General features: G+C 40.6%; 2 long non-coding RNA genes across 5 annotated transcripts; one reads left to right on the top strand and one right to left on the bottom strand.

The window, feature by feature from the left end:
- Nucleotides 1-7320: 7320 nt before the first annotated feature.
- On the bottom strand, nt 7321-15358 carry LOC139167368 (uncharacterized). 3 transcript variants are annotated; one of them, XR_011559115.1, is made up of 4 exons: nt 15114-15358; nt 14347-14581; nt 10438-10506; nt 7321-7907 (listed from the first exon to the last, which is right to left on the bottom strand). It is a non-coding gene; the product is annotated as an uncharacterized lncRNA (long non-coding RNA). The 3 variants fall into 3 exon arrangements; XR_011559114.1 differs by having other exon boundaries at nt 15108-15358; XR_011559113.1 differs by lacking the exon at nt 14347-14581 and having other exon boundaries at nt 15108-15356.
- Nucleotides 15359-18088: 2730 nt separating this feature from the next.
- Nucleotides 18089-43122, top strand: LOC139167369 (uncharacterized). Of its 2 annotated transcripts, XR_011559117.1 has the most exons (4): nt 18089-18330; nt 19492-19624; nt 35475-35817; nt 42858-43122. It is a non-coding gene; the product is annotated as an uncharacterized lncRNA (long non-coding RNA). The 2 variants fall into 2 exon arrangements; XR_011559116.1 differs by lacking the exon at nt 35475-35817.
- The last annotated feature ends 19656 nt before the right edge of the window (nt 43123-62778 follow it).

A 62778-nucleotide genomic window follows, 5' to 3' on the forward strand; every position in this document is an offset into this window, starting at 1 on the left:
TTCCCTGCTGTTACTTGGCCAGCCCCAGAATTGCCAGCTGTTGCGCACCCTACAAGTTCTCTTCCTCATGGTGACCAATAAGTCAGACACGAAGGATCCTTTCTTAAAGATTTAAATTTCGCGGATGAATTACCATAAACGGGTTGCTTAGCAACTAAACTGAAGCCCAGCTAAGAACACACAAGCTGCTTCCCCCCCCCTTTCCCTTCCTTCCCTTTTCCTTTCCCTTCCTTTCCTCTTTTCCCGCCTCCTTCTCCTCCTCCTCCCTTTCTCTTTCTATCTCTTTGGCATTCTCGTTAATGAAAGAACCATTCAGACAGAGCAACCTGTCTTTGGATCATCGCAACTTCTGCCAAAGCCATCGGAGAGCACAAGCTTACATTTAATTACAGATCAGAACAGTTTGAATGGGACGTTTTTTTTCTAATCCATTTTCCCAAACTCTGAACACTTCTGTTTAAACAGTCTTCTTTCCTAAGAGTAAGTCCCACTGAATTCAGTGGGAATTTTTTTCTTAAGTACAGAAGACTGCGTGGTATGTTTCCTCTTAGGAACGGTAAACTACTTTCTTCATTGAATATTACAGATAAGTGCAGTTTTTATTCTTACTTCCACTCTGTATTTATCTGTAGTATCAGAAATCAGAATAGTTGAGGAGGGAATAATTGAATACCGTACAATAACCGAATCTGACAAACTAGATGGAGTCTTTTTAACATTTAGTCTAATATTTGCATTATGTCCCCTTATCCATCCGTACAGCTTTGTTTTGTTATTTTTTACTTTTTAGATAAAAAAAATTGTTTTGCAAAGGTGAAATACAAACTAGGTTTATTCTTTTGCAAACACAAACATTTCTGCAAGAAATTAGCTGGTATCTACTCTGTGTGTCTGTTTGTGTGTGATTGAGCCTTTTCAACTTAATTTATTTAGCCCTAACATATCTCCATCTGAGTACTAACTTGTGCCTAACCCTGTTTAGCTGCAAAGCCACACCAAGGTCAACTGAATGCTGCCATTCACACCCACCAGGAAAAAGCCAGTGATAAACCAGTTCCATACTGTTGCCACATGGAAGCCTCCGTGAAATCATCAGGACTCAATGGAGATTTTATCTTGACCTAGTTCAATTTCATCTTTAACCTTCTCATAGCATGGGTGACTAGATTCTTTTGCTAATATAGCTTCAAGGGGGAGAAATAGCAATAGATCCCAATGTAGACACTTTCTGGAACTGACTCTTTCTTAGATAAAAGTTGGAATATTAAGAATCTGTTGGTTGCTTTTATATATTGGAAAATATGAAAGTGAGTGTAGGTTGGAAGGGTGTCCTTTGTTCAGAGGGGAAAAGAAGCATGTGCTAAATAATATTCCAAATAATGTTTTCTCATACAGGAAAGAAGGAAGAAATCCTATCTGTTTTCCTTTTGCATCTTTTGGAAAACAATGAATGACCAGAGAAGACATCTCCTAGGACCTAGAGAGAGAAATGGCATAGTTTGGAAGTTCGCATACCAATATATAGGAACATCGCAGAAGGACCTTAAATTATCAGAAAGTTTTTAGCAGCTTACAGGTTTGTTTTAATAAGAATTTGCACAGAAATCCCAATGACTTCAAGATGATTAGGGGCATCTCCTCACTAAGGATTTACAGGTCCTTTACGTTCAGGTGCTTGCAAAGCTCTATCTGCATTACTGTAATGTGAATCTAGGAATGGTTGGACGGCAGTCCTAAAAGTACAGTATACTGCTCAAAAAAATAAATAAATAAATAAAGGGAACACTCAAAGAGCACATCCTAGATCTGAATGAATGAAATCTTCTCATTGAATACTTTGCTCTGTACAAAGTTGAATGTGTACAACAGCATGTGAAATTGATTGTCCATCAGTGTTGCTTCCCAAGTGGACAGTTTGGTTTCACAGAAGTTTGATTTACTTGGAGTTATATTGAGTTGGTGTTCCCTTTACTTATTTATTTTTTAAGCAGTGTATATTCTTCCAGCTCCTGAGTCCTTAGAGGAGCTATTTTCGGGCAGATGAAAAAGTTGAGTTAACAAGTCAGTTTTGGAAAATTAATCGCTGCTACACATTCTGTCAATAAAGTCTATGGAACGATGACCCTTCGGAGTTGCCTTGGGCCGCTTTCCGGAATTGAGGGCCAACCCCAACGTCTTGGGGCACCGCGGAAAGCGGAGGGAGGGGGAGAGATTAAGGTTCCGCACGCGAAGCGGCCCACTCGGTTTCCGGACTTCAGGATCGTCCTTGGCCCTGCCGAGCCTGAGAAAAGCCTCCATTTCCCTTCTCTTGGCTTTGGGCTATTTTTTCCCCCACTGAAAGGGAGGCTGCTCGAAACACAACGATGCCAACTTCGGGTTCCCTTCAAGACACGCGGACACCATATTTGCCTTCCCCTGCCTGGCTTCTGTGTGAAATTCGCCTGCAGAATTCCTCCCTCCCTCCCTCCTTCCTCCCTTCCTTCCTCTCTTCCTCTTCCTCTCTTTTCTTTCTATCCCTTCCTTTTCTCTTTTTTCTTTTCCTTCCTTCTTTTCTCTCTCTCTCCCTTCCTTCTTTTTTCTTTCTTTCCATTCCTTCCTCTTTTCTCTTTCTTTTCCTCCCTCCGTCTTTCTCTCTTTTTCCTTCCTTTTCTTTCTCTCTTCCTTCCTCTTCTTCTCTTTCTCTATCCCTTCCTCTTTCCCTTCCTTCCTCTTTCTTTTTCTCTTTTTCTTTCTTTTCCTTTCTTTCTTCTTCTTTATCTCTTTCCCTTCCTTCCTCTTTCTTTTCTCTTCTTCCCTTTCTTTTCCTTCCTTCCTTCGTCTTCCCCTGCCCCCTTCTCCTTCTCCTCCTCCTTCTTGTTCACACCCAGGAAGGACAAGATTTAAGGCTTAGCGTGGCTGTGCAGGGGAAGGCCATTTTTTGCATTTCTGCTTCCTTTTTGCGCGCGTCGTTAACTCCTACCCCGGCCTGCCCTTTTCCAAACCGGGAACGGTTCCTTTGAAGCCCGGAGCCGCCGAGGAGAAGGAAGGGGGAACCGCCAAGCTGCTGTGTTTACGCGCTCCAAATCGGCGTTCAAACAACTGGAGGCTGTTTGGGCTGAGACCACGTTGCGCGTACAATAGCCTTTCTGTTAGGCCGGCGCAAGAACTGGCGGCTGCCTCCGCCGCCGCCAGCGGTTCCCCAGACCGCCTCCTCCTCCTCTCCTCCTCCTCCCCCCCTCCAGGCCCAGCGGACGGACAGGGAGGGTTGACTCCGAAGCCCCGCACTCCATCCTGAGCCGCAGAGACGGTGGGGAGGGGGGGAAAAGGAAAGGCACCCTTTACGAACCGCCTCCCCTCTCCCGCCCGCTTCAGCCCAGCGCCGTTCTCCGCAGACCTTTTCCATCAGAAAAGTTACCCCCAGAATAAGCAAACAAACCCAGCGTTTGAAGCTCCCCCTTTCTTCTGAAATCAAAGGCGGAGGAGAGACGCCAGCCTTCGGGAGCCGGGCGCGCCGAACAGCTCTCCTGCGCCCTAGTCGTGAAGAGATTCGGAGATGCGCTCAGGCAGCTGCTGCGAGCCCCGCAATTTTCGGCGAGTTTTAGGGCCTGGAGGCGGTGATCCAAACTTTAAAAGGAAAAGGACGGCGGCCTCCCCGGAGGCGCTTGTTAAAAGCGCCTAGCGCTCAGACTCAATATTTGCCATTTGCGGGATCAAGCCAGCTTCAAAACGCGTCGCCTGCCAGTGAGGCTTAAGATCAGATGAGGCGGCTGCGTTTTAAAAGAAAACTTTGCAAGACTCTACTTTCTCCTCCCCACACCACCACCACCACCACAAGGCCCTTTAAAATAAAAGCGAAAGCTCAAGCCAAGAAGTTGCCAGATAATCCAGGACGGGGCGAAGGCAAAGGCTGTGTTGGCCTCCTCTTCTTCTATTGTTTTAAATGACACTGCTAAATAAATAAATAAATGAATGAATGAATGAATGAATGAATGAATGAATGAATGAATGAATGAATAAATAAATAAATAAATGGAACACTAAAACAACACAATATAACTCCAAGTAAATCAAACTTCTGTGAAATCAAACTGTCCACTTAGGAAGCAACACTGATTGACAATCAATTTCACATGCTGTTGTGCACATTCAGCTTTGTACAGAACAAAGTATTCAATGAGAATATTTCATTCATTCAGATCTTGGATGTTTTCTTTGAGTGTTCCCTTTATTTTTTTTGAACAGTATAGTTATTGTTTTATTTATTTATTTATCTTCTATTGTTTTAAAGCTGGTTTAATGAAGAGAAGGACTAGGGGAGACGTGATAGCAGTCTTCCACTATCTCAGGGGTTGCCACAAAGAAGAAGGAGTCAACCTACTTTCCAAAGCACCTGAGGGTTGGACAAGAAGCAATGGGTGGAAACTAAACAAGGAGAGAATTAACTTAGAACTAATGAGAAATTTCCTGACAGTCAGAACGATTGATGAGTGGAACAGCTTGCCTCCAGAAGTTGTGAACGTTCCAACACTGGAAGTTTTTAAGCAGATGTTGGATAACCATCTGTCTGAAGTAGTGTAGGGTTCCCTGCCTAAGCAGGGGGCTGGACTAGAAGACCTCCAAGGTCCCTTCCAACTCTGTTGTTGTTGTTGTTGTTGTTGTTGTTGTTGTTGTTGTTGTTGTTGTTATTATTATTATTATTATTATTATTATTATTATTATTATTATATAGATGAGGGGCCATGGATTTTGCTCCTTCGACCTTAGTTAAGCTATAGGGAGGCTCACAGAGGTCCTCCAAGTCTCTGACTAAGCTACCCCTCTATCACACGTCCTATCCCCCACATCACTAGCATGTTCCTTGGCTGCCTACTGGTCCCGGTGCTCGGTTCTTGCTTGTAAATGAGAGCCACACACCTTGTGAGTTTGAAGACAATACATGGGTGTTTACCTTGTTTCTTTAAAATGTTTTTGGGAATATTGGAAGAGGGAGGGTGCAAACACAGGCCTGGGCCGAGGAAAGAGGAAGAAACTGGGTAAATAGACCATCTTCTAAACCTTTTTTTTTCATAACAGTGATTCACAGCGTGGTAACCCAATCACACTGAGCTAGGAATAGGCGTTATTGAACTCAAATGGACCTTATATGGCTTGGCAGGCATGCCTAAAATGGTCCTTTTGCAACATAATCTTATCCCTACGATTCCCTAGGACCTAGGAATGCAGTGGTTCCTGACCATTTTTTAGCCAGGTCCCACCCAAGCATCTCTAAAATGCTTATGTCTCCTCCCTCCATGACATATAATTCTTACTATTCAAAAAGTGAATTCTATATATGCAGAGGAAGCCTAAAAGGCCATTAACTTGGTTTGAACAAGACTCCAATTGCCCCCATTAAAAATCAAATTGCCCCCCTGTGGGGCATTGGGAACCAGGGACCTAGTGGAAGGTTTATTTTAATAACATGGAAGGTGGTTAGGCAAATCCGGATCCATACACATACCTCTATATACTCACACAAACATTTTGTGACGGGATATTAAAAATATTGGGGATGTCTTTGATCCCCTCTAAAATGAAATTTTAGAGTCTCTTATTCTCTAATAACATCCATTCTCGCATCCATGTCATTGCTCTGCTGCTTGGTAGTACAACTCCCTTGTAACATTTTCATATTTATTCTCAGCGCTTTCCCTTGCCATATATATTTCAATGTTGTTTTGTTCAGTCCATTAAAAAAAAGTTTTGTCTGTTTTTATAGGTATTGTGATGGGGGGGGGAGAGAAGTGGTGTCACAGAACTAGAAATACAATTTTAAACAATGTAGAGCTTTACCCTTATAATGAAAAGGTAGCCCTCCACCTATTTAGGGAGATGCCATTGGGGTATAAATTACTTCATGGGTGGTGGCAGCAGTTGGCTCCTCTACATACATATTGCAGTTTTAGCTGAAATTACTTCTTATAGTTTGATGACCTTCCTTTCCCTATTTGGACTGTTTAGCACAGAAAGATAAACCCCATTCCTTTCCATCGGATCCCAGGTCCCCAGCGTAAAGGCTGAAGTACTGGTAAGAGATGCCCTTAACCAAAAACCTACCAAAGATCTCATTCTCTTCTGTCCTCATGGCTCAACCCCATTGCTGAGAATTCTTAGGAAAAGGGAACAACAGTTGCTCATGTAAGGAAGTATTCTTTTGAACCTGTTGAAGAGTAGGGTTTTGTTGGACTCAATCTTCTCCAAAACAGGAGTTGAAGATGGTCTCCTGTGGATGCTCAGCCCCATTTTGGTCTGGCCTTTGGATGGGATCACCATAGTTCAGGTGCTTATGTTCAGGATAGAAAAATGCCACACTTTCAGAATTTGGATTTGACAGTCTTCAACACTCTTCCCATTCCTGGCCATGAATATGCCTTGATTCACTTCATGGTGTAAGTAGCCTCTTTATTTTTTATTCATGTATACATAGAGAGAGACATATGTGTGTGTGTGTGTGTGTGTGTGTGTGTGTGTGTGTGTGTTTTCGTAAATTTTCACGGGTATATGTATGTAGATTGTTCTGAGTTCGGGTTTTGCCCTGTGTAATATTTTGCATGTTTATGCGACGTTTATGCGACGTATATATGAGGCCAAAATAAGGCCAAAATAGATCTATCCTAGTCTCCCTTAATTTTCAAATTCAGCTTAAACATGTGACACACACACACACACACACACACACACACACACACACACACATATATATATATATATATATATATATATATATATATATACATATATATATTCTGTTGAATCCCTGGTAAGGGTATGGCTAGCTGATATATATATATATATATATATATATATATATATATATCACATGTTTATATATATATATGTCACATGTTTTTATATATATATATATGTCACATGTTTATATATATATATATATATATATATATATATATATATATATATTGAAATAGATCTATAGTAATCTCCCTTTTCAGCAAAAATACATTACACATATAGAATATACAGTAGTTTGTTGACTATAAAAATTTAACTGCTTTGGCTATGGCTTCCAGAGGCAAAAAGGAAGCGGGGTATATACCAAGGTGAGTTGACAGGGGGGGGGGAAACCATATACATATACATATACATATACATATACATACATACATACATACATACATACATACATACATACATACATACATACAAACATTGCTTAAAAAAATAAAGGGAACACTTAAACAACACAATATAACTCCAAGTAAATCAAACTTCTGTGAAATCAAACTGTCCACTTAGAAGCAACACTGATTGACAATCAATTTCACATGTTGTTGTGCACATTCATCTTTGTACAGAACAAAGTATTCAATGAGAATATTTCATTCCTTCAGATCTAGGATATGTTATTTGAGTGTTCCCTTTAATTTTTTTTGAGCAGTATATATATTGCAGTATGCTTCCTCTATATTTGGGTATACCAGGGTGATTCCCCAGGGGAAAAAAAACCCCATACATACAAGGCAGGGAACATATCCAACATATTTTCCCCCTTCTATTTGCTCCACAATAACCACCTTGTGAGGTGAGTTGGACTGAGATTGACTGGCTCAAGGTTACCCAACTGGATTTCATGGCTAAGGGGAGATTTGAACTCAAGGTCTTTCTATCTTAATTACATGAATGGGCTTCTGGGTTTCATCTCCCTGACTCCCCATGCCTGGTGTTAATATTCCTATATCGGAGAAAAGGATACTAATCTTTCCTACTCTTTTTTTCAACTGGGAACTGCATGTTTTATTTTATTTTTTTTTAAAAAAACTGATCAAAAGAGTTTCTGCTCCATTTCATTTTGTTGTTTGCTTCCTCTCTTCTAGTCTTCTTCCCACCACCGTCACTTTTTTCCGGAGTGCAAAATGATCTTAGGTGCTGGACTAGGGAGACAAAAAGAAGATACCGCCTCTGTGAATATATTCCTCCACCTTTCCAAAGATTCCGACTACAAGCAGTAAAATTGCAGATTATTTGTGTGTGTGTGTGTGTGTGTGTGTAATGGAGCATCCTAAAGTTAGATCAGAAAAGATGGCTGTTATTCTTAGATTTGTATAACAAGCAGGAAGAGAGAGATTGTGACCCCGCTGGTGAGACCACCACTGGAATACCGTATTCAGTTGTGGAGACCTCATCTACAAAAAAGATATTGATAAAATTGAACGGGTCCAAAGACGGGCAAAAAAAATGGATGAGGGTCTTAAGCATAAAACCTATCAGGAAAGATTTCATGAACTCAATCTGTATAGTCTGGAGGACAGAAGGGAAAAAGGGGGGACATGATTGAAACATTTAAATGTGTTAAAGAGTTAAATAAGGTTCAGGAGGGAAGCGTTTTTTAATAGGAAAGTGAACACAAGAACAAGGAGACTCAATCTGAAGTTAGTTGGGGGAAAGATCAAAAGCAACGTGAGAAAATATTATTTTACTGAAAGAGTAGGAGATGCTTGGAACAAACTTCCAGCAGACGTGGTAGATAAATCCACAGTAACTGAATTTAAACATGCCTGGGATAAACATATATACTGTACATCCTAAGATAAAATACAGGAAATAGTATAAGGGCAGACTAGATGGACCATGAGGTCTTTTTCTGCCATCAAATCTATGTTTCTATGTTGCCCTTGTCAGCTTTTTCTTCATTCCAGCTTTAGAACAGCATCCCTGTGAAATTGGTTGGATTGGGGTTCAAGTCAACCCTTGAGCTTCCATAGCTAAACTTAGACTTATCCCTTGAAGGTTATAGTCCAGCACCTTGATCACTGTAAAAAAAAAAAGTGGCTTATTGATTGATTGATTGATTGATTGATTGATTGATTGATTGATTGATTGATTGGATTTGTATGCCGCCCCTCGCCCCTCTCCGGAGACTCGGGGTGGCTAACAGCAACAATAAAGCAGTGTACAATAGTAGTCCCATGTTAGAAACAATTAAAAACCCATTAATATATATATAAAAAAACCAAACATACATACATATTTAAGGCTGACCAATTACAAAACACACATTTGCGATGGCAGGAAACTGAGAAAAGCAACCTGGGTAAATTGATGTGGTGTGTCTCTCCATTCAGCAGGCTTCAAGAGTCACCCACACACACACACACATTTTTCCCTTCATGGGCTCAGTCAATGGATTTCCACATTATAATCTCTCTCTCTCTCTCTCTCTCTCTCTCCCCCCCTCCCTCTCTCTCTCACTCACTCCCTCTCCCCCTTTTTTAAAGTTCTTTTAAAGTAGCCCGCAGGATAGGAGAAAAATAGTGTGACTGGCCAATTTATTTACTTCCGAAAATAAAAAGGCCACAGCGCATTGCAGATACTTGGGCCCAGAGCCATTTGATCAGCAACTGTTTCAAGGGAGCCTTGAAACGCACCAAATAGGATTGGAGAAGAGGGAGAAAAATGCTCTAACCCAGCCCTGAATTAAATGCAAAGATGTTTCTCTCTCTCTCTCTCTCTCCCTCCCCCACCCTACAAATAAATAAATAAAATGACTCCCTGCCTCCCACCCCATTGCCTCCTTTTGAGCCCTTTTCACCTAGCCATCCTTGTGAAGGCCTCAGAGAATAGCTCCATCCAGCTCTATTTAAATCAAGCCGCTCTTCGCCTCTGACTTCAATAGGAGATGGATTATCTCCCTATTATACCTCCCAGGCCAACGGCTAAAGGCGGGTATTATAGGCGGAGGGGCGGTCCTGGACTCCCCCTTTGTCCATGTCTTTGCCCCACAGTTCTTTTTGCTTCTAAGTTTCCTATACTTGGGAGGTGTTTCCATCCCCCTCTCTCCCCCTTGTTCTTCTCCCCTACATTTTTTCTTCTTCTTCTTCTTCTTCTTCTTCTTCTTCTTCTTCTTCTTCTTCTTCTTCTTCTTCTTTTCTTCTTCTTCTTCTCCTCCTCTTCCTCCTCTTCTCCTTCTTCTCCTCCTTTGACATCTATGTTTTCTTCTTCTTCTTCTCATCCTCCTCCTCCTCTTCCTCCTCCTCCTCCTTCTCTTCTCCTTCTCCTCCTCCTTTGACATCTGTTTTCTTCTTCTTCTTCTTCTCCTCCTCCTCCTCCTCCTCCTCTTCCTCCTCCTCCTCCTTCTCTTCTCCTTCTCCTCCTCCTTTGACATTTATGTTTTCTTCTCCTCCTCCTCCTTCTCCTCCTCCTCCTCCTCCTCCTCCTCCTTCAGCTGACTGGCAGTTTTAGCTTAAGGTTTTGTGGTCTCTCTGATGACTCTTAAGTTTGAACAATTGCACACATTTTTCTCCCACCTGCTTCTCCCCCTTCCTTAAAAAATAAAACCCTCTTTTGGGTTTGTTTTCCTCTTTTTCACAGCAGAGATAAATGTTTCCTTGGGAAGTATCCCATTCAACTCCTGGAGGGAATTCGCTTTGAAATAAGCATCCTCTTTAAGTCCCTGGTACCTACCCAGCGCAGGCCAGTCTGGTATTGCTCACTCTCCATCTACTGTATGTTTCACCCAGCCATTGCAGTCTACTGGAAAAAAAAGATATTAAAAGGTTTCTGTGCCAAATTTGTACTCTTACACAGCTAATTTACAAAGGGGGCTATTATTGGTTTGTCTGTGGAGGCAAGACTACCTGCAGGGACCCATTTGCTCAGTGTGGATCAGATCAGGATCAGGCAGGGACACCCCCCCCCCCCCAAGGTCTGAAAATCCTGAATTCAGACTCTGAAAATCCTAGATTACTAAACAAGGGTTTATTGCATCATCCCTGTTCCCACAATAGGGTGAGTTTATGAACTAGCCGAACCACGGTTGGCGCCACTGTAACTTGTTTCTGTAGAATTGTGTATGGGATTGCAGGGAAAAACTGTGCTCCCATCGACTTTGAAAAGGGGAATTATCCCTACTTAAAATTTAAGGAATGTTCTTCAACTATGAAAAGGATGGGATTGAGTGCAAGGGATGGGTGGGCAGACCTTATCAAGCTGAGACAAACACTTCTGTTCTAAATGAACAAACCCGAAGTCGGTGGCTGCCATGCAAAGATAAAAGCCCACTCCTTTTATGCTAAATGTGTTTATGGTGTTTAAAATATATTTTAAAATATATTACAACCTTATAACGTGGAGAGTTGCTAGCTGCCTCTATCAAAAATGATTGTAATAATTCCTTCCAACACAGAATGGGTCCCTCCCGTTCTCTTACTTCTAAAGCTCTGTATAAAATCCTTTTCTGTCTCTCTCTGATATTTTCAAAGTGATGCAGCTTGAAAATAATCTCCTTCAAAAAAAAATTTCCTATCACACTCCACTCCAGAAATGTTATCCAGAAGAAATTGTTGTTTAGGGGAATTTCTTCCTCTTTATTTATTTATTTATTTTTATTTAATTGGATTTGTATGCCGCCCCTCTCCGAGGACTCAGTGCGGCTCACAGCTGTATCGCTGGCTATATGGTTGCCCTGGATCAATATTTTCCTCCAAGCTTCTTGTGCCTACGGCAGCCTTGCCAAGCGGGATATTTTCCAGGTGCGTCAGACTGCAATTCCTCTAATCCACAACCACAGGATGGTCTTGCTGGAGAAAAGTGGTGGAAATTGGAATCCAATACATCTCAAGATTGATAGAGGGTGATGCAGAAGATACATGCTCACCTTTCCTTAAAGTACAGGAAGGGTTCACATGCAAATTAGACAGGCCATCATTTTAAATCTCAGATAGTATGGGTTGTAGGCACATTCTGGGCTACTTGGAAAGAGGGCATTGAAAGGGTGGGACCACTTGCCCCCTACCTTTATGATCCTTGGAGGCTAAAATCCAGCACCCTACTTGAAAGCAAACCCTATTGATTATTTAACATTTCTTCAAAGTTCAAAAGAAGTGTGTAAAAGGGCTCACACTTCTTGTTCAGTGATACAAAGTGCAATATATGCCATCACTTTTGGGGGCATATTTTTCAGTTTTAATATTCTTACCGCAGTCCTAAGGGTCCTACATTCTATGAGTCATCCAGATGTGGCACGTAAAATGGGCAGCCCTACAATAATCTTCAATAAATCAATTTCTACCTCCCTATTTGCTGTTCAGTCACTTGGAATTCCCTTCTATTCCCTTCAGGGTTTCTGAAGCGTTTTCAATTTTTATACATTTTCATGTCTATATGTATTTGGACACACTGATTAAAGCAGGCCTAACTTCCATACGATGGGCACATGACTGTTTGGTAGAAATTTTTTTTAAACAAGGGTAATAATTCCAAAACGTTGAAGGACGTGAACATGCATAGTCCCAAGGACCTCTGCAGCTGAAGTCCAGTTGTGTGTGTGTGTATGTGTAGAGAGAGAGTGTGTGCTTAGAAACTGATGAGCAGCAAGCAAGCCCAGTGTGTTTTAAATACTTATTTTCTGCCAAAGAATGACTTGCTTAATCCCAAGAAAAGACAGAGCTGTCCAAAGGAAACCCCCAGGTAGGCCATTAAGTCTTGGGGTTAATATAATTCAGCTGCACAGACTAGCAGGAACCGATTAAAACATGGAGGGAGGCCCTACACAGCCCCTGAAGTCAGAGCACTCCTGCTAATTCTACGCCAGGCTTTGAGTCTCCTTACCTCCAGTATTTTCTGCACGGTGGGCTGGTGGGGAAGGAAAAGTTTTGTCTGAAGAAGAGAAAATTCCCCATTCAAAGTGAACCACGGAGAGTCATAAGGGAGCCTCTAGTGCCCTCTTCCGAGGCCTTTGGCACAGAGTTGGGTGATGGAGTTGTCTTTTCATCCATCTGGAATCGCTAAACTCTCCCCAGAACTCTCTTAGCCACCCTTCTCTTGGGCTTTTTTCCCCAGCTGAAATCTTTTCAGAAGGTGGGTCCTTCTGCTCCACCACACCAAGTGAAAGGGGCACCTCCAAAGCATGCTACGTAGTCACCGTTCCCATTCTCTCCAGCTGCAGGAACACACAGGGAGATTCTGGAGCTACGGACTTTCAAGGCTGCAATAGCCAACTGGCCTGGTTTCCATTTCTCCTTTTCTCTCCTTATCCCCACCCCCCAATCTCTGCTTTTACTCTTTAGCTCAAGTAAAAGACTCTGGGTTGGGTAAATGTCTCCCTCTCCTTCACCCTCCAGCTCCCAGTCTCACTATGCCCAACATTTTCCCAAGGGGTAGCAATTCTGCTGGGAAAGGAGGAAGCCAGGAACTGCAGATAATAATAATAGTTTACAAGCAAGAACCGAGCACTGGGACCGGTAGGCAGCTAAGAAACATGCTAGTGATGTGGGGGATAGGGCGTGCGATAGAGGAGTAGCTTAGTCAGAGACTTGGAGGAAGGACCTCTGTGAGTGTCCCTATAGCTTAACTAAGGTCCACGGAGCAAAATCCACGGTCCCTCACCAGAATAATAATAATAATAATAATAATAATAATAATAATAATAATAATAATAATAATTTTTGTTGTTGTGAGCCGCCCCGAGTCTTCGGAGAGGAGCAGCATACAAATCTAATAAATTATTATTAATTATTATTATTAATAATAATAATAATAATAACAATAACAATAACAACAACAGTTGGAAGGGACCTTGGAGGTCTTCTAGTCCAACCCCCTGCTTAGGCAGGAAACCTACACTACTTCAGACAGATAGTTATCCAACATTTGCTTCAAAACTTCCAGTGTTGGGACATTTACAACTTCTGGAGGCAAGCTGTTCCACTGATCAACCATTCTGACTGTCATGAAATTCTTCCTTATTTCTAGGCTACTTCTCTCCTTGTTTAGTTTCCACCCATTGCTTCTTGTTCTACCCCCAGGTGCTTTGGAGAATATTTTGACTCCTTCTTCTTTGTGGCAACCCCTGAGATATTGATCATAGATCTTTTTATCTGTGGGCCTTCCTGCACCTTCTGACCTGATCACCAAAAGGATTGGCCATCTCCTTTTGGCTTGCTTTTTCCAGTGGGGAGGGGGGGTGTCGGGGTTGGGAACCAGGTCTAGCTTACATTTGTACACCTGCAGCATATTATTCTTCCTGCTTTCTGCCACTAATCAGAATGCTAGTGATCCAAACCTTTAAAGCTCTCCCTCTCTCCCTCCCTCTCTCCTCCCCTCCCTCCCTCCCTCCCAATGGAGAGAATTGAATGCCTCCTTTTTATAAAGGATAGGAATGACACCTAACTGAGCTTTGTCCAATCAAGTGCCCTCTAGATAAGACTACATCTCCCAACATTCACAACCTATATCCTGGTACTGTATCAACCTACAAGTGGCGTGTTGTCATGGTTAAGAGCGCTCATAAAGTACCACAATGTTAGTAGAGTGAAAAGACAATACCAATAACAAAGAATTTCTCCTCTCTCTAAATCCAAAATTTTTACTTACCACGTCTGGATTCCGTGCACTCAAGCAGTTTCTCTGAGGTTTCTAAACTAAAGTCTCACGAATTTGGCAGAATTCCATTCCCCTTCGAAGCTCCCTGCTTTTCACTGAAACTCTGGAATGATTTCTTAGATGAATTCCCCTGCTCAGGATGGAGTGGTCTTCAGTTTCTTTTCAAGCACATTTCAGCCTTTCCTAACTTTTTTTCTCTGACCAGGATGCGGCCCGGACTGTAAACCTGTAGCATTAGTATATTATTCCACCTTTCTGATCCGAAAGTTCCAAGGTTGTATATTGTATAAGAAAATTGACATAGCTTTTAAATATACTGCTCAAATATATATATATAAAGGGAACACTCAAAGGACCCATCCTTGATCTGAATGAATGGAATATTCTCATTGGATACTTTGTTCTGTACAAAGTTGAATGTGCACAACAGCCATTGTCAATCAGTGTTGCTTCCTAAGTGGACAGTTTGATTTCACACAGAAGTTTGATTTACTTGGAGTTATATTGTGTTGTTTAAGTGTTCCCTTTATTTTTTTTATTTTTTTGAGCAGTGTATATATATTTTCTCCACGCCTCCTTCTCGCTCTGCCTCCACCTATCTTACACGCAAACACACACATACACACAAACTACACACACAACACACACAAACTTTTTTTCCAAGTTCCTACAGGAGTACCCCTTCGCACTCCGAAGTTTCATTCATCTAAACAGACAACCAAGGAGTTCTTGGGTCTATTGCCCGCTCTTACATTTACCCGTAAATACATCCGATTAGTGTCTTCCGGACCTTACAACTAGGACTTCGCACCCGGATGGGCCCGTCGGCCGAGCTTTCCACTCGGCTTCTGCTTTTTGGAGCACCCGGTCAAAGATTAAGCTTTGGGGAAGTTGAGGTGTGGGAAGAAAGGCGGGATGTGAGCGCTGCCAGGCATGGGCAGGCATGGGCAGGCAGCGGTCGAAAGGGTTCATTAAACCCCGAAGCTCTCCCAGAAGCCATTGAGGCGACTAACTCCCACCCCCACCCCCAAGGCAAATGGAGGCCTTGTCGAGGCAACCTGGACAAAATGTTACAAACTTTTTACTTAGGTTATGTTTATACAAACTACACTGCTCAAAATAAATAAATAAATAAAGGGAACACTTAAACAACACAATATAACTCCAAGTAAATCAAACTTCTGGGTGAAATCAAACTGTCCATTTAGGAAGCAACACTTATTGACAATCAATTTTACATGCTGTGGTGCACACCCAACTTTGTATAGAAAAGTATTCCATGAGAATATTTCATTCAGTCAAATCTAGGATGTGCTCTTTGAGTGTTCCCTTTATTTATTTATTTTGCAGTAAATTACTATCCTATACACGTTTGAATGGAATAGAATGGAGTGGAGTGGAGTGGAGTGGAGTGGAGTGGAGTGGAGTAGAGTAGAGTAGAGTAGAGTAGAGTAGAGTAGAGTAGAGTAGAATAGAATTATATTGGCCAAGTGTGATTGGACACACAAGGAATTTGTCTTGGTGCATATGCTCTCAGTGTACATAAGAGAAAAAGATACATTTGTCAAGAATCATGTGGCACAACACGTAATGATTGTCATAGGGGTCAAATAAGCAATGAAGAAACAATCAATATTAATAAAAATCTTAGGATGCAAGCAACAAGTCCTAAGTGGGAGGAAAAGGATGATAGGAATGATGAGAAAAACTAGTAGAAATAGAAGTGCAGATTTAGTAAAATAAAGTCTGACAGTGTTGAGGGAATTATTTGTTTAGTAGAGTGATGGTGTTTGGGAAAAATGAATGAATGAATGAATAAATAAATAAATAAACAAACAAACAACTAATTAAGTAAGTAAATAAAACAATAAGTAGGTAGCTAACTAAATAGGTAGGTAGATAAGTAAGTAAGTAAGTAAGTCAGTCAGTAAGTCAGTCAATCAATCAATTAATCATCGAGACAATCAGAGACGCGCCCGCAAGCATTAAATCCCGGCCCCATTTGACACAATCCACTACTCTAACCTGCCCATCCCGAACTTTAACATCGCAGCGCTTTAAACTCCTTTTACGCGAAAATCAGCATTAACTTTTGTCCAGTGAGGCTTATCTGTCCGGACTTTCTTTATTTAAAAAAATAATAACAATAGTAATAGCATTTAGAGACCTATATACCGCTTCCTAATGCTTTTGCAACCCTCTCTAAGCGGTTTATACAGAATCGGCAGATCGCTCCCCACCACCGGGGTCCTCCTTTTACCCACCTCGGAAGGATGGAAGGCTGAGTCTAGGTACAGCCAAGCAGTACCAAGAGACGAACAAAGAGGGTCTTTGATGAAGAGTACAAGGGGTGCGGGCAGGTGGGCTCCCCAAAAAAGGCAGATCCGCCGGTCGAAAAAAAATGAATTGGGAACGAGGAGCAGAAAAGATTCCACCCAGGCGACTGTGTGGGGGTTTTTTAGTCGCTCTGGCCCTGAAACTTGGAGGAATGACTTTTTTTATTCAGAATATCTTGGTTTTGGGTTTTTTTTTAATTATTCAGAGGGGAGGGGAAAACTTCGCTGAAATCTTACACTTTGCTCCCGAGTAAAGCGCTGCAGGAATAAAGGGGGGGGGGGTGTCTTCCAAGTAACCTTACTTCCAAGTAACCTCCAACCGGACCTTCGTGTTAAGTTGATATAACACTTCTGTCTGTCAGGCAACAGAGGGAAATCACATCAAAACTCAGGGGTGGAATCTCTAAAAAAAACCCGGGAAGACTTTCTGGAAAGTTTGCACAGTTTTTTAAAAAAACCAACAACAGCCTCTATCGCTCAGTTTTACTCAAACTGGGCGCCCTTCAGTTAAATCGCGCTGTGCAACAACTATACGGTTCTTCTTTCTTTCTTTCTTTCTTTCTTTCCTTTCTTGTTCCCTCCATTTCTCCTTCCTTCCTTCCTGCCTGCCTCCCCTTCCTCCCTCCTTCCTTTCTTCCTCTCCACTTTTCTCTTTCCCTCCCTATCTTTCCCTTTCTTTTCTTTCTCTCCACTTCTCTCTCTCTCTTCTCTCTCTCATTCTCTCCCTCCAGGTCTCTCTCATTTCTGTATACCACTCGCTCGCTCTTCTCTCTCTCATTTGTTTCTCTCTCCTCCCTTTTTGCTCTCATTTCTCCCCCTTTCATTTCTGTTTTTCCATCTTTCCTCTACCTCTCCCCTTTTCCCTTCCTAACCCCCTGGGTTGGAAAAGTCACACTCGCTTTCCCCCTTCTTTTCTCACCAATCCTGATCCCTCCAGTAAAATAACTAGATTAAAAATAAAAAATTTAAAAAAATCTTCCCCGGACACATGTTTTATCCAGAAAGGACAGTCTGTCCTGCCTGCTTAAATCAGAAGGTGAGCCGGGAAGTTATCAGAAGTCTGACCTTCTTAAATTATTCCTCCAAAGTTTAATCCGGATGGGAAGCGTACAAACCGTCCCGTGGAAGTTCTCCAGATGATCTACCATCGGGAAAAGTCCTGCCGGGCCGCGTCCTCCCTCCCCGCCTTTGAAAGTTTCCTTCCGAAGTGATTGAGGCTTCTAGGCTGAGAACCCCATTTTTCCTCCCCTGTTTAAAGACCTCACTTCTTTTTGTTTGGGACTTTTGCCTAGGAGTGGCCATAAAGTCTGCGGCGCCATCTAATGGCCGCAAGCGACCCCTTTTGCTCCGTTGCAAAAGCCCCGCCGCCTGCTTTCGCTTTTCCCGGGCGGCCTCTTTCCTTCCCCCTCAGTCGGTTGCTTTGGCCCGGCTGGTACAGCAACCCCCGAAGTCAGCGTTTGGGTTGGGTCCGTTGTCCGGAGGGTGCTGCCGCCGAATAAAATGCCCTTTGCCGAGGAAAGAAGATAAACGCCCTTTTTGGCGATGAGGAATTTGGAAAGAAAAAGTCTCTATCTGAGATTTCCCGCCTGCTTTTGCTTCAAAATGGCGAGCGGGCAGCCAGAAGCCAACTGAGCAAAAGGTACAGCGCAAAAGGGAGGGAAACCCCCCCCCCTCCTGTTTGCCGTTTCCACCCCTTGGTCAAGCTCAGCAGGAGCACCAGCCAGGTACCCTTCTCTTCCAGCGGGGCGATGGGGTAGAGTGATTAGAAGATGGTCGTTTCTATCACCCTTTTCCTCCAACTTACGACTGGATGACTGTAATTTGTGGCTTGTATCCTTAAGATTTTTATTAATATTGGTGGTTTCCTCATTGCTTATTTGACCCCTATGACAATCATTAAGTGTTGTACCTCATGATTCTTGACAAATGTATCTTTTCTTTTATGTACACTGAGAGCATATACACCAAAGACAAAATCCTTTTGTGTCCAATCACACTTGGCCAATAAATAATTCTTTCTTTCTTTCTTTCTTTCTTTCTTTCTTTCTTTCTATCTATCTATCTATCTATCTATCTATCTATCTATCTATCTTATTTATCTACCTACCTACTGTTCTGCCCGCATGTTTCAACCACCCGTAATTACAGGGTAATTAGTCCAGGAAGACACACACCACACTATAAAAGGAAAACCTAACAGTTTTTATAAACAGAAAAACAGAAACAGCTCCCTTTTTAAATGTCAAAGGGATTTTCTGGCACACACGAGGCACGGTTAAATGCAATCCAATTGCTCACCCAATAACTGGGAAATTGAGTCCAATTCTAAAGTCCAGAGAGTCCACACACAATCTTGAACAGCACAAAACCCACGATCTTGACGAAACAATGAATCAGATAAACTGCCACAAGGCTAAACCAGCACCCTGTTCTTTTTATCTGTAGCACTAATTACAGCAGCCTCACCCAACCACAGGTGGCCTCATTTTCTCTTGTAATAATCCTTCAGTTGTTGTCTCCTATGCATCACTCTATGCATGCGTGGATGTGTCATTAATTCTTGTTCAGAATCCAAGGATGATACAGATAATTGATCTCCTCCTGGGCTGTCTGCCAAACTCCCCTCTTCCCTGTCACTCACGCTTCCTTGGTCAGAGGAGGCTTCGTCAGCAGATTCCATCGGGAGCAAAACAGGCCTGCCGCATGTGATGTCTCCCCCACATCCACCTGCACATTCCTTGGGCCTCTAATGGCCTCACTCTCTGTGCCCGGTGACTAACTGTACTTCTCTCAACTGCAGATTCTCCATAAACTGGACCCAAACATTTGTGAATGTTCCCAACAGTTTCTTTCTCCGCAGTGAGGAATTCAATGACAACACGCCGCTTGTAACATACATTACTTACAGACGCCATTTCGAAACACTGCTGCAGGTACGCTATCTCTCTGAAGAAATGCAAAATTTACACACGCACTCCTGACAATTCAAATAACGTCTATCTAAAATTTTGCATTCGTACCATTACTGTAGACTGAGAAAAAAATGTGGTGCATTACTTTATGGGCGACCCTTGTATCTATCTATCTAACGTCTAATGCTGGCTTGCTTCAATCATTCTCAGTTTATCCTGCCATTGTCTGCAGCCAGAGGTGTGAAAAAAAATCAAGGCGATGGCTTGAGATATGATTGAAGGCCCGATCCACTATGCATGCAAAAAAGGGTTGAGGCTTTGATTTTTGCCTTGTGGCTGTCATGTAGTTTGCTTTCAAACAAATCCACAGGATCCTTCTACAGCCCATACTAATGATATAACTGGAAAAAAAGGAGAGAACCAGATCTCAAAATATAGATTAGCTTCAGTTATGCACTTATTTTCCATTTTATTTTATTTTGAATTATTCAGCAGATACCCTAACCCTAACCCAACAGGAAGATATTATTGTCATACCTCAGAGTCCAGCATGTTTTTAGTTTTTTTAAATAATAAGGCTTAATTGACCACTAGGCCCAAGTGCCTGATGCTTATGGAGGAGGCAGACTTAGATGTAGTTGGCTGAGTACATACCTGTGAAAATTTAGTAAAACTCTAGTAGCACCTTTTGAGAATAACTGATACTGTCAAAAGTTTTAAGCCTTTTAAATAAAATCTGTTAATATAAAAAGGTGCTATCTCTATGCCTCGTTTTTGGCTATTACAGATTAATACAGCTCTCCTACAAATACTATTTATACAGGCTTTAAAATTCTACCCCAGTCCTAGAATCTTTTCGCTTTTCGTAACATCCCAAGACACAGCTGTGATCTGTTACACTGAAAATAAAAATATCGAGCCAAGTTTTTTACTTTATTGGAAAAAATACTGTACATTGTTTTTATTTACATTTTTTTTCAAATTCAGTTAATTTTTTTAAAAGGGAACCTACCTCCTTAAAATACCAGATGTTTTCCATATGAGAAATGTCCCAGTTTCAACATCTAACATTTTCCAGGACAAAATTTTGGTTATGGTTACCAAAGAGTTAACAGTTCCTTTCTTTGTGTATAGTCTTTGGAAGAAAATTACTAGTCAGAAAAGTGAATACTGAACTAAACTGATCAGCATAGATTACCTGATAACAGCTTCTAGCAACAAGACAGTGTATATAATTCCATTTTTTGCTGAAGAATATAATTATTAAAGTTATTCCAGTTGCTAGATAAGAATAAAAGTATGTGTCTAAACAAGGCAGTCCTTGTCTCCTGCCACTTGGGGCTCAGAGGGGTAAGCTGTGTCCAGGAAGCACTACAGAGAAAGAAGCAGCCAGAGTCAACCCTAGCTTTGGTGTCCATTTTGGATGCTAGATCAGCCCCCTGAAAACTCTTGTCTCTTGACCCCGGCCAAAGTTCCTCAAGAGATGAGAGTTTGCAGGAAGCCGATCTAGCGTCCAGGCTGGCTACAAGAGAAACATTCATTCTCGGCCACATTTTGAGATTTCTAGCTGCAATGGACAGCAAAACGAGGGTTGACCCCGGGTGCTTCTCTCCGCTAACAGGCAACCAAGCTAATTTCCTGAAGGACCCCATCCTGCCCCTGGGAGTCAAAGCGCTGAAGTGCGAGCACCGCGGGAACTTTGGCAGGACTCCTCGAAAGAAATGCAAAGACTTCTCTGTGGACCACAAAAAAATTTCACGCAGATGGCCAGTGGTCCATGGACCACTGGTTGGTGATTATTGGTTTAGACTGTTTATTTCTTGTGATTATTATTTCTTTTGATTATTAATTCTGGGGACATTTTTGATAGTTTGACCAATTTCAGCTGCTAAATGAGTAAAGATGCTTTTTGGTCCAACTTTTTGGTCCAAGCAATATTGAATTGTGGGCTCTATAATTATAATAAATATTCTGGTAATCTTATATAAATATGGCATCTTATTAGAATATCTTCTGGCTGAATATTTAGTGTTTTATTTGGGTTAAATAAGAAAGCGAAACTTGGTGTGTAGACTTGCTTCAAAAAGTAATGCAAATGTCAACAGTTTGCATTCTATGTATCCACTGTCAAAACATTTGTATATTTTATTTGGGATGTTTCTGACAAAATCATTCTTTAAAAATAAACCCTCATTCTAATTTAGTTGGAATTTTGATAACTTCATTATTACATCCATTACTTTCTTCTGGGATGCAATTCTTTTGCTTCTCTACCAAAGTGAAGCATTATACAGTGATACCTTGTCTTACAAACTTAATTGGTTCCAGGACGAGGTTCTTAAGGTGAAAAGTTTGTAAGACGAAACAAAGTTTCCCATCGGAATCAATGGAAAAGCGATTAATGCATGCAAGCCCAAAATTCACCCCTTTTGCCAGCCAAAGCACCCGTTTTTGCACTGCTGGGATTCCCCTGAGGCTCCCCTCCATGGGAAACCCCCGCCTTTGGACTTCTGTGTTTTTGCGATGCTGCAGGAGAATCCCAGCAGGGGAATCCCAGCATTGCAAAAACGAGTGCTTCGCTGGCAACGGAAGTCCGGAGGTGGGGTTTCCCAGCGAAGGGAGCATCAGTGAAATCACAGCATTGCAAAAACACGGAAGTCCTCGAAACCCCACCACTGGACCTCTGTGTTTTTGCGATGCTGCGATTTCACTGACGCTCCCCTTGCTGGGAAACTCCACCTCTGGACTTCTGTTGCAGGCAAAGTGCCTGTTTTTGCGCTGCTGGGATTCTCCTGCAGCATCGCAAAAACATGGAAGTCCGGAGGTAGGTTTTCCCATGGAGGGAAGTCTCAGAGGAATCTCAGCAGTGCAAAAACAGGTTCTTCGCTGGCAACAGAAGTCCGGAGGCGGGGCATCACAGTGGCGGTGGTAGGTTTGTAAGGTGAAAATAGTTTGTAAGAAGAAGCAAAAAAATCTTAAACCCCGGGTTTGTATCTCGAAAAGTTTGTATGACGAGGCGTTTGTAAGATGAGGTATCACTGTATGTCTAAAACATTTGTTCTCATATTATGGAACATAATGCTGACCATTAAGAATGCCAGAAGTTTCATTGCTATGCATTTATTTCCAGGATTCAAAACTTTCAGGGGGGGGGGAATTAATACCCAGAACAGAAACTCATCTTGATTGTTTTATATCTTCTGCCTGACCAGGCAGAGAATTGCCATAATGCCTTCTTGATGAACAAAGTTATGATCTTTACATAAGGGAATATTTTTTATCAAATTCACACATTATATTTATATGTCGCTACTCAAAATACCTTAAATATAAATTGAAAATCACAAAGGGCAAATTCCCTCCCCACTCCCCGTTACAGCAGGTTATATAAATGGGAATAGTCCATATTGCCATTTCTGCAAATGAAACCTTTTTTTATTAAGAGACCAATGCAAAGTCTTAAGAAGTCAAACTTAGCTACACTCATTTCAGATTTTTCAGCATATGTTTTTTCCCCCCCGAAGGCCACCGATTCCTAAACTTTTTATCATGGAAGGTAGAAACTTTAATGCTTTCAATATTCCACCATGGTAGCAGTATGGTTTGAATCAGATACACAGCACAATGAGGAGTTTGAGAAGGAAAGAAGAACCTTCTGGTTTTATTTGTATAGGTATGGCGAGGAAATCTGCTAGTGAGACATTTTAAATATCTTGTTTTCCCTTAGAGCCAAAGATAGCATACACAATGTGGACAGAGGCATAGCTGCAACAATAATGTTTTTGACTCAATTGTAATTTGGCATTAGCACTGCCTAGCAGATTCATTCACCCTAATTGATTTACACAATTTTATGGACCCCCCTCGCATCCTGGACATAAATTGTCTCAATTCCTACCCTCAAAACGTTGCCATAGAGCACTGCAGTCAAGACAACTAGACATAAGAACAGTTTTTTTCTCGAAGACCGTCACTCTGCTAAACAAATAATTCCCTCATCACTGTCAAACTATTCACTAAGGCTGCCTTACTATTGCTATTAGTCTTTTCATTGTTCCTATCACTCATCTCCTACTTATGACTGTATGACTATCAGTTGTTGCTTGCATCCTTACGATTTATATTAAAATTGATTGTTTCTTCATTGCTTATTTGACCCTTATGACAATGATTAAGTGTTGTACCTCCTGATTCTTGACAAATGTATCTTTTTCTTTTATGTACACTGAGAGCATATGCACCAAAGACAAATTCTTGTGTGTCCAATCACACTTGGCCAATAAAGAATTCTATTCTGTTCTATTCCAATCCAATCCAATCCATTCCATTGTCCAGGTTAGTGTACTATTGGCAGTACATTGCAAAGCACATGGTTTTGTATATAAAAACTTCCCAATCCAACTTAAGGTAATTTCTATTTATTGTAAAAGCACCTTCCCAACAAACACAACCATCAAGTCATTCTCTTCTGGGATAAGAAATGTTACACTGAACAAAAATATATATAAACTGAATAAACAAAATCTCACAGCCACCCCCCACTCAGTAAAAGACCTTGGAATACTAATATCAAATGATCTAAGTGCCAAAGCCCACTGCAAAAATATCGCCAAAAAGGCTTCTAGAGTTGTTAACCTGATCCTACGCAGCTTCTGCTCTGGCAATCTCACACTACTCACCAGAGCCTACAAAACTTTTGCCAGACCCATCCTTGAATACAGTTCATCTGTCTGGAACCCATACCACATCTCGAACATCAACACCCTTGAAAATGTCCAAAGATACTTCACCAGAAGAGCCATTCACTCCTCCACTCGAAACAGAATACCCTACAAAAGCAGACTATCAATCCTAGGTCTTGAAAGCTTAGAACTACAACGCCTGAAAACACAATCTAAGTATTGCCCACAAGATCATATGCTGCAATGTTCTACCTGTCAATGACTACTTCAGCTTCAATCGCGACAACACAAGAGCACGCAACAGATTCAAACGTAATATTAACTGCTCCAAACTTGACTGTAAAAAACATGACTTCAGCAATCGAGTTGTCGAAGCTTGGAGCTCATTACCTGACTCAGTAGTGTCAACCCCTAACCCCCAATATTTTTCCCTTAGATTATCCACGATTGACCTCTCCAGGTTCCTTAGAGGTCAATAAGGGGTGTGTATAAGTGCACCAGTGTGCCTTCCGTCCCCTGTCCAATTGTCTCTCCTTATCTCATTTATCTTTTCTTCCTTTCAAATATGTTCACCTATACTCTTATATCTTTTCTTCTATTCTTTTATTTATTTATATTACTACATATCTATTCTCTTCAAAGTGTATTATGTATTGGACTAAATAAATAAATAAATAAATAAAGTAAATAAAAAGGAATAAGAATTAGTAGTACAAAGGAATTAAAGGAATGAGATTAGAAAAAGAAACGGTAGCTAAAACAAATTTACCGTATTTACCCCATGCCTTTGAATCTTTTGTTGCAACTATTCTGGTTGTATTCAGACTCCATAAGCTGCCTCTTGTTTTTAAAACTTCTATCTAATGTCATCATTATTTATCCATGAATACATTAAAACAATTGAGAGGACATCAGAGTTTCTAGTTATATTCCTTCCTGTGTTGAGCTATTCACTAAGCATTCGGTTCCTTTTTATCCATACTTTATTTCCATCCCGTCGGCTCATCACATTCAATAACAAACCTTGGCAACTCCAATAACTCGTGCAAAATATCCATAATTCCAACTTTTATCATATGCTTTATCATATGTTTTCACTAAATCAGCAAACATTCCGTAAACTTTCTCACATTCATACATGTCTCAGTTACCTTTTGAATAGCAGTTTTCTGATTGACACATTTCCAGTCTGGCTAAAAGCCATACTGTACTTTCCAGTTTGTCTCATTGTCACCTTATATCCTTTTGATTGGAATTCTGCCAAGTACCTTCCCAGACACACTAATCCCCTTATAGTTTTTACATTCACTTTTTCTACCTGTCTGTTTGTACAGGAGGACAATAATGATGTTCTTCCAATTGTCAGCATTCTCTCTCTGTCTCATACATACACAGACAGAAAAAAAAACCCCAAGATGTGCAGCTTTTCTATGCACAAACCACATCCATATTTTATCATTTCTCAATTTACACTCGCAGCTTTACCGTTTTTCAACTTTCTCACAGCATGTATGTCTTCCATCTCCTTGCTTTTTTCTTGGACACTAACTTTATAGCATAGAGTAGCTCTCTGCTCTTCAGCAAATTGCTATCTGTAATGGTATGGGAATAGGGGAATGTGAGAATGACCTTGGGGGATAGAGAGAGGAAACAGCCGAGGGAATGGTCAGGTAAAAGGTAATTTAGCCCACAGCAGGAATGTGGGAGGGGCAAATAGCTCAGGAGGGACCTATTTCTTGGGCTATAAAAGGGATGAGTGGGAGAAATATACTTTCAGACTTGAAAGCTTCTGTTAATACAAAAAGAAAAGATAGAAGTTTCTTCTGCTGGTTGTGTCTGATTCTAGGGGGTGGTGTTAATCTCCGATTCAAAGCCAAAGACAATATGAATGAGGTGAAAAGAAGGTATTATTTCTATTTATTTATTTATTTATTAGATTTGTATGCCACCCCTCTCCGAAGACTCGGGGCAGCTCACAACAATAATAAAAACAATATTCCAGCGAAAACAAATCTAATATTAAAAAGCATATAAAGCCCTATCATATTTTAAAAAGCAAACAACATATACATACCCAAACATAAATATATATATATATATATATATATTAAAAAAGGCTGGGGGAAAGGTGTCTCAACTCCCCCATGCCTGGCGGTATAGATGGGTCTTGAGTAATTTACGAAAGACAAGGAGTGGGGGCAGTTCTAATATCTGATTCCAGAGGGCTGGGGCTGCCACAGAGAAGGCTCTCCCCCTGGGGCCCGCCAAACGACATTGTTTGGTCGACGGGACCCAGAGAAGGCCAACTCTGTGGGACCTTATCGGTCGCTGGGATTCGTGCGGTTCCAGAAGTACTCTGGTCCAATGCCATGCAGGGCTTTAAAGGTCATAACCAACACTTTGAATTGTGACCGGAAACTGATCGGCAGCCAATGCAGGCCACAGAGTGTTGCAGAAACATGGGCGAATCTAGGAAGCCCCGCGATGGCTCTCGCTGCCGCGTTCTGCACGATCTGAAGTTTCCGAACACTTTGGGAGAGAATGTTGCAAAAGATGAGGATAAAGCAAATGTTATAATGTTTAACATATATAAAGAATAAAGGAGATCCAAAAAGAGGAATCATCATTAACTCAGAGTTTTTCAAACCTGCCCAGAAGCCGAGAGGGAAAGAGTGAGAGGGAAAGAGTGCCGCCCAGTCCCGAAGGGACTGCCGCTCAGACACTATACTTTTCCGCCCACCCCCCCAAAAAATTAGAGGGAACACTGGTTACGACTACAACTGAGTCCAACATTTCTGTTGTTAAGAGAGATATTTGTTAAGTGAGCTTTGTCTCATTTTTACAACCTTTCTTGCCACAGTTGCTAAGTGAATCCCTGCAGCTGATAAATTAGGAAGCCAGTTGTTAAGTGAATCTGGCTTCCCTATTGACTTTGCTTGTCAAAAGGCCACAAAAAGTTATCCCATGATCTTGGGATATAGCAACGATTTTTACCTTTATATATTGTTATGTAAACTTCTAAACTTTAAATAAGCATTGTTAAATTCGAACAACCCTGTGTTTTCCCTTGAGCACATGCTAGATTAATTAAATAATAATTAAATTAATTCATGGGCCAAATTTGCCCAGGTTCGCCTGGTGTATCAGTTGTGGCCCTATTTGGACAGGGAGTCATTGCTCACAGTCGCTCATGCCCTAATTACCTCAAGGTTCGATTACTGCAACGCTCTCTGCATGGGGCTACCTTTGAAAAGTGTTCGGAAACTTCAGATCGTGCAGAATGCGGCCGCGAGAGCCATCGTGGGGCTTCCTAGATTCGGCCACGTTTCTCCAACACTCCGTGGCCTGCACTGGCTGCTGATCGATTTCTGGTCACAATTCAAAGTGTTGGTAATGACCTTTAAAGCCCTTCATGGCATTGGACCAGAATACCTCCAGAACCTCCTTCTACCGCACGAGTCCCAGCGGCCGATAAGGTCCCACAGAGTTGGCCTTCTCCGGGTCCCGTCAACCAAACAATGTCGTTTGGCAGGCCCCAGGGGAAGAACCTTCTCTTTGGCGACCCCGGCCCTCTGGAATCAACTCCCCCCCCCCCGGAGATTAGAATAGCCCCCACACTCCTTGTTTTTCGCAAGTTACTCAAGACCCACCTATATCGCCAGGCATGGGGAAACTTAAAACATCTCCCCCAGGCTTTCTTATATTTTATGTTTGGTATGTATGTGTTGTATGGTTTTTAACAGTTGGGGTTTTTTATATAATTTTTATTATTAGATTTGTTCCATTGTATACTGTTTTTATTACTGTTGTGAGCCACCCCGAGTCTTCGGAGAGGGGCGGCATACAAATCTAATAAATAATAATAATAATAATAATAATAATAATAATAATTATTATTATTATTATTATTATTATTATTATTCAAACTGTAGGATTTTTCTTCTCAGCAAGAAGTGAGAATTCCAAGATCTTTTTTTGTTGTTATTGTTCCTACCTTTAAAAAAATTAAAATATGAGAATATTTATTATGGAACATCTTATGTACCATGTTTTATGAAGTATCCTGAGGAAATTTACAATAAAAACCATAAAAATATACGCTAAAACAATACTTAAAACAATAATATAAAAATGTTTAAATGAAAGTTCCATTTAAAAGATAAAGGAAAGAAAAAACAGTGGCCCAGAACTCTCTTTCTTCTGAGAACCAATATCCTGCACACAAATACTACACCACATTAAAATGATGATTTGGAGATATTAAGAACATAAAATTTTAAAAATGTGTAAACAACCTAAAGGCCTTGTAAATTTCAGGGGCTTTCCTTATTCTTTTCCATTCAACTTCCATTTTGAATCAAGTCTTAAGGCCCCACATGAGGAGCACATGAAAAATAAATAATCTAATAATAAGAGAGAGGAAGAATGGTGGAGATGAGAAGAAGCCAATGACATTAAAGTCATTGCAGCAGCCCTGCTATTTCTAAAGTATTAATCTGATCTGTAAAGCTGGCAATGGGCAAAGAGGAAGGACAAGGAGACTACTGCCACATCTGGAGTTCAAAAATCCATAGAACTAGACCATAGGGAAAAGGTGCAGAAAAATCTATTGTTTGCTGCCATCTAGAGGTGGACTGTCTAGACTTTTGTAGCTCAAATATGGTATTTCTAGAGCAGTGTTTCCCAACCTTGGCCACTTGAAGATATCTGGACTTCAACTCCCAGAAGTCCCCAGCCAGCATTAGCTGGCTGGGGAATTCTGGGAGTTGAAGTCCAAATATCTTCAAGTGGCCAAGGTTGGGAAACACTGCTCTAGAGAACAACACTGGAAGGCCCGACAGGAGAAGATACACTGGTACACCTGCGTATGAGACATCACAATTTGGTACAGAGTTCCTAAAGATACTGCAGATGACTGTCACTATAGGGGGCTGGGAAACATTTTTTAACTTCTTCCTATTTTACTTCTGTATTTCACTTGTGTAGAGTATTGGAAATGTACATGAAAAAAGAAATAAGCAAGCCAGGATGGCAGTTCATACAGACAATGATTTTGAGGGCAACAAAAAATTGTTACCATCACAAGGAAAGAAATGCTCTAAATACTGTTCTTTTGATAGAGGCAAATTTTAATTTGGCAGTTTGGCCTACTATGTATTTTGTTTTTCTGGATAGACTGTTGGTTGAAATGTACCGTATTTTTCGCTCTATAAGACGCACCTGCTGATAAGACGCACCTAGATTTTAGAGGAGGAAAATAGAAAAAAAATATTTTGAGCCAAAAAGGGGAGAGGAAGAGAGGAAGGAGTGAAAGAAGGGAGTGAGGGAGGGAAGAAGGGAGGAAGGGAGGAAGGAAAAGGAAAGCAAGAAATGGAGGGAGGAAAGGAAGGAAGGAAGGAAAGAAAGAAAGAAAGAAAGGGGGAAGGGACAGGAACAGAGGAAGGAAGCAAGGAAACTTATGAAAGGGGAGAGTAAGAGAGGAAGGACTGAAGGGAGGCAGGGAAGAAGGTAGGAAGGAGAAAGAAAAGAAGAAATAGAGGAAGGGAAGGTAAAAGAGAGAAAGAAAAAGAGCAAGAAAGAAAGCAAGAAAGAGAGAAAGAAAGAAAATGAAAGAGAAATAAAAATAGAGAGGGGGAATGAAAGAAATGGAATGAGGGAAGGAAGGAGAGAAAGAAAGCAAGAGAAAGAAAAAAGAATGAAAGAGCAAGAGAGCAAGAGAGAAAAAGAAAGAAGGAAAGAAAGAAAGAAAGAAAGGCAACTTCAAAGAAAGGCTCACTGAGCATCTCTCACTCTCTCTCTCTTTCTATCCCTCTTTCTTTCTTTCTCTTCCTTTCTCTCTCTCCTCTTTCTTTATCTCCTCTCTCTCCCTCCCTCTCTCTTTCTCTCCCCCCCTCTCTCCCCCTTTCCCTCTCTCTTTCTCTCTCTCTCTTGCTATCTCTCCCCCCTCTCCCTCTCTCTCCCCCCTCTCCCTCTCTTTCTCTCTCTCCCTCTCTTGCTATCTCTCCCCCCTCTCCCACTCTCTTTCTCCCTCTCCCTCTCTTTCTCTCTCTCCCCCTCTCTCTTTCTCTCTCTCTCCCCCTCTTTCTCTCTCTTCTTCTCACTTTCTCTCTCTTGTTTCCTTTCTGTCTGGGCAGATGGCTGCCTTCTGCCTTGGGGCGCGATTCGCCCCCTCTCCTCCGCCTCCGCCGCCTTCTGCCTTGGGGCGCGATCCGCCCCCTCTCCTCCTCCGCCGCTTCCTGCCTTGGGCGAGCAATCCCGGAGTCCGGGACTGTGTGGCTTTGCGCCACGAAGAGGAAACGGCTCCGGCAGCAGGGAAAAGTCGGCCGTTTTCTCTTCATGGCGTAAAGCCACCCTGTCCCGGACTGCCGGATTGCTCACCCAAGGCAGAAGGCGGCGGCGGAGGAGGAGAGGGGGCGAATCGCGCCCCAAGGCAGAAGGCGGCGGCGGAGGAGGAGAGTGGGCGAATCGCGCCCCAAGGCAGAAGGCAGCGACGTTGGAGAGGGGGCAGATTGCGCCCCAAGGCAGGAGGAGGCAGCAGAGGAGAGGAGGCAGATCGCGCCCAAACGCAGGAGGTGGCAGAGGAGGCGGTTCGGGCGGGCAATAGGGCAGCGTGGAGAAGCCAGGGGCGCATTTGGCCGGAGGCACCGTGGGGAGGCAGGGGCGGCCGCGGCTCCCTTTACTCCTATTGCCACACCTCCCCGCCCCCGCCCACCTCCCCGCGGGCTGGCAGGGGGATGGGGAGCACGCGCCCGTGGAAAAGGGCGCTCGGGTGTATTTGGGGGTGCACGCCTGCTCACGGGCGTAGCTTACGGGGAACGGTGGGCCAGGCAGCAGCTAGCCAGCCAGCCGGCGGGATGGCGCTTCCGAATTCGCAGCCTCCCCCCCCTCCCTGCCTGCATCTTCGCTCCATAAGACGAGGCTGATTTTTCATCCTACTTTGGGAGGAAAAAAACTGCGTCTTATGGAGCGAAAAATACGGTAATTTTCCATTGCTTAAATTATTATTATTTATTAGATTTGTATGCCACCCCTCTTTCAAATGCTCCTGGTCTGGAAAAAAAATAATGCATAGAGAAATTCTATCCAGGTACCTATCCTTATAAATAGATTTTCCTGATTCTGCAAGATAAAAAAATTGGCACAAGGGACCTATCCTATATGATATGCATATATAGTCAGTGACTGAACTGAGCGTGAGCATTTACTGGATGTCCTTCTTGATGCATATGCAGAGTTTGCAGCAGACAATTACTACTATGCCCAGGGAGAGATATATCTATGTCTATATCTACATCTACACCTATCTATATACAGTGGTACCTCTACTGAAGAACTTAATTCGTTCCGTGACCAGGTTCTTAAGTAGAAAAGTTTGTAAGAAGGAATCAATGTAAAAGCAAATAATGCATGCAATAGGGGAAACCACAGGGAGGGTGGAGGCCCTGTTTTTTCTTAGGAGATTCCTAGAGAGGCCCCATCGAGGCTTCTCCCCACTTTTTCCGGCCCTGTTTCCTCCCAGGAGATTCCTAGAGAGGCCCCATGGAGACTTCCCCCCCTTTTCCGGCCCTGTTTCCTGTCAGGTGATTCCTAGAGAGGCCCCATGGAGACTTTCCCCCCCCCTTTTACGGCCCTGTTTCCTCTCAGGAGATTCCTAGAGAGGCCCCACAGAGGCTTCTCCCCCCCCTTTTCCAGCCCTGTTTTCCCCCAGGAGATTCCTAGAGAGGCCCCATGGAAGCGTCTCCTTGCCTTTTCCAGTTACAGTTTCGGAGGCTCGGGTTTGTAAGTGGAAAATGGTTCTTGAGAAGAGGCAAAAAAATCTTGAACACTCGGTTCTTATCTAGAAAAGTTTGTAAGTAGAAGCATTCTTAGGTAGAGGTACCACTGTATATCTATTGAGTTGGGTGAGGAGAGCAAGATAATAGAAATGAAGAATAATCTTACTGTAGACTTTCATTCTGAATCTCTATATATGTGTGTGTTTGCGCGGGTGCATGTGTGTATGTGTATGTGGTGGGTTCCACCTCCTCACTGATTCACATCGCATCACATGCCTATGATAAATTGGGGAATGATCCTCTGTGCATGTGCAGAAGACTTTGCATATGCGCAGAGGGTTCTTTGAAAGCCGCTTTCAAGGAGTGGCAACCGGAGGACTGGTTTGGGGACGTGGCCAGCTGGCCATCGTTGCTGGTTTGGTGAGGGGCAAATTTCTACCACCTGTTCAGGTAAACCAGTCCGAACAGACAGCAACCCACCACTGAGATATATGCATGTATTTATGGATGGATGGATAGATGGATGGATAGATGATAGATAGATAGATAGATAGATAGATAGATAGATAGATAGATAGATAGATAGATAGATAGATAGATAGATAGATAGATAGATAGATAGATAGATTTATAGATAGATAGATAGATGATAGAAAGATACAGACGGACAGACAGAGAATAGCAAGATACAGTGATGGCAAACCTTTTTTTCCTCAGGTGCCGAAAAAGTGTGGGCATGCACTATCACACATGTGCAAGTGCCCACACTCATTGTTCAACACCTGTGGAGGATGAAAACAGCTTCCCAGGCCCCCCAGTGGCCCTCTGGGGGCCAGAAATGGCCTGTTTCCCCATCTTCTGATGGGCCCAGTAAGCTCATGTTTCACCCACTCTAGGCTCCAAAGGCTTCCCTGGAGCCAGGGGAGGATAAACCCCCCCACCCCCATCTCTCAGGAGGCTCTCTGGAAACCAAAAATGCCCTCCCAGAGCTTCTGTACAAGCCAAAAATCAGCTGGCTGGAACACACATGCACGTTGGAGCTGACCTAGGACAACGGCTCATGTGCCAGCAGATATAGCTTTACGTACCACCTGTAGCACCCGTGACATAGGTTCGCCATCACTGGCAACATATATGTGGCATGTCTACTGTGCAGAATGAAAGCCTAAAGTAAGATTTTTCTTGCTTTCCTCACTCAACATTTTGTTATAATGAAAAAAAGGAAAGATGGTGCACAATGAAAGGAGTCATTGGTTCAAAGAAGTTTTCTAAACATATGTTCATGCAATTGCAATTGTATATGACCTTTTGGAGAGAAGTAATGCTACTGAACCCAATGAACTAATTTCTGAGTCGGCATGTGGAATAGCTGGGTAAAGCGTATCTCCATCAATATGCTTCGTCCCAGTCTTCCTCCTTAAAACCATTTTTATTGCAATGGAGGTATTCTAAAGCAACTATACTTGATTTCCTTAATCCTTATTTTCCCCCCTTTCCTCCACCTCCTGTTCTTTTAAATTTCTGTAGAATTATTCCACTGAATATTTCAGCTAGCGATGACAACTCGGCAACTCTGAAAAATCCTCATGAAAATTCACATTTCATTTAAATATTCTTAACTTATTTCTGTCAGGAGATAATTCTAAATGTATTCTGATAATGTATGATGAGCCAGAAGTGCACTGGAACATTTAGAAAGTCTGCAAACTGTAAGGTTCTGTTCCAGACATCATTTGAGATGCATGGATCTGGTCCCTCTGTATCAGTATTCATAAAGATTTAATTCCTCCAACATCCCTGAGCATAATTAGATACGTAGCACCCAAGCATATTAAATGGCACCTAACAAAATGTTACTTTCATTTGCAAATGTATTCCGTTCCCCATACACTAAGTAAGAATTTTCGGTTGGGTTGAAGATAACAGATTGATGACATGTGCTTGTGAATGGCATATCTTTCCATTCCTGATAGTCTCTCGCTGTGCAACTAGCAGAGGAAAGTACAGAAGAGACTTTCTTCTCGAAACCCGACCTCTAAAAGTAGCTTTTTTCGCTATCGACTTGCTCGTGACCGCCAGGATTAAAATGAGGATCATGATGGTCCTTTTTTTTTTAGCTTCTTTCACCTCGGCTGTTTCAGCTTCCTCACCTAATGCTTTGCGGGCTGTCATCTGTCTACTTAACTTGTAAAATGCTAAACAAGTTCTGATATTTACCTGTTTATGATTAAATTGCAGAGCGATCAGCTTCGTTCTGGTCTAAATTAAGGTCTACATTAAATGTCATAGCATTTATCTGTCATAAGATGAGACGCCGAGGACCCTAATTTCCTAGGTATTCAATACTGCCCTACACTATGTCAGAAGCAGCTTGGGAACCAGCTGGCCCACAGTTCACAGCTCTGTGACAGTCCTGAAATGGAATCATAAAAGTCAATTAATCATTAAAAGCTGTTACAAGCGCATATCGAACTGGTCTGGCACAAAATGTTAATCAGCCCCCTATCAATATAATAAATGTGTGCAAATTGGAAGGATCAATACCCTTTAAGGCCCTAATGAATCAATTCAAGGGCTCTGGGCTGCTCCTTTGGGTCTTGGGAGCATGGCTGCCATGTGGCTGCTACATCTCCAGGCATGCTGCCAACCGAGGTCACCTATCCCAACAGGCGGTTCACTTCAGCAGCAGTTACCACGGTGACAGCATGTCACTGTTGCCCTAGTGTCCTTCCAGGGAAGGTGGAAACCAATGCATCACTGCCTTTGATGGATTTGTCAATAACACTTAGCAGGGGAGGGGAACTGCTCCCATAACATTGGCAGGGCTGCAGTCTCCGAGCAGGGGTTGGGGTGATTTAATTGTGTGAAGGAAGGTGTGCCTTTGCATACAGGCAGTGACTAAACAGCAGCCATCGGAAGCATGGGGTGCCCATGGAAAGGCTGTTCTCGCAAAGCTTGGGAAATAACAAGAAAGACCGGCGGCGGAAGGGTTTGTTCTAGTGGAAGATTAACCAAGAGGCAGCCCCTGTCAGGACTAACCTGGAGAATCTGGGATTAGGAATTTATTGTCTACACAATTGCAATAAATTACTTATGAACAGTACTCGGATTGTGGATTAATTCTCCCACTTCCAAGAACATTGCTTGCTGCTTCTATCAGTTAAGAGAGGGATCTGTGAAATAAATACCATAAGTAGAGTAATTTCTTTTTTCTCTTTGTTCAAATACTTAGTTTGGTTCCGTTTCACACGCTGTATACTGCACCAATCCATTGGCACGATGGTCATATAAATAATCTGTAAAAATATAAACATTGAAGATAATGGATTATCCAGCTCTGGATAATTCAGTGACTTTGAATACAGGTGAAAACAAATCATATTTAGAAGGCAGCTCATTTTTCCAATTGAACAGGTTTGAGCCTGCTTTGGGACAGATTGGAATTCCTCTGAAGAGGACTTTCTTCAAGAAGATATTCTCTTCTCCAAGTACAAGTGGCCATGAAGGTGGCCTTCAAAACTGGAGCATCTCTTTTTCAACAAAGCTGAAGTTCAATTATCCGACCAAGTTACGGTATTTGCAGTGGGATTATTGCAGCGTGGTCCCTTTAGAATCCACAGGAAACTTTGGGTTATTCCAAAGCCAAATCATAGATTTTGAACTATCTAAAAAAAATCATCCAAACAAGAAACTAAAATGCTTTCTATCAGAGTCCACTGCACAAAACTCTCTGAAATTTAAGATCTTATTAAAGCAGGTAAGATTTGGCTAAATTATTTTATATTGCTTTGATATATAATTTTGGATCTTTGCCTCTCTTTTTCTAGTTTGCTTCTTTAGCTAATAAACTCTTTTTTGTAGTTAGATACAAATATTTTTACAAAGACGAGTTCTTAAAAGTTTTTACTTTACTTTTTCTGCATTTTTACTTTTTTTTTTTTACAATAAAGTGGTTGCTCTATCTTCCCTCCCTCTCCCTCATCTCTATTTTCCCAGAGTTATGCCTAGGTAAGAGTCCTTACATTTCCCACCTGGACTTCTCTTAAATAAAAGCATCCTCCAATACACCTTTGTTTTTCTTTTTAAAATGGGGAGAAAACTCAAGGGTAGAGGTCTGCAGTGCTTCTCAGTCATCTAGGTCGTGGTTGTCCCAAAGGTGCTTTTTTAGGAGGCAACTGGACTTTTTTGTTTTGTTTTTCTTTGGAGATATTTCACTTCTTATCCAAGAAGCTTCTTCAGCTCTGACTGGATGGTGGAGAATGGAAGGATTTATATTCTGGTCATTTGCATTCTGAGGTAGAAGGAATTTGGTAGTAGGGAAAGTCATCCCCATTCCAATTAGTTCAGTGAAATATTTCCCAAATACAGTGGTACCTCTGCTTAAGAACTTAATTCATTCCGTGAACAGGTTCTTAAGTAGAAAAGTTTGTAAGCAGAAGCAATGTTTCCCATAGGAATCAATGTAAAAGCAAATAATGCGTGCAAACCCATTAGGAAAGAAATAAAAGCTCAGAATTTGGGTGGGAGGAGGAGGAGAAAGAAGAAGAAGAGGAGGAGGACAGTCGCTGCCAAAGGAAGAAGGTAAGGTGAGAGGAATCAAAAAAATCCAAAACTTTAAGGCTTTTTTAAAAAAAAGAGAGTCTTCCTCCCATACACTGCACCAGAGAGAGAAACCCAGGGGGAATGGCAGGAAACTGGCCAGACCTTCGTGCTGCTCTCAAATTTCCTGGGAAATTTTTCCGGGCTTGGGTTCTTAAGTAGAAAATGGTTTTTAAGAAGAGGCAAAAAAATCTTGAACACCTGGTTCTTATCTAGAAAAGTTCTTAAATAGAGGCATTCTTAGGTGGAGGTACTACTGTACTTACCTATGAAATAAGTGGTTAATTTCAACAAAACACTGAAAGAACACACACAACACATACACAAACCAATCCATAACGGTGGGTTCATATTTTCAGTTACATTTCCTTACCTAATCTTGTCACCATTAGTTATGTTCATGTGATCCCCATTGACTGCATATTTTCCAGGTACCCATACTGACTTACGGGAAGTTATCAGGGAATATTGAAAATGATGTTGCTTGCATACTTTGGCAGCATGGCAGTGGTGCTAAACAGTGCTGAAATGGCAAGGATTTTCCAACATTTCATTCCCACTGGAGCAATGGGTTCTGGCATTCTGTAAATTAATCCATTAATCCATATCTTGCTTTGGCCCTGTGATGTGCTGTTTTGTCCAATTAACAGTTACAGACAAAATAATTTTAGTGGTATGTGTATATTTGCAGTATATGTGTGTACGCATATATAATATACATAATAGCACTATGCACACATACATTTAAAACATTGAATACAACTGGAAATTTGCTTTAATGCTTTGTTTTACATCTCATTTAGAAACAGACAGTAGGGTATAATGGTTGCAGTCTTTCCCTTTTGCAGAAAGGCAAGATGGTAAGGCCAAAATACAAGCAAGATAGTTAAAAATCTAAATGCCAGCCAGAAAAACAAAATCATTCCTTTGAGGTCAGTTTGTTACCACCTCTCACTTGCTGTCTCTGTGTCTCTCCTTCCCCCTCTCCCTCCCCCCTCCCCTCCCCCTCTTATATACACACACACAAACATAATATAATTGAAGCAGCATAACTGAGTGGCAGAGGGTTAGGAAGGAAAAGCATGCCTTAGAAAAAGGAAAACCAGCCACTGCCAGTTCAAAATCCCTTGAGCAAATGGAAAAATTGCATCACAGTTTTATTGCAGAATTACAGTAAACCCAGGAGTGTCGATATGTATGGACCAGTAGTGGGTGTTCAATTAATTTAATTAATTAAAGAAATTATTCTGAATTAATTAATTAATGGACAGTTCCATCTGTCCGTCCATTACCCTGGGGGGGGGAATCACTGACCCTCTCAGAGAGGGTTCGCAACTTGGGCGTCCTCCTCGATCCAAAGCTAACGTTAGAGAACCATTCTTTCGGTTGTGGTGAGGGGGGCGTTTGCCCAGGTTCGCTGGTGCACCAGTTGTGGTCCTACCTGGACCGTGAGTCACTGATCACAGTCACTCATGCTCTCATCACCTCGAGGCTCGACTACTGTAATGCTCTCTACATGGGGCTACCTTTGAAGAGCGTTCGGAAACTTCAGATCGTGCAGATTGCAGCTGTGAGAGCAATCATGGGCTTTCCCAGATATGCCCATGTCACATCAACACTCCGCAATATGCATTGGTTGCTGATCAGTTTCCAGTCACAATTCAAAGTGTTGGTTATAACCTATAAAGCCCTTCATGGCATCGGACCAGAATACCTTCGGGACCACCTTCTGCCACACGAATCCCAGCGACCGATTAGGTCCCACAGAGTTGGCCTTGTCCGGGTCCCGTCGACTAAACAATGCCGTCTGGCGGGACCCAGGGGAAGAGCCTTCTCTGTGGTGGCTCTGACCCTTTGGAATCAACTCCCCCCGGGGATTAGTACTGCCCCCACCCTCCTTGCCTTTCGCAAACTCCTTAAAATGCATCTTTGTCGCCGGGCATGGGGAAATTGATTCCCTCCGTCCGCTTCATTTTATGTATGGTTTGTTTGGGTTGTATGAGTGTTTTTAATCAAGAGTTTTTAACTCTTTTGTTTTTAATCATTGGATTTGTATTTTATATTCCTGTTGTGAGCTGTTCCAAGTCTCCGGAGAGGGGCGGCATACAAATCAAATCAAATCAAATAAATAAATAAGTAAATAAATAAACAAACAAACAAACAAATAAATAAATAAATAGCTACTGGTTTATGTGTGCGCTTGCAAGCCCCCAGCGCAGAAGCATCCCGGGTGGGTGAAGCCACTTTTGGTTCTAAGAACTGGTCTGAACTGGGAGCATCTCATATAGACCTCAATAGTATCAATGGGATTAAACAAATCATAACTCTCAGGTAACGTTTCTACAGGGTTAGCTTGTGTCCACAGCTGTGCAAATCAATCAGAGACAAATAATCTATTGGCATCTAAGCAATAGCTGGACTAAAGTAAGAGTGGATCTCTATTCAGTGGACAAAGGAAGAAGAGCATTCCAAAAAAACAGCAATGCCTTGCAGCTCATTCATTGATCTAGCATCTTTCTCAGCTCCTTCAGCTATATATGTGAGCAAATCCCAGCCTTCCCATTGTTATTAATTGTATTGCTTTTTAAATATAATGTCACATCACTCCCCGCTAAGCTAATGAAACACTCCCATGTTACTACAATTGAAAGAAAGAAAATGTGCTTTTCCTTTTTTTCCCTCCTATGATATATTCTTCCAAACCTGTCTGCTAAAGACATTCTGTTAAGACCTTTTCAGAGAGTAACACAAAGAGCATTTCAGGCAGTCCAACATTTCTATTACACGATTATTAAAATGCCCCGGAGGACTAAACAATATGGTACGAATTCAGCTATTGCCAAAGAAAATGCATAATTTTTGCCTTTGATTTTAGGTTAATATCAATGCCCAATTACATTATTGGACTTTCAGACACTGCCTCGTATACCAGTTCCTATAAGAGCTGGCACTCAACTCTGTTTAAGAACAGCACGCTCTAGTTATAATGAGAATCTGAATTATTTATCTCTGTTTAGTCTACAGTAGGTCACTTGACCTCAGTCCCTTTTCTTTTGTTCCATAGCTAATCTAGGCTTAAAACACTGCAAATACAACCAGCTGAGCTGTTTCAAAATCAGAGTTCTGGCATTGCATCTCCCATCAATATCAAGCTCTGCAACTTCTTTGATCAAAGGCAATTAAACTTAAAACTGAAATGGGCAGATACAGATGTCTGAAATACTGCCACCAGTAGGACTGTTCAAACAAATTTCAAAACTGCCCAACAATGGTTAGTGCTAATACCACCGCCCTCCAAAAGTATTTGCCTCTTTATATGGAAAACAAAATGTTATAGGTACAGTGGTACCTCTACCTACAAACTCCTCTACTGATAGAAACATAGAAACATAGAAGTCTGACGGCAGAAAAAGACCCCATGGTCCATCTAGTCTGCCCTTATACTATTTTCTGTATTTTATCTTAGGATGGATATATGTTTATCCCAGGCATGTTTAAATTCAGTTACTGTGGATTTATCTACCACGTCTGCTGGAAGTTTGTTCCAAGGATCTACTACTCTTTCAGTAAAATAATATTTTCTCATGTTGCTTTTGATCTTTCCCCCAACTAACCTCAGATTGTGTCCCCTTGTTCTTGTGTTCACTTTCCTATTAAAAACACTTCCCTCCTGGACCTTATTTAACCCTTTAATATATTTAAATGTTTCGATCATGTCCCCCCTTTTCCTTCTGTCCTCCAGACTATACAGATTGAGTTCATTAAGTCTTTCCTGATACGTTTTATACTTAAGACCTTCCACCATTCTTGTAGCCCGTCTTTGGACCCGTTCAATTTTGTCAATATCTTTTTGTAGGTGAGGTCTCCAGAACTGAACACAGTATTCCAAATGTGGTCTCACCAGCATTCTATATAGCGGGATCATCATCTCCCTCTTCCTGCTTGTTATACCTCTAGCTATGCAGCCAAGCATCCTACTTGCTTTCCCTACTGCCTGACTGCACTGTTCACCCATTTTGAGACTGTCAGAAATCACTACGCCTAAATCCTTCTCTTCTGAAGTTTTTGCTAACACAGAACTGCCAATACAATAGTCAGATTGAGGATTCCTTTTCCCCAAGTGCATTATTTTACATTTGGAAACATTAAACTGCAGTTTCCATTGCTTTGACCATTTATCTAGTAAAGCTAAATCATTTACCATATTGCCAACGCCTCCAGGAATATCAACCCTATTGCACACTTTAGAGTCATCGGCAAATAGGCAAACCTTCCCTACCAGACCTTCCCCTATGTCACTCACAAACATATTAAAAAGAATAGGACCCAGAACAGACCCTTGTGGCACACCGCTTGTAACCTGACTCTGCTCAGAATACTTGCCATTCACAACAACCCTCTGGTGTCTATGCTTCAGCCAGCTGCAAATCCATTGAACTATCCAGGGATTAAGTCCAATCTTCACTAATTTATCTATCAGCTCTTTATGTGGAACCGTATCAAAGGCTTTGCTGAAGTCCAGGTAGGCAATATCCACGGCACCACCTTCATCCAACACCTTTGTGACATAGTCAAAGAAATCAATGAGATTAGTCTGACATGATTTGCCTTCAGTAAAGCCATGCTGATTTGGGTCCAATAAGTTATTGTTTTTTAGGTGCTGATTTATCCTCTTTTTCAGTAGAGTCTCCATCATGAACTTTTCTAGATAAGAACCAGGTTTTCTAGATTTTTTTGCCTCTTCTCAAGAACCATTTTCCACTTACGAACCCAAGCCTCCGAAACTGTAACCAGAAAAGGCATGAAGAAGCCTCTTGGGCCTCTAGGAATCTCCTGAGAGGAAACAGGGCAGGAAAAGGCAGGAAGAAGCCTCCGTGGGTCCTCTTTAGGAATCTCCTGGGAGGAAACAGGGCCGAAAAGATGGGGAGAAGCCTCCGTGGGGCCTCTCTAGGAATCTCTTGGGAGGAAACAGGGCTTCCACCCTCCCTGTGGTTTCTTCAATCACACACATTCTTTGCTTTTACATTAATTCCTATGGGAAAAAATGCTTCTTCTTACAAACTTTTCTACTGAAGAACCTGGTCATGGAACAAATTAAGTTCGTAAGTAGAGGTATCACTATATAGCTTGAAACAAGAAAGTACATCAAAGTGTGAGTCAAATTAAATCCAAACATAAAATATAATGATACTGACTCACTTTGGTACATTAGCTCAATATATCTGCCCTAGAAAACATAGTCAGTTTGTTTACAGCACATGGAGTATTTTTTTCTATGATCACATTATGAGTTAGAAAGATCAGAACGGTATTAATGAAATGCCATCTGATGGAACAATCTGACCAGGGAAATATATACATCCTAAAGGCTCGATGACTTATGCCACCATCTGAAAATGTTTAGGTTTGTATGAGTCAGCTTTCTCTTGGATGAATTTCAGCTCTTTCTTCTTTCCTGTTATTATAGGAAAGAGACTATAAATACTCCTATGTTTTCCAAATTTCTTATATAGTATCCTTATATGAACTGATAACTTGTAGATCTTTTCCGTTTTGTTTATATCTCTTTATCTCCACCTAAGACCACATGGCCTGCTCTACCATCTACTGGGGTTGAAATGTTGCCTCTTTGGGGACTCTGTTCTTCCTGTTAAATTTCACCTTAATTTTAGCCTGAATTTTCTCCCTGCACCTTGTCATTTGATCATGAGTGCCTTATTCATCTATATATGTTTGGGAGATTTTCTTTAAGGCCACGTGATTTGGATTATTTAAACAGTAAACTCGTGTCATTTCTGCATAGGGAGAATTGATCTCTCCGATGGCATGATTTGATGAGCCAAGGAGCTGTCGCCTATCTGCCAGATTGCTTGTTCGTGTTCATATTTTATTGAAGGGCAAATATGGGAAGAAATAGGAGGTGGCAGGTTGGATATGTACTTTGCATGAAAACCTAATCTGGTGTGTGTGGTTTAGCAAGTTGTGTGAACGCAGCCAATTCTGGTTTATTTACGAAACCCCAGGCAAACAAACTACATTAGTTCAGTATATAAACCAGCTTCTAGGTGTCAGATCTGTGAATCTGCCATTCTTCAGGGGAAGCAGGACCCTTGCCCAAATTATTTACTTTATGGCTTTCTTCCATGTACCCTATCACCTGCATGCTATTGATTTATACCCTTTTTACCTGGAGTCTAGGATCTTGGAGTTTCCGCACCTTTTGAGGAATGTAAGGAGAGGAGGGTCATGTGGATTGCATGACCTGAAAGCTGACTGAAGATGATCCTAACACATTCTCAGAGCGGCCATAACATCGTCACACCTGAAGATTGGTTGAATCCACATCAGACTGTTGGAAGAAGGTTCCTAATTCCTTTTATGCTACTTGTATTGCCTTTGGAATCTCATAGCCTTTTATTTTGTCCTGCTATCACTTCTGTTCAATAAAAGGTTCCTTTTGAAACACCATGTTTCAAGAGTCTTTACATTCTTAAATAAGGGGGAGAGGCTGGACCTTACATAAAGCAGGATCTGCAAATGTGGTCAACCCAGAGAGAAGAATGTTCCCTCTATTGAGGAGACCCTGCAAACTATGTATGAACAAAACAGTGAACAAAGGAAGGCTGAGTGCTGGGAAGAAACCTCAATAACTACCCAGTGGGACCCTGGCCCCATATGCCTCATCGAGGACATTGAGACTGTCCTGTAAGGCTCCATGAAACCTTGATGGTCAATCAGTGTGGGGAAGAAGGACAGCTCAAATAGGACAACCAGGGGAGTCACCCTCACCCACTGTAGCTGGAAATCAGGGTGGCTCTGTCCGACCAGGAGGAGCTGATCACAACTACTGAGGGACAACCGACTCCAGTGGCACATAATCCAACTTGTGATGGAAACTCTGGAGAACCTTAATGTCTAAGGGGAACCAGGCCACCAATGAAGGAGGGAAGAAGAAACAATAGCCATTGAGGGAGCCAGAGCTGTCACCCTGGACTCAGCAGCAGCTGACCAAGCTGCCGCCACTGGTAGGGCAGTGGCCACTCTGGGGAACCAGCCTCCTGCTCTAGGTGAATGTCACTGACCAACCCAGGGGACCATTCCCTTGGCCATAAAATTTGATGGAGATGCTCAACAATAGGGGTTCTTCCCAAGTCTTCATGTACTGTACATGCAGGAGTATGGGTGAAATTTCCAAACCCAGAGAGTGAAAGTCCAAGTGGTCACCCTAGCCTTAGAAGGTACAGCTGCCTGGTGGATGGTGACCCTTCACAACATCAATGCCTTCAAGCTGCGAAACTTTGGCTGTTCCTTATGGCCCTAGGATGGCGTTTTGAAGGCCTACTGGTCAACCAAAAAGCTACTACTGCATGAGAGTTGTGAAGCAAGGTCGCTGACCAGAAGCTGAATACACCAAGGAATTCTGAGACCTTGCCTGCCGAGTGAATTGTCTGGAAAACATCTTGGTGAGCTGGTTTAAAGTACTTCATAGTGAAGTAAGCCAAGATCGATATGAGCCAAAACCAATACTGGGCAGGAAGACTCTAGAGGAGATCCCCACCCCAAAGGAAGAGAGAGACATTCAAGCTGCAAGCTGCTCTAGCACCGAAGCCATTGGCTTGCTTCAAATGTGCAAAGGAAGGGCACCACATCGCAGAGTGCCATTCGAAAATTCCTACCAAAAAGCCCGAGAAGCTGCCCAGAGGAAAACCCACGAAATCAACACCCTGAGGGAAAGAAATCACTTTAAGAAGCAGAGAAACTGTGGAGTTTAGCTCCTCCCAAAACTCAGGGGAAGAAACTCAGCACCCCAATGTGAGGACCTGAGTCCATTCAAGAGTGAACCGGAAGACAACTCACTGGTAAGTGACTCAATTGAACCACTCACCCTACCCTTAAGACTTTTCATCTCCAGCCAAGGGAAAAGGGGAAAAAAATTCAGCATTACTGGACTTGGAATACACTCACTGCCTAATTAGTCCAGCTTTAGTGGGGAAACTGGGTATCCATCTAAGGAAGCTAAAAAAAAATAACCCATCGCTTTTCCCCAGCCAGATGGGACAGTAGCAGGAAGGAGCTGGCCATTTCTGCACTGAGCCTTTGCAAATAAACATGGAAAACCATGACGTTTATAGTGGCACCAGGAATGGAATGGCCACTAGTCCTGGGGCATGTGTGGTTGAGGAAATTGAACCCTAAAATAAACTGGAAGTAAGGGAGAATACCAATCCAAAGGACACGTGAAGATGAACAAGAAGATGAAGAAGAGCAGAGTCCTGAAAGGGGGGGGGGGGTAAAGAAACGGCAATGCCCAGCTGAACCAACCAGTCAAAGGGCATCCAAAAAGAGTGTAGAGAACTTGCTGAGGTTTTCAGCAACGAAGGCTCTGACAACCTCCCCTCACACTGTGCCACAGACTGAACCATTGAAATTCTACCAGGGACTAAAGTCCCAAAGTCAAAGATATATAGCATGCCCCACCCCCCAAAAAAACCTTAACAAACTGAGGCTGTTCATTGACCAAAAACTTGGCAAGGGGATTTATCGAACCAACCAGACCAAAAATCGCAGCCCCAGTACTATTCCATGAGGAAAAGGATGGCACCTTGATCCTTTGCGTGGACTATTTATTTGTTTGTTTGTTTGTTTGCTTATTTATGTATTTAATTATTTATTCAAATTTTTAAATGTAGCCCTTCTCCTTAGATTCAGGGCGGTTTACAACATGTTAGCGATAGCACTTTTTAACAGAGCCAGCATATTGCCCCCACAATCTGGATCCTCATTTTACCCACCTTGGAAGGATGGAAGGTCGAGTCAACCTTGAGCCAGTGATGAGAACATGGTGAACATAGACAAAAGCTCAGCTGATTTTTTTTGGCCTTCTGGGACCACTAGGAGTCAGGAAACAGCCATTTTTCAGCCTCTGGAGGGGGTGGGGAAGGCCTATTTTTTTGCTGTCCCCAAGCTCCAGAGCCTTTCGAGAAGCTTGGGGAGGGTGAAAATGGCCTCCCCCCCACCCAGAGGCCGAAATGGCCCATTTCCCAACTTGAAATGGGCCACTTCTGGCCTCAAGAGGGCTTCCAGCATGGGGAAGCCATTTTCACCCTCCCCAGGCTCCTAGAAAGGCTCTGAAGCTTGGGTAGAGCAAAAAACCAGAGCTTCCAGTTCAACCAGAAGTAGGCAAACAGAACATTTCTGGCATCCAGAGGACCTCCATGGGGGGGAGGCCATTTTTGCCCTCCTCAAGCTCCTAGAAAGGTTCTGGAGAGCAAGAAAACCAGGCCTTGTGGTTTAACTGGAAGTTGGCAAATGGACCATTTCCTGCCTCCGGAGGGCCTCTGGAGGACGAGGAAGACTGTTTTTGCCCCCTCCAGGCTCCTAGAAACACTCTGAAGCCTGGGGAGAGTGAAAAATGGACGTGCCATCACATGTGGGGGGGAGGGGTCAGACGTGCATACACAGGAGGACACATATTATGAGTGTGAATGTGCAACCCCCTCCCCACGCTACCCCCCTTTTTGGCATGTGAACCAAAAGTTTGCCATCACTGGTATAAAACCTAAGAATCTGAGAAGCCTTCCTTTCCAAGTTTAAAGCTGAAAATTGAGTAATGGCGACAGTAAGAATATAAGAAATGATGCAATTCTATACTGGCCTCATTCCCCAAAAGTCAAACCCTGCTCTGAACTAAAGAAGTGTTGTCAGAAAAGATAACATATGAAAATAATAATAATTAATAATAATTTATTAGATTTGTATGCCGCCCCTCTCCAAAGATTGGCTCAACTATATTTAGTTATTATATTATAACCTCCCTGAAAATCCATCCAATGTCTTTGAAGAAGTGCTTAAAACATTTAGTAGCCAGTAAAAAATAAGGCTGTTTTAACCATAACTGTGATTCCAAATATATCATAGATTCAGTGGATGTGGGTTTTTGTTTTTTGAAATCTTTCCTTTAAAAAAAATTAATCTCTGTATGCAGTCTGAGACTTCAGTGACAAGTCAAATTAGACTTCTATATCTAATAATAGCTCTGACCCCAAGCTTCAAAAATCATTTTGCATTTATCAAAATCGGTAAAAATTTACTTTCACTTATTTAAAACCACGTCTATCTTAGCTGGATGGAAAACCGCAGCCTCAGCATTCAATTTAACAAAACCTCATTTAAAACCCTGAAACTTGGTTAACAATCTGAGTGATTTCAGGCACATCTGGGAATATCAAAACACAATTACCTTCAAGCGAAATCCTCATGGTTTTAATTAAACATTCTCATCCTACCAATATTCCCCATGAAACAACAATGCACTGAAAGAAATGGAAACTGCCTCTTCTTTTACAGTTAAGTCACTTAGAGAGTTCGGTATTCTGTCTAAACCATAAATAATGTACCAAAGTTATTTCTGAGCCATTTGAGCTTGTAAACAACAACTTACATTCTAAATAAGAATGGTCCAATTGTGGCTTGTGCAGAAATACGATTTTTAAAAATCAGGACAGTATGATATGTGAATCCACTCTACCTTTTTTTAAAAAAAATCCTTTATTAATATATATACAATAAAACCAAAAAGAAAACACTGTATAAGCAGTAGACAAAGGAAACAGTGAACAACAACAACAAAAAAAGACATTTGAACATACAAACATTTAATACCTTGCAGTAAAAATCAGAGATGGAGGAGTGGGTAATATATTATATCCTTTATCATATAATAAAATTTATACTATACTTCATGTGATGATTATAATAATAATTGATGGATATCTGATTATATTTATAGACATGCCCCCTTCTCTGAATATCGAAATTGTGTTTAATATAAAAGACACGACTGTCAACCATACTGTAGTTTGCGACCTTGTGTTACAGTTTTTATATCGGGAACATTTTAATTTGATATACAGTATATATGTTTAATTTTAGGGTTATTTTATTTGGGGTTTTGTTGACGTCATTTAGTCTAATCTCATATAATTCCACTCTACCTTAGCCTGATACATAAATGTAGCCTCTTCTGGAAAGACAGACTTCAATCCTAGGTTAGCTCTATTGGTGCAGAAAGCATAAAAAAGAAAAAAAATCACACAGATTAAAAAAAACCATCAGAAAAGAGGAAGGACATTTATATTAGTTAAAATAATAATACCAAGTGTTATAAAAATAGGATTTTCTTCAGCATGTTCATCAGGAGATTTATTGTATTCCACCCAAATGATGATTTTAGAATTTCAACTCTGGAATTCTTTGGGGACCAATGGTGTCTTTAGAGGCCCCAATGATGTCAAAATTATTGCAGGTATGCACTAACATCTTCTGTTGTCTAGTACAAGTATGAAAGTTGTGCCATTCACATGATCACCTTGTCATGCACATATCATCATTTCTTTCACCTTCATCCTTTCCATAGATGCCTATCCGAAGTTGACTTCGGAAAAAGCATGTAAGTTGTTTATAGCGTAGTTTATGCTGCAATTCTGTTTTTCAGGGATTAAGCCCAGTTTATGCTGCAATTCTGTTTTTCAGGGATTAAGCCCTAACTGGGGATAAACAATGTAAAATAATCCTGTATTACACTTTGGAGCTTTATGTCTCATAGTTTTTCACTAGGTTTTGATAACTCAAACCATTAACCTCACCCATATCTTAGAAACATAGAAACATAGAAACATAGAAGACTGACGGCAGAAAAAGACCTCATGGTCCATCTAGTCTGCCCTTATACTATTTCCTGTATTTTATCTTACAATGGATATATGTTTATCCCAGGCATGTTTAAATTCGGTTACTGTGGATTTACCAACCACGTCTGCTGGAAGTTTGTTCCAAGGATCTACTACTCTTTCAGTAAAATAATATTTTCTCATGTTGCCTTTGATCTTTCCCCCAACTAATTTCAGATTGTGTCCCCTTGTTCTTGTGTTCACTTTCCTATTAAAAATACTTCCCTCCTGAACCCTATTTAACCCTTTAACATATTTAAATGTTTCGATCATGCCCCCCCCCTTTTCCTTCTGTCTTCCAGACTATACAGATTGAGTTCATTAAGTCTTTCCTGATACGTTTTATACTTAAGACCTTCCACCATTCTTGTAGCCCGTCTTTGGACCCGTTCAATTTTGTCAATATCTTTTTGTAGGTGAGGTCTCCAGAACTGAACACAGTACTCCAAATGTGGTCTCACCAGCGCTCTATATAAGGGGATCACAATCTCCCTCTTCCTGCTTGTTATACCTCTAGCTATGCAGCCAAGCATCCTACTTGCCTTTCCTACCGCCCGACCACACTGCTCACCCATTTTGAGACTGTCAGAAATCACTACCCCTTATTCTTACAATAGAACAAGTCCAAAATCATTTTTCTCTTGTTTATCTTAATCAAATCAACCTGTGCTGGTCTTCATTTTTTAAAAAAAATATATTTAAAAACCTGGTGACATCTCATCTCATCATCAGCCCAGTCCGTATTTCAGCACCATTATTTTGTTCCTTAGAAAGATTGAATATTCATTGGGAGTAAACAAATCATATTTTTAAAAATGGAAACAAATGGGTATTTGGGGGAGTTGTACATTTTAGCTAGTTGACCCACAGAGAGAAAGATAAATAATTCAAATCCTAATTGATCTCTTCATTAATGAACTGATTCCAAATTTTAGTCATATTTAGAGTAGATTCACAATTAGCTGGTTCTATGAATTTTGATAATCTGCATTGAAATGTGCTTGCAAGTTCCTGAAAATACAAGCCAGAGGAAAAGAGGTAAGGTAGATAATAAAATGTTTTAGATAAAATTCCCTCTTGAAGCTATATTATCAGTACATTTTAGGACAATAATTTTAAAGATATGTGTCCGTGATTCATATCATATATCATATCTCACATCACATCTTACATTGTGTTATTATGTTACGAAGGCTGAAGTTCTCCCTTAGGAACAGATTCTATTGAGACAATGAGATTTACACCCATGTATAATTGATGGCAGAAGTGCACAGGAAATCTGCATAGAAAACTACCATCATAAATTTTGGATTATAGTAGGCTGTGAAGATAACGGTAACTGGGACAGCTCAAGAATACATAATATAGTGAAATAAAAAAAAGAAAGGTAGTTTTCTTGGTTGTAAGGAAAAAAGGAACACAAATGCATGCCAAGATTATTTTTTTTATTATTAGCCAACTCCAAGTTCACAAAAGAGTGCAAGCTTTTCGTATCTTTGGAACATACAATCTGATGAACTGATATGAAAAAAAAAATCAAACTTTTGCACAGTCTATGCTAGGAGAATCCTGAGCAGCTACAATAAAAGTATTGCCCTAATTTGGATAATAGGGTAAATTCTAGTAGGACACATATATTTTAAAATCAAAGTTTGCTCTGAATTTTCCAGCTATAATATGAGTCAGGTGTCTTTCGGGCTATGCAGCTGAATGACAGATTTACACAGCAGCCGACAGATCCTGGTCCAGCCTTCTTCCTTTCTCTCGGTCTTCAAAGGGGCTGCCGCTGCCGTCTTCTTTCTTTGTTTTCCATCTTTAAAAATTCCACCTGGACAGTGACTTACATCTTCAAGTTAATGATATAATTATTTCATTAGTATAAATGGAATTTAAAGGTAGACACTTTTAAAACTATAAAGACATCTGAAGCTGGAGGAAGTGGAAATTCTTAGGTAACATCGGGACACGATCAATCAGCACCATGGACAGCCTACTTCTAGTTCAAATTTGCAAAACCTATTTTGCTAAATTACCTAAATTCTCTCCTTCTCTATTGTGTTATAACACACTTCGTCCTGCCTAGAAGAGGAGGATGTTTGGACAAAGTAATGTGACATTTCTAAGCCAGACCTTGCTGATCTAAAAATATTATGTGACTCTTCAGCTACAGATTCAGATAAAACTTAATCTGAAAATCTAGTAGGTCAAAACATAACAAAGAATTGAATAAACTTCCATGGAAAATCTGAGCTGCTCAAATGTAATAATCTTATTTGATTAACCTGTAACTGAGCTGCTAAATTTAGTAGGAAAATGAGGTATCTTTATATGAGAAAAGTGTATTATTGAAGTTGTGGTTGGCCTTAGTTGAAGTACAAAGCACTTCATGATAACAATTGGTGGGCTGGATAAAGCCAAAGAAGTCAATAGGAATTTCTGCCAAGCACTTTCAATTAAGATTGAAAAATTTTAATCAGGATTACACAAAATGCCTTGTGGCTGAGATTCTGATGATTGGAAGATAGCAATTACTGGCTGAAGTTCTAAAATAAGAAAACAATTACAAACCTGTTTGGTGTCATTGCAGATCAACTACTATTTCAAAGTCCATCCTGGATGCTTTTCTACTTCCTGGCTACATACAGTGTCCTAATGAAAGATACTCAGATGATAAGGTTGTGTGGCAAAACAGACCTATTGAAGAAAAAAAGTGAATTATTTGCATCCTTGAAGGGTTTCTGAAGCTTGCTAAAGTAAGAAAGAACCACAAGTAGAACTATGTTTTTCAAACTTGGCAACTTTAGAATGTCTGGACTTCAGCTCAACTGAATTCTAGTACTTGAAGTCCATACATCTTAAAATTTCCAAGCTAAAAAACTCAAATAACTGTTTTGCAAATTGTCAGAAGCATCTTACCTGGGCTAAAGGAAAACAGACCTGGTCTGTTGCTCAGTCCTGTTTTCTGATGAGAACAACTTTTGTATCTCATTTGGATACCGAGGATTCAGAGTATGGAGGAAGAATAGAGAGGCAGATGCCTGAAGTTCAGTGTGAAGTTTCCACAGTTTCCAATCTTCCACAATATTGATGTCATCTGCTGGTGTCAGTCTACTGTGCTTCATTAAGTCCAGGGTCAATATAGCTGTCTACCAGGAGATTTTGGAGCACTTCATGCTTCCTTCCACAGATGAACTTTTGGGGGATGCTGAATTCATTTTCCAGCAGGACTTGGCACCTGTCCACACTGCCAAAAGCACCAAAACCTGGATCAATGAGCATGGGATTACTGTACTTGATTGGCCAGCAAACTTGCCTGACCTAAACCAAGAGAAAGCTTAGACACATGAGACCGAACAATGCAGAAGAACTGAAGGCTACTGTTGAAGCATCCTGGTCTTCCATAACACTTCTGCAGTGTTACAGGCTGATAGCTTCCATGCCATGCCATATTGAGGCAGTAATTGCTACAAAAGGAGCCCAAACCAAGTACTGAGTACATAATGAGCCGGGGCGGCGCAGCAGGTAGAGTGCTGTACTGCAGGCCACTGAAGCTGACTTGTAGATCTGAAGGTCAGCGGTTCAAATCTCATCACCAGCTCAAGGTTGACTGAGCCTTCCATCCTTCCGAGGTGGCAATATGCTGGCTCTGTTAAAAAGTGCTATTGCTAACATGTTGTTGAGTCTAAGGAGAAGGGCGGCATAAAAATCAAATAAATGAATGAATGAATGAATGAATGAATGAATGAATGAATGAACGAACAAACAAACAAACAAACAAACAAACAAGAATGCTTATATTTTTTAGAGGTCCAATATGTTCTATGTACAATTGTTTTATTGTTTGCATGTTGTATTCTAATTTTCTGAGGTTGTGGATTTGGGGTTTTCAGGAGCTGTACCCCATAATCATCACAATTAAGACAAATCACATCTTGAACCATCTTGCTTTGCATGTAATTAATCTCTCTCATATATTAGTTTCACCTTTTGAGTTTCATTACTGAAATAAATGAACTTTTGCACAATATTCTAATTTTTCGAGTTTCACTTGTATATTCTTCTCTACTTTATCTTCTGTGCATATTTTTTTCCTATAGTTTTTCCTTCTGCACTTATCTAATTTATAGTTCAATCCCCAGTATTCTCCAGCCAGCCTGAGGAATTCTGGGAGTTTAAATCCACAGGGTTGAAAAACCACTGATTTAGATGATCTTTTAATATGATCTTAGTTTGTTCTGAGTATGGCAAGGATTTCCTTATGCTTATTTCCCCACTTTGTATTTTGTGTTAGCTAATGGTTTGTCCTTATTCAGATTTGATTACTCACATCATCACCCCTTCGTTGTTTCCTATCCCTTCTCAATATTCATTGACAATTTTTGTGAGCAGTAATGTTTTCTGGATTGTGTGTTTTGAGAAATAGAACAAACAGTTCCTTTTGTTTTAATCAGAAGAAGCAGTTTTAAAAGAAATTTTATTCAATTTTTAAAAAATAGAGAACAGAACAAAATAAAAACTTATTACAGTTGGATACATCTACCGAATTTTCCTTCATGTTGTTGAATAGAGGAGGAATTATTTGGTTCCCAACTTTCCATCTCTATTCTGCCATTGTTTATATACATGAGATGGTTTAAACTGGAATTATCAAAGGCTGCTGGGGCTGTCCATGGATTTCAAAACTTAGGAAATGAAGCAACTGAAATATTTTCTTTTCATTCCTCTCGTAAGGATCTCTCTAGCTTGGAGACTGCTGTGTTTTTGTATACCATCTGCATCCACTTTGAGGTCTTACATGGGATATTTATTAAGGTGCAAGCAATTCCTTCAGTTCAGACTGCGCTGAAAGTACAATACATAAGCCTAAGGTTTTCAAAACCAGTCCTTGACATAAAATTAGCTGTCTGACCTTTCAAAATCAACCCATTGTATATATGTTTCTTTTTCTTGGACTGCATCTTCTCAGGGAAGAGGATTTTTGCTATTTCACTTGTAGACATACAAGTAGATATTTGTAGATACACTGTACAAATATATGTGTGAGAAACAGAGTGGAACAATGCAGGGTGGGTGGGTGGTGGAGAAGTGGCCACTGTGTGGCAGTACCAAATAAGAGCTATAAGAGATATACTCTCCACCCCGTCTATAACTGGTTTTGTTTGTTACAGACCTTCGTTAACTCTTCCTGTACTACAACCATCCCTTGATAGAAAAAAAAAATCCTCCCTGTTATAAATTAGCCCAAGTGTATACAGTATCCTATCCTGTGATCCAATTCCATCAAAAAGAAGTGAGTTTGTTTTATCTGGTTTCACTCAAAAAAACCTCAAAAATGTGACATCGTCAACAATGTATCACAAAGAAACTGTGACTCGAGGAGAAAATTTCAAAATTCTAATTGAATTGGGGGGGGGGGGATCTAGTGAACCTTAAAACATATATTCAAAGAAAAATAGAAAATACATAAGAACATAAGAAGAGCCATGATGAATCAGACCAAAGCCTATCAAGTCCAGCATTCTATGCTCACCAATTGTCCATGGGGATCTTGAGCAGAAAGAGAAGACAAACCCTCCCTTTCCCCTAACCCCTAACAAATGGTTCCCAAGGAATCTTGCCTGCCTCAACCAACATAGAGGCGGCACATGGACATCCATTTCAATAACCACCGATACACTTGACATCCATGAATTTGTCTAATCCTGCCCTGAAGCTATCAAGGTGACGGCTGTCACGACCTCTTCTGGAAGTGAATTCCATAAACCAACGACCCTCTGGGTGAAGAAATATTTCCCTTTATTTGTCCTCACTTTCTTACCTTTGAGCTTTAGGGAGTGCCCCCTCATCCTAGTATTGTGTATAGAGAAAATATTTTTTCTCTATCCACCTTTTCTATCCCATGCATGATAGTCACCCCTTAAATGCTGTCTTTCAAGGCTGAAGAGATCAAGGCGTTGCAACCTGGTTTCATAAGGGAGGTGCTCCATTTCCTTGATCATACTTGTTGCCCTGACATCCAGACATCTCACCGTCCTTGCACAAAACCCAAACTGCCCATGAGAATCTTCAGAATATTTCAGATTTTCCCCATATCAAATCATCATTTTTCAAATTACGGCACAGAAGCATATATTTTCCTATAAGATGTGGAAGAGTAACCAAAATGTCACGTATAACTTGATACACCATATTCTGAAGTCGATGGAACTTCAGTTCTAAGATAAGCAGGGGGGGGGAGTGTCCATTTAGTACTGAAAAATGTTGTTAATTTTGCCCTTTGCAATCAACATCATTGATATGCAACAGTGGTGGCAAATGTGTTGGGGAGTGGGAAACATTTATCTTTTTTCACATTTCACATTTTAGACTTTCATGAGTCTGCTGCCTGAGTATGTGGAATATCAAAATGAGATGGACAGGAAGATAGTTTGGTTAAAAAGATCCCCCAACTTACATAAAAAATCATTTGTCTCACTAAAGTTATCATCACAGTGACAATAATGCCTGTTCATCTCCCTAGTTTTATACAAGTGATTGGCTTTTAATTCATTCACAAGATGATATCTTTAGGAGAAAGACAGGTCTGCCTTTTCCCCCCAAAACAAAACAATGCAGATTTCATATTGCTTTAGAATTTCAAATGTAAAATATGTTAAAGTAGCTGCAGAGATGATTTGGAGCTAAATTCACTGGAGTGGGGAGGGAAAGAAGTAATTAATTGGTGCAATGCACAAAAGATTTAAAAAAACAAAAACAAACCCACACAGCTTTAATTATAAGTGATTGTTCTCAAATCCTCGCCCATCAAAAGTTTTATATTTCGAAACTGTCTAGCCAATTCCTGATGAGTTGGGGCTCCAATTCCTAGATTTCACAGCTGATGTGGTCATGAGAAATGATACGAATTATTATTATTATTATTAATATTATTATTATTATTATTATTATTATTATTATTATTATTATTAATTAGATTTGTATGCCGCCCTTCTCCAAAGACTCGGGGTGGCTCACAATCTCCCTCTTCCTGCTTGTTATACCTCTAGCTATGCAGTCAAGCATTCTACTTGCTTTCCCTAACACCTGACCACCTGACCCGTAAAGGAGATAGATAATTATACTTTCAGACTTTCAAGATTCTGTTAATATACTTACCATAAAGTAAAATTAGCTCATCTACTCATATTTTCTGTCTGGTCTACCTGATAAGGCTGACAGTGGTTTCTAGGGTGATGTTTTAAGTATTACACCAAACTCCGTGTTCCAGATAAGGGCATTTCATATCGAAAGCAATACAGGTAACCCTCAACTTTACAACCACAATTGAGCCCAAAATTTCTATTAAGTGAGTCAATTGTTAAGTAGGTTTTGCCCCATTTTACAACCTTTCATGCCTAAGTTGTTAAATGAATCAATACAGTTGATATGTTAGTAACCCTCTTGCCAGTTAAGTGAATCTGGTGTCCCCATTGAGTTTACTTGTCAGAAGATTGCCAAAAAATGAACACATGATCATTGGGACACGGCAACAGTTATAAACATGGGCCAGTTGCCAAGCAGCTGAAATTCGATTACATGATCCTGGGGTTGCTGCAAAGGTTGTAATTGTGAAAAATGGTCATAAATCTCTTTTCTCAAAACCATTGTAATTTCTTTAGGAACTGAATGAATTGTTGTAAATCGAGGATTACCTTTATAGTATTTATTTTGGGGGAAACTGGCATTAATTTTACTCAGAATACTGAGAAAATCAGAACAGAAATTTTCCAAATCTCCATGTGCACTGTCAGTCCAAAATAAAATAATTATAAAACTACACTTGGTCTCTTCTATTGGAGCATAAGAATGATCAAGCCATATAGAAAAAGAAATATGTAAATAACTCTAACATTTTTCTAACCATTGATAAGCTCATGATCTACCAACATATGATCTGCTTTCAATCTACAGTTTAAAAGTAGATTGTAACAATATATACGAAATTAAAATTAAGATATTGATATTGAAGAAAAGAATCAGTTTTAATTATATTTCCTACACTCCTTCATATTATTCTCCAGAAGTAGTAGACTATGTAAATCTTTTAAGTTCCGTTGTTTCAATGAGCAATAATAGATTCAGTTTATTGCAATTATAGAGTTACCAAGGTTCCCAGAAGCTCATACAATAGTTTTTGCGGGCTTGAAATGCTACCAGGCAAGGGGGAAAAAATAGGGAAATCACCTTCTCTCATTTCCTTCTGCCAACATATCTCTAGAGTCGGCCTATTAGATTGGATCCAGATTTAGTCAGGTTTAGAGCTGAACTCACTGAAATCAGAAGGCCTTAATTGTATTCACTGCTAAATTAAGATTCATTTATTTATCATCCTTATTGCTCTGCTTGTTAATAAAGGGAACACTTAAACAACACAATATAATTCTAAGTAAATCAAACTTCTCTGAAATAAAACTGTCCACTTAGGAAGCAACACTGATTGACAGTCAATTTCACATGCTGTTGTGCACATTAAACTTTGTACAGAACAAAGTATTCAATGAGAATATTGCATTCATCCAGATCTAGGATGTGTTATTTGAGTGTTCGCTTTATTTTTTTTGAGCAGTATATATAGCAATATTTTCGTTGTTGTAAGATAGTTTGGGTTGGGAATGATGAAGTTCAAAAATCATGGCTAGTTTAATGTCAGTGAATCCATAACAAAGTCTGTCTAGCTACAATCAGGGAACCTCTATTTCATTATTTTAATGCTTTCTACAGAATTACAGATTCCTCATATTCTATGCTGTCCTTGATGACCCCCGCATTGTAATCTGACTTCAGTGTATCATATATCTTGAATTCTGTCTTTGTAGGAATGTCACTCATGTTTACAGCTCTGTATGGCATCTTTAAGCATTCACTTGCACTTTGTCAGACAAATATGAATAATCTGACATCTTTCTTGTGCTGCAGTGGAGCTGAGCCAGTTCCTATTAAACTCAATGAAATAAGTACGGGAAGGAAGAATGACAAGGAATTCGCTACTGTATGTAACAGACAAATGGCAGAAACTGTGTTGATTCTGTAGTCTGGATCAGACTTTCAGCTGATGTAAAAATACACCAACAGTAACCTTTTTGACCTCTCCTAATTAGCAGTAGCTCCCTGCACCTAAAGCTCTTAAGTTCTCCATCATTTCCAATGAGAACCACATGCTTCAAAACAAAAGCTATCCCTACACATCAAATTAAATTATTTTTTTCTCTTCCATTTTTTTTAATCTTATGAATACATTTAACTTGAAAGGGAGAACCAAGAAGAACCAAGGCTCCTCTATTATAGTTTCATGGTTATGTGGATAGGACTTTAAGTTACACAGCATGTTAGTGTAGTTTTTGCTCCCAGATAGCATTTTAATTATTCCAGGGAACTTTTCAAGACAGCACATTGGCTATGAAGAAATTCTAGGGGAGGGATGTCAAACTTGCGTTGTAACGGTGACGTCACATGACATATTGCAACTTTCCCCCCATTTGCTAAAATGGGCGTGGCCAGCACATGACACATCCAGCCCATGACACAAGTTTGACAGCCCTGTTCTAGGGAGAAAAACCACCTATGGACAGGTTCTTGAAAGGGTTTCCATTCCCCGCATACCTGCTTTTTTTTTACTACTTGATCAGAATGTGTGCAGAATGCGGCCGTGAGAGCTATCATGGGGTTATCTAGGTTTGCCCACATCTCTCCAACACTCTGTGGCTTGCATTGGCTGCCGATCAGTTTCCGGTCACAATTCAAAGTGTTGGTAATGACCTTTAAAGCCCTACATGGCATCGGACCAGAATATCTCCGGGACCATCTTCTGCCCGCACAAATCCCAGTGGCGATTAAGTCCCACAGAGTTGGTTTTCTCTGGGTCCCGTCAAGTAAACAATGTCGTCTGGCGGGCCCCAGGGGAAGACTCTTCTCTGTGGCAGCCCCAGCCCTCTGGAATCAACTCCCCCCAGAGATCAAAACTGCCCCCACCCTCCTTGTCTTTCGCAAACTATTTAAGACCCACCTATATCGCCAGGCATGGGGAAATTGAGACATCTCCCCCAGGCTTTTTATAGTTTTATGTATGGAATGCGTGTGTTGCATGGTTTTTTAAATGATGGGTTTTTAGATGCTTTTTAATATTAGATTTGTTTAGATTGTCATACTGTTTATTATTGTTGTGAGCCGCCCCGAGTCTTCGGAGAGGGGCGGCATACAAATCTAATAAATTATTATTGTTGTTGTTGTTGTTGTTATTATTATTATTATTAATATAAGCATTAAATAAATACCCATGGTTATATCTGGCAACATAGTTTGCAAAAGCAATACAGTACCTCATGGACTACAGAAAAATTGATCTCTAGAGCTAAATAAAATTCACCTCTGCTCTGACATTAGATCTCCAATATTTTGGTGAATCTTTTATGAGATGTGACTGAACGTTTGTGGCATTTGATGCAAGAATGTTGATGAAATTGGTAAAGTCTTGGAAGTGTCCTGCAAGCTCTCTTTCGAACCAGATACGATTCTCTCTCTGGTGCTTGGACACACTGTGTGCAAGATCAGAGAACGTTGCCAACTCCAGAAATACCTAACTATCTGTAGAGCAGTAATATCCAATAATTATATTGTAGATGTAAATGGTCTTTATTTAAAACAGAGCCTTTGCTATAGGAAAGTGAATACAAGAACTGAAGTTAGTTGGGGGGAAAGATCAAAAGCAACATGAGAAAATATTATTTTACTGAAAGAGTAGTAGATCCTTGGAACAAACTTCTAGCAGACGTAACTGAATTTAAACATGCCTGGGATAAACATATATCCATCCTAAAATAAAATACAGGAAATAGTACAAGGGCAGACTAGATGGGCCATGAGGTCTTTTTCTGCCATCAATCTTCTATGTTTCTATATTTATTTATTTATTTATTTTCATAGAATCTTAACAGCATTCATAAACATACTTGGCAGTCTCTGAAAATCAGTATCCTATTTCTGAGAAGAACAAAAGAAATGAGTGACAATTTGGAGTTGAAAAGTTTAACACATCTTCCCCCGCCTGATATTTGCTTTCTAGAATGCAGAATATTTTAAAATATTTTTGATACCTAGGGAAACATACAAACATATCTGGCTGTCATGTCGTTTTTTTAACCCTAACCCTAATGTCTGAAAATGTACCAGTCACGCTTTTGGTTAATTCAGCTTAAAATGTAACTTCCACTTGATGAAACCGAAAATTAATTTTGATATGGATGTAGGAACAATGCTCTGCTTTAAATGTTCTCAAAAGTGCTAACTAAACTCTTCAGAGATTGGAATAAGTTTGAAATTTACACACTTCTCAGCCACAGTATGTGATAGTGGTAGGAGATGCTTAATTCATTTTCTAAGAGCTCCATTCTGGCTCTCTATATGTTGACATAAAGTTTTGCAGAAATCTGCCTTGAAATTTCTCAATAGTTGAATTTCCCGTGAAAGAGATCTCTTTTTTTTTCTTTCTCTTTAGCTATTAGAATAATCAAGAAATTATTTTGGCTTTCTTTATTGCTGAATATGGCAGAACAAGGTGCTTCTGGTTTCTCGCTATTGGTATATATCTGTTGTGGTTAGCTCTGGCCCAGTTCCTGCCCCAAGGACTGTGGATGTGGGGGAGACATCCACATGCTGCAGGCCTGTTTTGCCCCCGGTGGAATCTGCTGAGGAAGGCTCCTCTGACCACGAAGACATGAGTGACAGGAAGGAGGAGAGTGAGGCAGACAGCTCAGAAGAAGATCAATTATCTAGCTCCTCCTTGGATTCAGAACAAGAGTTACTGATACAGCCACGTATGCGAAGAGCGATGCATAGGCAACAACAACTGAGAGATTATTATCAAAGAAAATGAGGCCACCTATGGTTGGATGGGGCTGTGGTAATTAGTGAGGCTGCTATAAATAGCAGCCTGTGGGTTTGGCCATTGTGGAGGATTATCTGATCGTTTGTTGTGTTTCCTGACTGCTTTACTGACTTTGACTTTTTGTGTGCTGATTTTTCCCTGCTTTGAAACTAAACCAGAGCAAAGTGTGTTTCACTTTTTGAAAGAAGGACTTTGAATTGCCTCACAGCTGCAATCTAAGTATCACAGGACTGATAAGGGACTTGTATAAATTACCAGTTTTTTTGGAGATGAGTGCTCTTTGCTATAACAAAAGAGGGCTTAATTTAAGTGAATTTTCATTATAAAGAACATTGTTTTGAATTTTCAAACGTGTGTGTGTCTGAAATTTGTACCTGTGAATTTTTGGGAGGATCCTATCAGAGAGCCCGACAGAACAATATCCATCCCTCATACCAGGTTTTCTGTAGGTGCCTATATTTTACACAACTAAAAAAGAAAGAAAGAAACCCCAATAGGATGATTACCCTTCTGATGCTTTCCTTTGGAATATAAAACACACATGGAGACCAGGAAAACCGTGGACAGCAGAGAAGATTATTATACAATAAAAGACATGTTATTTACATACACCCCTTGGCCACTTCATAATTAAATAAGTGCAGGAAAACCACATGCCACCCATGAGAATTTCTTTGAAAATTTCTAAAGCAAATTCTTTTTAAACAAATTAAATGCAAATTAGTGGGAGGAGTGGGGGAATATAGAACTTTCATGCACAGCACTAAGCTGACACATATGATACTTCCACAGGCATAGTCCTGATTGTGTTGATCCTATTAATTATACTGTGGTTTCACTGAGCCTGTCCCTTTCTTTAGCATCAGCTGCAAATGGAAAGTCAGCTCAAAAATGGAGCACTTCCCAAATGGGATATTGGATGAAGAGATACCTGTCCAGCCTTAGAGACAAAGAGTTATTAAATTTGTGAATGCTTGTGTAGTGATGAAGATTGTTAAGTGGCTTCTTTATATATTTTATTCTTTATTTTCCTTCCTTCCTTGCTTGCTCTTTCTCCAAGTTTATTTTGTATTAATTTTTGCTATTATAATTAAAATTCTTAATATAATTATATTTGGGAGAAAACTGAACTGTTTTCCCTCCCTTATACAAAAAAGAACCTAAGCACAAGAAAGCGTCTTGAATCGGCTATATATATATGTTAGAAAGACAATGTCTAGTAACAAATTTGTAAGAAATGATCTCTTAATTGAATCAACTAGGAAGTTTTTTCTCATCCATCTGCCCAGATCATTTAAACCATTTAAACTTTCACATTTGGCAACTTTGAGAGATATGAACTTCAATTTCCAGAATTTCCCAGCCAGAAAACTAGACTTTTAAAAGTTACCAAGTTTGAGAAACCCTGATTTAAAGCAAAAACCAATAATTTTCACTATAGATTGGGTTTAACAATTAATGAAGTGATCCAGTAGTATGAATGCTATCCTGGATATATTTCTTGACTGATGACAATATACTGTCAGCATATGAAGGAACTGACATTAAGGAACTGAATTTAATATTGCTGATCTTCAGTTGTATCATTGATGGATTCCAAACCACATTATAATATTGCCATTGCAGTTTTTTGTTACATATTATGAAGAAATCACATGCCTTGTTGAAAGCCATCTGTAACATAGCACCACTCCCTAATCCAATTCTTGTTTTTCATAAAATAATAAATGGATAGAATGAAAAAATCCCATTTGACCATCCTATTAGTGTGCCAAAATAATTATCAAAATTTGTTTTATGCTCACAAGTGACACATAAAAGCTACCTAAATAGCATAAATATTTCTGTTTAATCTGGCCATCTGGTTATGTTAATATTGGCTCCCCCTACAAGATTTTCAAATAAACTAAGCTGTACTGTATTTGAATTTTGTATTCTCTTATTTATTCAGTATTATTTTGGTCTTTGAACATCATTTACAAGATACTCCATTCCAAAATATCTAACTGGGATATCAAATTGCTCTTTTATCACTCAAGAGTTTTACATTCATAAGCATTGAATTAGGAAGAGGTGTTGTTTTTGCAGAGATTTTCCTTGGTTTACCTTACTTTAGTTTAAAAGGGCAAGAATTTATTTCATAGGTTCATTTCTGCATATTACTTAGCATAAGTGTCAAGTCCATGATTTTACATGGCTCTCCGAGAGGTATAGTTCAACTAAAAACAAACACAAGAATCATGAATCAAAAATGCAGTCAAATTTGGTCCAGGAAACAAAATCAAGGTATCCTGTATCCATACCAGTTCAGAACAGAGAAATCTGAAATGAGTAGGATTTGTTGTCCACATGTACAAGCATCCATTTAGACGTGTTCAAACATAGATGTTAAATACCTATACTGTATGTCCAATAATGGACGAACCAATCTTCACTATCTGATTTCCACCAGCACATGTTAATTTTATTA

Source organism: Erythrolamprus reginae, chromosome 4 (assembly GCF_031021105.1).
Source record: "Erythrolamprus reginae isolate rEryReg1 chromosome 4, rEryReg1.hap1, whole genome shotgun sequence".
In the NCBI taxonomy this organism is placed as follows: Eukaryota; Metazoa; Chordata; class Lepidosauria; order Squamata; family Dipsadidae; genus Erythrolamprus; species Erythrolamprus reginae.